General features: G+C 28.2%; 4 protein-coding genes across 6 annotated transcripts; 2 read left to right on the plus strand and 2 right to left on the minus strand.

The window, feature by feature from the left end:
• The first annotated feature begins 23,861 nt into the window (after positions 1-23,861).
• On the plus strand, positions 23,862-28,674 carry LOC119684165 (maternal effect protein oskar). Its single transcript, XM_038098133.1, has 5 exons — positions 23,862-24,428; positions 24,495-24,993; positions 25,910-26,202; positions 26,991-27,369; positions 28,425-28,674. The coding sequence occupies exons 1-5, from the start codon at positions 23,927-23,929 to the stop codon at positions 28,525-28,527; spliced, it is 1,776 nt and encodes a 591-aa protein (XP_037954061.1). The 5' UTR covers positions 23,862-23,926; the 3' UTR covers positions 28,528-28,674.
• A 2,643-nt stretch (positions 28,675-31,317) lies between these two features.
• On the plus strand, positions 31,318-42,268 carry LOC119679966 (succinate--CoA ligase [ADP-forming] subunit beta, mitochondrial). Of its 3 annotated transcripts, none has more exons than XM_038092568.1 (9): positions 31,318-31,490; positions 34,616-34,719; positions 39,148-39,300; positions 39,812-39,974; positions 40,044-40,308; positions 40,537-40,554; positions 40,845-41,269; positions 41,342-41,511; positions 42,141-42,268. In XM_038092568.1, the coding sequence occupies exons 1-9, from the start codon at positions 31,425-31,427 to the stop codon at positions 42,205-42,207; spliced, it is 1,431 nt and encodes a 476-aa protein (XP_037948496.1). In that variant the 5' UTR covers positions 31,318-31,424; the 3' UTR covers positions 42,208-42,268. The 3 variants fall into 3 exon arrangements, with proteins under 3 accessions (XP_037948496.1, XP_037948495.1, XP_037948498.1); XM_038092567.1 differs by lacking the exon at positions 31,318-31,490 and adding an exon at positions 33,663-34,028; XM_038092570.1 differs by lacking the exons at positions 31,318-31,490; positions 40,537-40,554 and adding an exon at positions 33,663-34,028.
• Positions 42,269-44,737: 2,469 nt separating this feature from the next.
• LOC119679965 (beta-catenin-like protein 1) lies at positions 44,738-48,041 on the minus strand. Its single transcript, XM_038092566.1, has 5 exons — positions 47,931-48,041; positions 47,338-47,869; positions 46,415-47,280; positions 44,992-45,187; positions 44,738-44,921 (listed from the first exon to the last, which is right to left on the minus strand). The coding sequence occupies exons 1-5, from the start codon at positions 47,958-47,960 to the stop codon at positions 44,833-44,835; spliced, it is 1,713 nt and encodes a 570-aa protein (XP_037948494.1). The 5' UTR covers positions 47,961-48,041; the 3' UTR covers positions 44,738-44,832.
• Positions 48,042-49,402: 1,361 nt separating this feature from the next.
• LOC119679967 lies at positions 49,403-60,379 on the minus strand. The gene is made up of 3 exons (XM_038092571.1): positions 59,925-60,379; positions 56,183-56,336; positions 49,403-49,959 (listed from the first exon to the last, which is right to left on the minus strand). The coding sequence occupies exons 1-3, from the start codon at positions 60,071-60,073 to the stop codon at positions 49,597-49,599; spliced, it is 666 nt and encodes a 221-aa protein (XP_037948499.1). The 5' UTR covers positions 60,074-60,379; the 3' UTR covers positions 49,403-49,596.
• Positions 60,380-68,745: the final 8,366 nt, after the last annotated feature.

Consider the following 68,745-nt stretch of genomic DNA (forward strand, 5'->3'; position numbering starts at 1 on the left):
ATAATTTGAAATTTTTATATATACTCGAGTGCAATAACATTTATTTATTATTAGATATTATTCAACAAAATTCTCTCAATTGTTTTTAATTGCTTTTAATATTTACTTATCAATGTGTGATTTATTTTTTTTAAGCGTTTTTACATTGATTTTGGTAGTCTAGAACGGTCTAAACTGATACAACCATAGGTGTATTCAGTACCTCCGAAGTGTCAAAAAACAAATTGCTTATGTATGCACCTTATGTATCAGTTGGTTAATCCAGTTACCAATGATTTAATAGTAAATTTATTTATTTGTGAGCTTTTATTAAAATTAATTTTAAAGTTAAATAAGAATAAGGAACTGGACTGCTAGGTCCTTCTTCCTGGATAGTAAATTAAAACAATGAATAATTCCCAGTAAAGTCCCAAAATATTCTTTCAGTAAAATAAAGAGCCAGTAAACTTATCCTAATTTAGATTAAATTTGTAATAACGTATTATTTTTTAACAAGCGAAGTCGGCCAATGAAAATAATTATTAATAAAAACCTTCAATATTTTCATTTTTTTTGGCTTAGTTTTTGAAGCGTTGCTTATGATATCGCATACATATTCCGGCATAAAACTTTCTGAATACCCTACGTATATATACAGTTCTATTAAGAGTACAATAAAATTTAACATATTTTTAATTGCCATTCGTTATATGACCCACGTAATCTTTAAACAAGAACTTAACGAAAACTTTATCATTAAAATTGCTTATTTAAATATTACAAAATTTAATGCTTTTCCATTAAAAAAATGCATTTTTAAATAAATTTTAATTATTTTAAAAAATTAAAAATATTCATAAATTACTATTTATTACAATAAAAATATGAAAATAAATTTTATGGTCGTACAACACGACTCAGATAATTTCTGTAGAAACATGTTTTTCTTAAGATTTCAAAAATGATTTAAAATCTGAATTTATTAGTAAACTATGAATATTTAAGAAAATATTGCACAGTGCATTATTTGTTTTTTTGGGAACTAGAAACAAAAAAGTTTTTGTAATAAAACACATATATTATGTACAAAATTAAGATTAATTTATGTATTATAAATTGCATTAGTTAACGACGACTCACTACGGCTATATGACTATTCATTCGTTTGTTAATTTTAAATACTGAAATTTAAGTTGAGAAATGTGTTTGTTTTGTTTATATAATATTGAGTGAAATATATGTAAGTATAATTATATAATTATGAACGTTTTGTATTATTTTTTAAAAAAATAAAATATTTAGGATTAAATTATTTAAAATTAAAAATCAAATTCATTTAAAAGCTATTAGTTAATTTCTGACAATTTATTGCATTAAAATTAATCACTTAAGATTTTTCCTTTTCCATAAATTATTTTTGAAAGATGCTTCACAGATAAGAGAAAACAAATATTTCAAAATTAAATACTTCATACACAATTCATAATTTTTATGAGAGAAAAAAAAATGTTTAGAAAAGACTAAGTTCTGAGATCTTTGACTTCTAAAATTGATTGTATTTGAGATCATTTTCATGCAGTGGGGCATAAAATGTATGTGTTTCTGATTCCAATTAAATAGAACTAATCAATCATAATTTTAAAATCATCATCAATGCAAACATATGTACACAAAAAAGCCGCAGGCGATTTTTCAAATCCGCATTTGATGAGAAATTAGAGACTCAAGCCATACAGCGAGCTTATTAACTACATAATTACATTCCCAACAAAGACATTTTCAGGGTGTATTCACAAAATAAGAATACTCATCCACATCAGACTAAAACCACATAACGCTGTTAAATAATTCTATATATAGTATACTATTACGTATATATACGTACTTTTCTACGTACTATTTACAAACAACAAGTTAAGATCATTAATTCAAAAAGTACTTGTACGTATCTATGGAAAATTAGATACAATAAATTCGTTTCATGAATTCATATGAGAGAAAAGTTTGTTTAGAAAGAGTAGCAGTAAAAATGTGTAAAACGTAGGATGAATGAAAATTAATACTAATGACTTTTAAAAATAAAAAAAAACCAAAAAAAAAACAAAATAATAAAAAACGTGGAAAGCAGTAAAATTAAATGAAATATGTTTCAGATAAGAACATAAAGTGTAACTGTGTTTGAGATAATTTATCCGTACGCGACAAAGTCTCTAGACTTCAGCCACCTTTCGTTGCATATTCTTCAAGCAACATAAATACTAGTACGTAGTGTTTAAGTAAACAGACGCTGTGGGGTACTGCAATACATGCACTGGTAAGTTGGCTGCACACAAAACTAAGCTTGTGATGATTCATCCTCGTAAAACTGTTTGACACTGAACAAACGAAAAGAGAAAGATCACCAGAAACAGCTAACAGAAAAAAAAATAAAATTTCAGATGCATAAAACCAACTTTAAGTACTCAAACAGCTGCAAGTTTGATTACCATTACGAGTTCAAATGAAGCCAGGATCGTAGTTACCTAAATAAGTGCAACCAGAAAGAGGGATTTTACATTTTATAAAAATGTATAAAACGGTTTTTTTTTGTAAATATTATGGAAAATTATTATATATAGGAATGTTTATACAGAGAATATTCATTTTGTAGTCTCGAAAGTAAACGTTAATAAAAATCACTTGTTATTGAGAATTTGTTCTAGTTTTTAACTTAATATATTGTTTAGACCTCTCCATCAGAAGTAAAATACATAATTTATATGTCCTTCATCTGACATCTTCTATAGGTCACAGCTCAACTATAATATAATATATTGCCAGATATTCAAATATCGCCCATCTGACCTCTTCTATAGCGTCGAGGGGCTCGACCCATTAAAAAAAACATTGGTGATAACAAATTGTAAAATTCTGATACCCAATACACATTATCAAAATTTAAAATTACACGTCTTAGATATTTCACCAAAACAGGACGAGTTGTATGGCTTGTGGCACCGTCTTGTTGCGATGTAATTTTTTCGACACCTATACTTGCAATTTCACGGCAAAAAAATTAATAATCATTTTGTTTCTGATGGGTTTTCAAAACCATCATTTTCAAAAAACTTCCGGTATATTACATCTCAACCCAAGCGATATAAATTTGATAGTATATTTTATTAGAAATTAGTTCACAGCCATTTTTGTTACTCATTGTTATTATTACGTACTAATAATGACAATAATGATCATCCATACATTATACAATAGCTTTTTCAGGGTTTCCAGGTAGAAAATATTGGGCCGTCTTTTATTGGATTCTAAGGATTACAATGATCTGTGATCCATGATTAGTAAATAAGCTCATTGCTGAAAATAATATATGCATAAGATACTTTCTCATGGTAGACAACGATCATAAATAGGAAACCGATGTATTTAGATAATGATAGCTATTGTAAAGTGTTATGATTCCATCAGGAAGTCTAACCTAAATTAGTGCCATGTTGAATCATTTTGTCGAGGTTACAAACTGTAGTAATCTTGATTGAGAAACACTGAGAGCATATGTGTTACCAACTGATAGTATTCTAATGTGCAATTACTCTTTTATTGTGGAGTGGACAACAATATAACAGGCTTGATGATTTTTTTCCCCCCTTATCACCACAAGGTACCTTACGTACTTAAATATCTAAATTAAATACATTCCTATATATTTAAGAATCAAACTCTGTATTGCTATTGTAATAGCTATTTTATAATTAACCGAGAAGTAAGATTTAGAATTTCATCGTATTTTATAGTTAAGTAATCGCACAAACTTCCCTTAGAACCGATTTCACAGTCATAAGTCTTTAGACTGGATTAAGTATGAGATATTGAGACTTTAGTGAAATTGGCTCTAATTCTATATTCTGTCTTTATTTGTTAAAGTGCAGATGACTGTAAAATCGACTCTCAATCTATCTAACATCGCAACATAATAAAAGTACAGGTGAAATTCAAGCTTGTTGAACAATATATTTCCTGATATTAGAAGAAAAACAATATCTGATAGTTTAAAATCTATGCAACATTTCTAAAATTAATCGATCGGTTTACGGTAATGAAGATCTTCATGCAATTATATTATTTTATTTGTAAATTAACATTAAAGTTAACCGAGATTAAGGAACTCGACTGCTAGGTTCTTCGTTCTGTCATACAATTATATTGATTTCAGAATATAGTGGTACAGTTTATTTCATAAAACAATGCACTGAGCAACAATAAATTACACTGCTATATCAAAATATATATTAATCAAATTTATATCAAAATATTATTAATATACTGAAGGTTATTAATATCACTCTCTCACTATAACTAACTGCAATAGAAAACCTTAACATAATCTCCTAAAAGTCCGACCAGAGTTTCATTTAACTAAAGTATCTCTATAGTTAACCTAAGATAATCTTTGAGTTATCAAACAATCAGTTAATTGGGGCTTTAAGAGTATATGTATTCCTCTATATCCTTAACATAGATGCATCGTTGCATCTTCTTTAAATTTTGTTATTAAATTAGCTGTTAAATTTGTAAAAAGGATTAGAGAAAAAAAATTATTTTAACGAATACTAATCGCTTCCCTTTTCATAACAATTATAAAATTAAATCCTAGGAAAGTATCTATAAGACGGTTTAAATCAATGAGTAACACATCCGTTACTTTGACTGACTTCTACGGCTCTGCATTTTCTAAACACTTACAATAACAGCTTCTGTCTTAAACCGATACTTAAGAAAATTAAAAAGAAAAAATTATAAATTTGACGTTGATGGCAAGATTTGTAACGTACAAAGACCAAACAAAAAAATCAATAGGCAAGTCTAGATAAACACAAACCTAGAACTGAAGGCACACATAAAAACGAAATAAGGAATATAAGCAAAAACCGAAAAAGAAAAAGAACAAAATACTATTAAACATAGAAGCGAAAAACCCTCAAGATCACGTTTTGTGTTTTCAGCACGATCAGCCACCAACAAAATACATACTCGTATCTTTGAAATACATTTATACAGTGTTGTACCGACTGACTGCCGGTCGGTCGCACAGTTGTTTCGCCAGCTTTTGTTAACTGCAAGACTATGTCAGCTAGTACATTTGCTTTTCATCCACATTTGTCTGCCTTTCAATTTATACTTATATTCTATATGTACATGTATCTAAGTATATGTGTATCTGTGTATCTGCGTATCTGTAAAAGTGGTTTTGACTTGTTTTGCTTTTGCCAATTTCTGCTTTGAGGGTGATTTTATTTCTCTTCTTCTTTCGGTTTCATTTGTATTTCTATACTTTTTTGAATCTTTTATGGATCGGATCTCAGGTAGGTAAAAGAATAGCTAAATGTGTTTCAGCAAAGACATCATCAACATCATTATTTTCATCTCACGGATACGATATCTCACCAGCAGACTCAGTACAAAATTACAATTATTTACACATCATTTTTGAATGCATGTGTACGTCCGAATATATGTACATATGTTTGCTTTTATTCAAAGTAAAATTATTTATGTATCTACGTATCTCTACGTATTTGTATGTATGTAGCGAATAGATGCCTTAATTTCCTTTTGATTATGGCTATCAGTGTTTTTACTATTGCATACGTTTTCTGGGTTTTCTTTTTATTGCTTTTATGTTTTATTGCAATTGGTTTTTTACTGTAGTTTTCGGAATGGTGGGTATAGTATGGTTTTATTTGTCGTTCTTATCAGGATGATCGTGTTCACTTTTTCCATGCTCATACTTCTGCTCCAATTCGGTGGGTTCGTGTTAATCCATCCCGACTCAGCTGCAAGCTGAAGTCCTACTTTTTGCTTATCGTTGCCACTTTTTTGTGTTTTTATTGTCAGTTTTATGCGCCGCAATTACAGGTTCTGCAAAGGTTTTAATGTTCGGTTTTGTTTTAGTTTTGTGTGGCGCAGACATCGCTTTTGCTTTAAAAACGTAAATAAACATGTAAAGTCTTAAGATACATTTACAGATACTTTAAGTGCGCACAGGTAAATGCATTGTCAATACAACTGCAAGTAACAGATATAAACACAAAGTGAACGAATGTAAATAAAAATCAAATTTATTATTAAAATTAGTGTCTGAAGCTTGGTCGGTTAATTGAAAATTATTTATTTAATACTTTAATACTTAATTTCATTTCTTATAATTCTGCTTATCTAAGTACAAGTATATTACTTAGATATTTACATAAACAATTGCTTCTTTTACATCACTGGCTTAACTACAAAATTATTATTCTTTTCGACATATTGTGTCTATATAGTCTATATAAACTGTACTATTTCAAAGAAGAAATAAAATATATAAGCAATTGGAGTTTGAAGATTCTTTTTAGTTCACTTTGCTATTTTGCATTCATTAAATTAGTTGGTAATACAAAATTAGATACTTTAGTGCTTTGTCAGATTTGCTTGTTTTAGCCTAAGATAAGTAAATTATGATGAATGAATGATTTAGCGACCTCTATTTTAGTACATGTGATACCCAAAAGTTGGGCTGACTATCGCACCCAATTTGTTTCGATGTTAAACTTATCACCAATCTTACATCTACCCAGGCGATGAATTAATTCGCCTAATACTTTTATTTTATGGGCAATCATTTTATTTTGCTTTTTTAATGGTGGTGCCTTATAGAAATTTGTAGATCAAAATTTTATAAATCAATTTTAACACTCTGAAATCCTATCAGATTTAACAATAAATACCTTATAACTTTCTACGAATTTAGGTTTTCTTTATATTTGCAATAAAATAATTAAATAATCTGCTATTTGCTATTTAACTATCTTAATTTGTTATTAAATAAAAACTCTTATCATATGATGAGCTACAGATAGGGTCATCATATGATATTGTTCATCTGGTTTTGCATTTAAATAAAGAATTTAAGAAATGTTAAGCAAATTTAAATAAAGATGATCTAGAATGCGGCTTATTTAAAAAATAAGGGGAATGGCGTTTTAGATGAATTTTTCGTGATAAATCGATACTATTACTAGGCTTTATTAATAAAAGTTTTATATTTTTATATTATTTGTAATTGCAAATTAAGAATTTGTTTATTGTCAGAAATATATCTAAAAATATAATTTCTAATCTTATTAATTTTAAAGTATAAAAAGAACGAGCTGATGAGCTAGCCAGAACTGTATCAAAAATTGCATTTACAGGCCCTCAACCCTTTTGTAGGTTGAACTGGGCCAGTACAAAACAAAAATTCAAAAAATAGAGAGAATCATTTGCGACTGGTGTACTGGGAAGATTACCCAGGACTAAGGCAAAGCAAAGCACTGGTAAAACAGTACCTCTACAAAAACATTCTTCAATTCTCAAAAGGTAATATAAGTTTGCTAACGGGCGCATCATGGGCTATCATGGTCTAAAATATCAGCTATATAAAATTCGATTATCTGCTAATTCGATATGCAGATTTTGCCTCGAAGATGAGGACACAACTATGCATATTCTTTGTGATTGTCCAGCTTTAAGAACGCACAGAAGAAACTTATTTCATATTGAATTTCTGTCACTAGAACTGATTCAGAGTTCTTCTCCAGATTTAGTTCTGGACTTCGTTCACAAAGCTTTAAAAAGTTTTGTGTAATAAAAAGTAAAGTTTGATGTAATATGACTCTTCTTTACACAGTATAGGCTGTTGAACGATTTCACAACAATAGTTTAAACAATAATAATATAGATTTATTTATAGAACAATAATATGAGGCAATCAAAATATATGTACTTTCCCAAAAACTTTAATGAGGCCTATTGTAATATATGAAAGTGGAACAAAAGCGGAAATGCTAACCTGTTAATGAATCAGTTAATACATAGGTATATATGTAAATAACTGAATATGTAAGAAACCAGAGATTAAAATATGCGAATTATATTATTAAAATTCCTAAAGACAGATCAGATTGTAAACTATGTACAAGTAATTTATCAGAAAACGGGACGAAAATAAACAAGATGGATGGATTAAGTGAGGATTCACTTATGGAGAATAGGCCACAACTAAAGAGTCAGGGAATTAACAAGGATAAGAGCCTATCATGTAATAAGTTTCGATTCTTCAGACTTCTACAAAAAAAGAACCACATATTGATTTAAATAACAATTATACATTACATTATTTATTTATCTGAGGGTATAGCTTAAGCACGCTTCCATTTTAATTTTATTTTTTTAATAGTTTATAATTTTAATGACTAAAATGTTTAATAATATTTTTATTTTTTAATCGGGCTTATTGGTCACTTGTTAAATAATACACTTTTTTAAAACAAATGTGGTTTTCTATAGTCATCTCAGTACAGGCTATTACCCTGAAAATGACTATAGAATATAATCGAAATATTGTTTTGAATAAAAAAAAAAAACAAAAGTATTATTTTCTTTTATTTTTTGTTTGGAATTGGGTTTCAAAATATTTTATTCAATAAAAAAATATTGTCTAGTATAGAGTGAATAATATATTATATATAAAATAATTGACGTTTTTTATAATCAATTGTTAATAATAGAATATAAAAACGTAATAACACATACAAATTTATGATGAAATGAATATACATAGTAATAATTAATGTAATTTATTTGTTCCTATTAGTATTTATTTTAATTCAAATTAGATTAGATTATGCTGGCAGACCAAAAAGGCCACGCGTGGACCATTAAGGTCCATTGCGATACCAGATCAGAGTCTTATTTTAGAGATTGTATGCATCACTTAGGATGCGCGTTTCATTAGAAAAATTTATTAGGATTCCAACAGAAAGCTCAGGTATGTGCTCCAGTCCTGTAAAACTGACAGCCCCGAAATATTTTTGTCGAGTTCTCGAGAGAGCCGGGCAATTACACAATAGATGCTCCAGAGTTTTCTTTGCATTCGTCTCGTTGCATTTCCTACAAGCATCGCTGAGTTAGGTTTAGTTTTCGGGCATGTGATGCGAGCAAACAGTGATCTGTCAACACACCAATTAATGTTCTACAGTTCTTTCGGTTATTAATTCAAATATTAGGAAATAAGTTGAACAAAGTTTCTTTCTCTTTATCTAAACATTTAAACACGAAACATTTAAAGACGATAAAGAACCTAAGTAATTGTGACAAATAATGTTATACTCAAATGTTTGTTCAAATATAGGTATATTTAATTAATATAAAAAAGTGTCATATTTAAAAATAATTCAATTTTATATTATTTAATAATTATTTTTTACAAATTCTATACCAACAAAAAGAAAATGATTTCAAAATATATCTGATTTTGGTATAATCATAGGAGGTGAGATTTCAGGATCTCTACGACTAAAAAAGGTTTAAAAACTTTTCAACTTTTAAAGATTAATATAGTAACTAAAACCATAAAGAATAATTTAAAATATGAAAAACATAAAATAAAATAATACTAGATTCTTAAATAAAAACGTTGCGACGGTGATTTACGTATTGGGTGAATGTTATTGGAGAACTCTAGATTTCTAATATTATAAAACCGAAGATATATATATACGTATTATTTTTTTTATATATGTATTATTTACATAAATTTAGTTAATATTACAAATCTAGAGTTCTCCAATAAATTGCACTCAATAAGTATATCATTGCAACAATGTTTTTTTTAAGAATCTGCTATAACATTATATTATGTATAATAGTTTGAATTTTTCTTTGTAATTTTAGTTACTATATTCATAATTAGAAATTGATTTATTATTATTCCCTGATAGCCTGAAATCTTTCATACTTTCAATATGTTAATTTTTACTTGAAATTTATTTGATAAAAAACACTTAATTTCTCTAATTATATATATAACATACATATATATAATCCACATTTATATAATATATATATATTTATATAATATATAAATATATTATTAATATTATATTAAATATAATATGATCTAATATAAATAAATATATACAATATATTTATGACAATATAATATAAAAAAAAAATAAAATGATAATTCTATAATCCCTATAATAATACAATACATAATTGGAAGAATGAGTATATTTTTTATCAAATAAATTTCAAGTAAAAATTAACATTTTGAAAGTCCTTGCTAGTCAATCAATTTATTCAAATTTTTTTCATATATCAATCTTTTTTACTGCTTGAATTTTGAAAGTTAATTCTATAACATTTTTATACAAAGGCTACATCGAATTCTTTTGAATATTTAAATTTAATATATAAACTGAAATATTGCTGGTAAATTTTCCTACCTCACACTCATATACTCGTATTTCACACCAATTAACCTTGTTGGTAAATGTTTATAACTTAATCATATAATTATCTATCAAAGTAACATTATAGATAGATATATATTGAAAAAGATATGTAACAAATTGTTTTTATTTGTGTTTTACATTTGCATAAAATTAATTTAAAAAAGAATGTAAATATACAGCTTTTGTCTCAGAAAAGTGTCAGAGAACTAATAACGACTGCATTACTTATGGACTTGAATAAATTTGCGTAAAAAATCTCATATAAATAATAGAAAAATATATTATAAAACTTATTATTTTTTAAACCGTTTTATTGGTGTGTGTTAAAGTAAATCGAATAACAACAAAGACTAAAACCATTTTTAGCACTTGTAAAACCAGAAACTTGTTAATTTTATTAAAGAAAACACGACCCGAAACGAGTTTCAATATCAGCACCGACCGTATAATAATGACAACAAACTAACAGCAATTTTGAGACTACAAAGTAGAAGAAACTACAAACTAGTAATGCAGAAAGAAATATGACTTACCACACTTGAGTCGATCATTAATTAAATCCTCAATCAATTGGGGGCATTCACTCTCAATTGCATAGCAAAATTGCTTGAATTTCTCGAAACCGCTTTTAGCAATGATCTCAATTAAATTGGAGCACTGCAAACGTAGAATATCGGCATCGTTTATGGAATTCAAATCATCTTTGGTGCAGTAATCGACAACCCCGACACCAACGCTATTCTCATCACAAACACTATTCACACCACCGACTCCATTCACGCTCACCACAGATGGTGTTATGGAGCGATTATCACTTTGCGCATGATCACCGTTCACACTGGCACTACGCGAATTATTAGCACTAGAACCGGCTATACTAGAACTATAATCACCGCAATTATTGCCGCCCGCACTGCTGCCACTGCCACTACTGACTACGGCACTTAATTTTCTCTTCGTAACGGTAACACTTGAAGGCGCGCTAGATGGCGGATTGCTGTCTGACGGATAGGGTTTTAATAATAGATCCTCTTCGGATTGTGTTAACACAGAATTTTTGACAAGTATTGCTACGAGATCAGTACCGCCTAAATCAAGAATAATACGTTCTTGATGGCGATTAAGCAGTGAACGTACTTCTTCCTCTTCTTCACGCGTCATTTTTAGCGGTTATTTTTTTTTTTTTAACAGTGAACTTTGTATTTGTTTATGTTTATATTAGTTTACGGATTTCGTTTATTGGCATTATTATTATCATTTTTTTTCTCGTTGAATAGAAACGTGCTTTTTTAAAAAAAGCAATAATTTTGGTTTTGGATTCACTAATATTTATTTTTTTCAAATTTCTCAGAGATTTAAATGCGTCATTATTATAAATATATTGAAGATTAATATTTTAATATAGTTTAAGATGTTTTATTTTAACAGATAAATTATTTATGTACAATCGTATAAAATATTTATATTTTTTAAATAAAATATATTAAAATTTCATAGAATTATGTTAATTAATTTATTTATAATTAATATTTACACTTATTCCCGTAGACATTAATAATTTTTAAACCAATTTTTTTTAATTTCAAATTATTTATTAAAATTTTTGTTTCCTTATTTTAAAATTTAAATTCCTTTTTTAAATATAAAGCCAAGGCTTGTTTATTGTGGTTTCAAGCAACACTCGCACTTAACAGACTAACAGACCACTTTCGGTTTGTTGCAAACACAGAATGACGACAAAAAGAAATGTTAGCGTATGTTTTGGTTCGAAGCAGGGTTACCAGCTCACATAAAAAGCTGAACTCTCGCACATGTAATCATTTTCGAGTAAATTGTATTTTATGCTAGCAACTACGTTTAATATTAATTTATTGTTTATTTTTTTTAAAGATTATTTCCGAAGTTTATTAAATCTCATATATATCGAATAAATAATTAAAATTTAAATTTTAACAGTTTAATGCTGTTAAAAAATGAATTTATTTTTTATTATTTATATGTTATTGCGCACGAGTACACCTTCGCAATGATATTATTTATATATATACATCGATATGAATGCATATAAGCTTAAGATTGCTCAAATACGCTTTTTTGTTTTAATTTCAGCGATTGAAAAATAAAAATATAACTTCTTTGTATTACGTACTTTTCTTATTCTTCATATAAAACTTGTTGATTTTTAAAAACATATTTTTATTAAGTATTTATTTATATTAATTAATGATTATATGATTAACTTTAAGACACATATAATTTAAATGTTATATCATAATTAACATTCAATTTATATTATTATATGTTTAAATAACTGACATAGCAAATAATGTCAAAAGACTTCGCATGATCGACAATATTAAATTAATAAAAAATTAAATAATATAATTTTATAGACTAGTTATTATACATTTTTAAATTATTTATATAATTCACATTGCTTATATAATATATGAATAACTTCATAAAATTATTTATTTCATTTTGTTTCAGCAGTTTCTTTACTTTTTTTTTAATATTGTAAATTACGAAGTTTATAATTTCATATGCAATTACAAACATATGAAAGTATTAAATCCAAAACGTAAATTAAAAATTTTTAAATTTTTGAAAAAAAACATGTTTCTAAATTATCACATAGTCTTTCTGCAAATCTGATTAAAAATTAACACAATAATATTACTATTTTCAAGTATTTTCAAGTACTAACTTAATCAAGTATTTTGGTTAATATAAAAATTAAACAAAACTTAAATAAAATTTTTCATTCTGTGTATTGCACATAATTTTGTGTAATTGACACAATACTAACTACACTCACTCTCAAAATGCGCATACAAGCAAAGCAGAATTCGTGTGCCGTTGCTTCCCCTTTTTTCAGAGGAAAACCGGCTTTGCAACGTAAACAAAACAGTGAACGAACACAACATCGAAGAGGAACACGAAATAACAAAAACAAAAGTAGTAATGCTAAAACAACATCATTTTTTGTTTTTTGTATGTTTTTAAAAAAATTATTTCTATGTTATTTCTTTGTCACGGGGACATGTGTGTGTTTGAGTGGGAATGTTAAAAACTTCATCAGAGTTAACAGATATATGTTAACAACAGAAAACCTATGTTTTTAAAACATGGATATTTTATATCAGTTTTTTGTATATTATAAATATGTATATAAATTAAATAAATAAATTAAAGTAGTTTAAATAAAATATATATCTTTAAAAAATTATTATATTAAAATTTGCAAAAAAAAAAAATTAGATAAATATGTAAAACAAAGGAAACCTAAATTAGAGAATAAAATAAAATTTTTCGTAAGAAATATATTAAAATAAAATATCTATATTAACATTGGTAAATAGACAAAATCAGGTAATAAACTCAGCTAAACACAATATAGCTTAATTTGGGTTTTTGAGAACCAGTAGTATCAGTCTCGAGCATCAGCTTGAGGAAATAGAACCATAGATATAGATCTATTTTTCTGGTAGAGCTATATTTTCTGGTAGTTAGCAGAGCGTACTAACCAGTGCTGGCGATACGTTTAGTGGGCGTCACTTTTACCGCTTAGGCGGCAGAGTGGCAGTTTTTCCATTGATTTAGATTTCACTCCGTTAAACTAAATAAAAAATAAAAAACGACTTAAAATAAATAAATATAGGTTAGGAAAATAAAATAATTATTTAAATTTTACTGGAATTTTTGCAATTTTAATATATGTATATTATTAAAATTTTACAACAAATCTGAACTGAACATGAAGTGGTAAATATGCTGAATTGATTGGCAAATATCGACAAAAAGATTATAGTGGACTCAATTGTATCTTTTGCCAATCAACTGTCAAGTATTAAGGTAACATTCAAGAATCGAAAATTGACCTACGTTTATTAAAAGGTCACATAATGTCTTTGTCTGTAATAAATAAGTTTAATAATAAGTTTACTTATTATTATAAAGAGGGTGTATTCCATCGTGATCTTAAAATATATTGTGTCATTTACTTGCAATTAGAATAACTTACTATTCTATTTCTATATTTTATCTATTACTACTCTCACTATCTGCTATCTCTATAATAAATAGCAGCATTTGTTCTATTCTCCAAAGTTTTAGTTCGTGATGAGATGTTGAGTATCCAATTACTGCTTTTTTTCGCTTATACATACTATATTATTGCAGTGCAGCTACCCAGTACCAGTTTCGCGGTCTCCTCTTCCTCTTTGTAGAATTTACAAATTTCATCGGAAATGATTTCCAGACATTCCTCGTATCGACTTAGGTTGTAGGTTTCTATAAGCGATTTTAAATATAGTAAACTCTATTAGGTTTTCTTAGTATAATCTCTATTGTGATTTTTTTTTTCTTAAATAGGAAAATTTCCTAAACTATAGAAAGTTTTTAGGCCTATAAGCAAGAATTCCATTACTTTCAAGTACTTTAGCTTTTGCATTAATATTACTCCCAGCATACCCCAGAACTTATACAATCTACACTTGCTTATCGTGACTGTATATTAGAATGGCTTTGGTTTCGGTATTCTTGCTTAAGATTTCAGAAAAATGTAAGCCTTTATTACTTAAGGTTTGAAGAATCTTATCCCAGGCCTAATGAATCCAGCTTTATCGTTGGTTTACCTTAAGCCTTCACTTAATTTTTTTCCTTTATCGTTTGCATTGTTTATACTCCAAGAATACTCCATACTCCCAGAACACGTAGAATCTATACTCGATTGTTTTAGCTTAATATGTTTAGCTCTTTTAAATACTCTATAACCAGTTTTAATATTACTAGATGGGATTTCCCTGATGACTGTCTGTGTGTTTATCAAAATGGTGTTGATTTCGGTATATACATCCGCTTGAAAAATTTTAGTTTTCGAGTATCTTATCCCAGGCCCAATAAATCCAGCTTCCTCGTCAGTTTAACTTTAGCCTTCACATACATTTTTTTTATATTAGAAAGCTGAAAAAGAGGTTCCAAATGAAGAAATTATTATCAAATTTGTATTTTTATTTAATTTTTATCGAATGAGAAAAATTGTAATGCCATATCGTTATTCTGTATTAATTCTTTATGCAATACAAATTAAACGATATACCTAAACATAACGTCAGTATAGACTTGGGTACATAGTTCTTTAAGAATTATTCTAAAAATAGTTATTTGATGCAATTACGCTGTTATTTGCTACGCTTTTTAACTGTTAGAAAACATGCTGTTCCACTTCCCACTCAACTGAGGGCAAGAGCTTCTGCCAGCATGCACTATTTTTCATCGGATGAATTTGTAGCTCCATTATTTCTTTTCCTAGTCTATTTTGTTTTTCAACAGAGAGAAAACACTGCTTTTTAACAATTTGCAACAACTGACGCAACAAATCATTGGCCAAGTCGATGCTCGGCTCGTGGCCAATTTGTTTTGTTCGTTGGCATATTGGCAGATTCCACATCAGCCATAACCGCAATGGGCCGCTGAGTTCACTTCACTTCAAGATGCTGGCTTTTGATGTTTTCATCTGCTTTCTTAAGTAAGTTGCACACTGCTCTCGTCCTACCTCATATTTTACGGACTCTTATTTCTTTAAAGAATTTTTTACTCTTTGTGGCTAATGGCAGTGGTAATTCATCAAAGCAATTGAATCAGCAGTCAAAGTACACATCAAATTTTGAATGCAGAACAATAGGGCGAGTAAATACGTACACTCAATCACTTCTTTGAATAAAATATAAGTTTAGTCTTTGTTAAACTTTGATTTCCTAGATTCGAGGCTATTTACAAATATCACACTTGGTAATGTAACCACATGTAACCACAAATTGTAATACGGATAGTGGAATAAAATAAATAACACACACGAATGAGCAGCACACAATCTCTCTTGTATCGAAATTGTTACGAATGTATCAACAAAAACTACTTCAATCAGAAAGAAGTTTCAGGAAGCACGGAGAACCCTCACAACACACCATTGGAAGTGAGCATATGTGTGAAAATAAATGTACATGGTCGTACATAAATTAAGGATTATTTACCATAAATACGAGAAATGCAACTAAATATGTGCGAAGGACAACAGTCGCACAAGTTGTACAAATGTGAGAGGACGAAGGAAGTAGGCTGTGTCCTAATATTGAAAAGAAAATGATCTGAAATAAAATTACAGACAGCAAACAATGTTGGGCAACTGACTTGGAAGCCCAACATGAGCAGGAGCAGTAATTACTGATAGAGAAAACCTCGAACACGTAGCATCACTGCAATTAGTCGTATCAATGCGTACAATGTAGAAATACCAATGGGACCATATGTCATGACAGCAACTGGTAGAGCTACTGGTTGCCAGGAAGTATTGCCGTAATTACGATGGAACTATTTACTTTAATATTTAATTGCACCAATACATGCATTCACAGTTTGACAAGACAGCGGTAAGATTGACGCATATAAGCAATTTTAAATTTGTTCATAGATGTGAAGAAAATAGGATTTCCAGAATAACCCTAGTTGGATGTTAAAACACGCACATTCGTCGGAAGGTGTTAATACATATAAATTTACCATAATTTATTTATTATTTATTTTATATAAAATAGAATTCTATATTAAATTTGATTTTAAAGTCAGTTACGACGGCAGTGAATATGGTACATAAGAAATTTACTTAAGCAGTAAGAAATACTTCCTAGACCACTGTTGGTTGTTATTTGGCAGTACTTGAAACAGCTGTATGGTTAGTCATAAATTCAATTAATTAAGAATAAATAAAAATTGTTGTTGTTGCTGCAATTTAGTATTGTTCGAAACCTCTCTTTAAAATATAATTTTGTAGTAATATTCAATATTTGAAAATATTTAATATGATATATTTAGGAGCCTTACATTTAGAGGAGCTTATGTGTCGGTGGTATCCCTTAAAAGTGTGCCCGAAGTCAAATTTCATAATAAAAAGAAAGTCTACAAGATAATGGATATCAAATATGGACCAATTGTGAAGATATGAGCAAATGTTATACCAATAATCGTGGGAAACAGTACGCTTTAACTCCTAAACAAAAATTCCAATAAATTAATTGAAAAGATTAATTCCGGAACAAAAATTCCTATAAATTAATTGAATTCTAAATGGTATAATAATAAATGAGTATATTGAGTACCCCCATCAACACGTTTTAGATAAACTAAATCCTCTTTCTTAATTTTCCTATAAGCAAGATTTTATAATAATAAAAAGTATTATTAGTGGAAGAGTTGATGTCCTTTCAAACATATATTTACATCATTATATCCTTTCAAAATTATGTATATCTAAATTGAAACCGGTTTATGCATTACACAAATTAAGTAAGATTATTAAGTTTACCTAACAATCAATGCCTAATTTATTATATATTGTTTTCTCCCACTAGCGGTAGGGAACATATATATTGTTATACTGAACATCATTGTTCATAACACATGCTCTAGATCAACTAAATATTTCTAAAGTAATGAAGAAAATCTAAAATCTATCATTCATTTTATATGATTGACTATAAATGGGCTTCCTATCGTCCATGTCCCATCGGACATGAAATTGAATGTTTGCCAACGAAAAAGAAAAGACTAGGAAATAAAATAAAATCACCTTTAAGATTGTGAAACAACAGAACTATATACATGTAAGTTTCTACTTCATATTATTGTTTATTGAGTATTAAACAAATTTTAGAATTCTAATACTGTTATTCAACGTTCTTGGTCAATATCCTAATATATCTCCTATTCAGTCCAAAGTTGAAATACTGTGCTTGTACTATAGTGGCGATTGAGGCGTTTCTTATTCCAAAACAACTTTATTCCCTTTGATGGATACATAAATTTTAATGCAGGATTGAATCGTGTTAATCGTCATTAAAACCACCGGTTTAATTCCTCTTCTTTGTGATAGTATCTGCCATTCTTCTATTCACCTTGTGCATAGATTCTTAACAATTTATATGATTTCGATACGAAAATTTATTTATGCTAATAATTAGGTACCTGGTACCGGCAAAACACATGCGGCACATTTCATCAATTAAAAAATAAAAATCCAATTACATATTTATTTGTGATATTTGAATTTTTTAATAAAATCAAAAATCTTTGCAATGGGACTATATCGCTTAAATCCGGATGGATGAGATGATTAACTATAAGTCATTCCATTTCTGTTTGGCCATTTTCAATAAATGTTTGAGATCTGTTTTAAATTAGTTCACGTGCTAAATATTATTCGGCTAGCTTTAAAACAGTGAAACAATTGGCTAGTAGGTGTCAAAACAGAAATAAATAAACAATTGTCTATGGCTACATCGATTCACTTCGTCGAAACAATCCAGAAATTGAAGTCGTAATATATAGGTTTTTTTTCTTTTGGAACCAGTTTTATTATTTTCCATACATTTCTATGGAATTTACTTGTTTCGTTTAACGGTATTTCGTTTTACGGCCAACTTTTTTGAAACGAGTTAAGGCCGTTAACCGAGGTATGGGTGTATATATATATATGTTATAGTTCTTAAAAAAAACCCAGATAAATAAATATGTTAAATAGGCATATCTGTATTGATTCAGAAATGATTATATACTATATATGTTTTATATGAGGTCTGATGTTTTATTTACTGCTTTATGAATGTCTTCAAGATAGCTCGAGTAATCTCGATTACGCCGCTGACTTATATCTGCTGGTACACAGATATAATGAAATGCCTCCCAACCTAAATCGTTTGATAACTACGGAAAACAGAGCGGGACTTAAAATCAATGTTATCAAAACAAAAATTATGCGCATTAATGCTTACGTCCAAGATCCTTTTATTATAAACAACTGCTGTCTTGAGGATGTAGAGTCTTTCTGCTATCTTGGAAGCATCATATCAGCAAATGGTGAATCCAGTGCTGACATTGAGAACCGTATCAGGAAGGCAAGACAAGCGTTTGGTCGCTTAAATAAAGTCTGGAGATCATCTCAGCTATAGCGCCGGACCAAAATACGTATATTTAACTCCAACATAAAATTTTGCCTGCTATATGGATGTCAATCCAGGAATACTACAGAAAACGGCATCAATGCACTACAAGTTTTTGTAAATCAGTCATTATGCAAAATTCTTAAAGTATTCTGGTCAAATACAATTTCAAATGAACGTCTATGGTCTTTAACTCAACAATCACCTATAAAACGTGACACCACAAGAATGGCGATTGAGTGGAACCCGATGGGTAGCAGAAGAAGGGACAGACCTGCTCATACCTAGAGAAGGCAAATCGATATGGAAATGTTACACATGCGGAAAAGTTGGGGAGAGGTGAAGCTATTGGCCACCAACCGTACCGAGTGGAAGATATTTGTTGCGGTATATGCTCCTCTTAGGAGTTAAATGATTAAATATAAATATATTACGAATGTCTTGACTAACTTTATAATATATAATATATATATATAAAATATATATATAAAATATATATATAAAATATTACAAACTATTCGAAAAAAAAAAATTAAAAAATAAATTCCAAACATTAATCTAACATATTGGATCCATGTATCCATGTATACAGATTAAATAAAATCTATTATTGATCTTACTAAGATAATATATATATAATGTTAATTCTTAAAAAGAAAATAGATATAAATAAATATGTTAAATGGGCATATCTATATTGATTCAACTCGTTAAAATAATCAAGAAATAGCAATATTCTATATACATATGTATAATATATCTACATATATTTTATAGGGTCGATATTTTCTTTACTTATGAAGGGTATAAAAATATTACAAAAGCTCTAAAAAAAAATTTAAGCAATATATTCCGAAAAAAAGAGTGATGTGTACATAAAAAAAAACTCAGATAAAATTAATAACTTCAGATGTTCACGAAGTATATACGCAGAATAACACATTTTAAAATAATTATCTGTTAATACATATAGGAAAAGATTTTATGAAATTATTTCTTGAGTCCCAAAACTGATTTAAGTGTGAACTAAGTCCACTTCAAAAAAGAAAATTAAGCTATAAGTACAAAACGTTAATCTAAAATATTGGATGCTTCAAAACCAAGTACGCATACTAAATAAATTCCATTACTTTTACTTCGACGATCTATATTTAATTATTGTTAAAGGAATTTAATAATTAATTTATTGGTTTAATACATTTATGTAAAAACATATTCTATTTAATTATATATTACTATATTATATATTTTAAATATTATATTACTTTTTTCTTAATTTAAGAATCTTATTTTGGTGAAATATTAATATATAAAACAAGTAAATAAAAACAAATATTCTGTTTACAGTTATATATAACAATATATACATATTTACATATATACAATATATACTTATATTGTTAATAAATCAAAAGTATCAAAAAATAAATCAAAAGAGATATGTCAAAGAGCTTATTTTTGATATTATCTTATAATAACGGATAGCTTTTTTTTATTAATATTAGAATTTTATTTCTTTTCTTGTTTTTTGAATATTTAAATTTTGTATTTTTAATACTTAACTTATTTTTAAACTTTTTTCTTTCATTTAATTGATTTGTTTTTATGAATTTTTTATGAAACTCATCTGCGGAGAATATTCTTATGAGAAGAAAATAGAGGGTGCATAACTATTTGGTGATTGATTATTGTTTATTTCAATAAAAAAAAACTTTTTTCTTAATACACATAATTGCAAACTTTTATTGGTTTGTCTGAAGGGAATTAGTTCCCAAGGGTAATCTTATAAAGTACTTTCTGACTAATCCCAAATACATCATTTTATGCTACTTCAATATCTCAAATTTTATATTCACACTGTTGTAAAATTACATACACACATCAGATATTTGCATTGAATACTTTCTCTTTTTACTAGAATAATTAATTATTTTAATTAAATGCATTTAAGGAACATAAACTCTGAATTTTTATTGACATAGATAAGATTGTCTCAGGCAGTGCACATCCATGACATACACCTTTTATAAAATTGCAGCTGTTGAAACTGTTTAATACAGTATTCTTTCTTGGAATAAATTATTAAATTAGATTAAAATCTTTAATAATCTTTTTATAAAAGATACTTAATATGAGTAATTAAATTTGTTAAATAATATTTACTTATTAAACTAAGTATACAAAATATTACTTCTGCTTTGATTATAATTTTGATCAGAAAATGAGTTCCTAAAAAACTCCTAACAAATTTACACCTTTAAGGAGTTGTTTGGTATAAAGGACAGTAATTTTAAAAATATATACATAACATATACTTCATCTTTTTCAAATTACATATATGTATTATATGAAGCTATAATTAAAGAAACCAAATTTAATCTCAGAGCTTATCATTTTAAAAATAATTTAAATAAAATATATCACACAGTGAAATTTTGAATAAAATTATCACAATATATTATTTACAGCTTGACATTAGGTGTTAAATACAATATCATTCAAATGAATGATATCCCCCACGGGATATCTTATCCAGTACTGATCGTAAGAATTGTCGTCACATAGCTGACATTTAAGTCGATTAATTCTTTGTCAAAAGTCAATTATCAAATAAATCACATGATCGTGATCTTTGATTTAATAAAAAAAAAATAAATGTTATAATGTGACTGTAGTGTTCAGTGATCACTACTATCAGTAACGCGATATATCTTCAACATTGCGTCTAAAGAAATAGATGTGATTGAAGTTTACAGTACTGATGGTTTTTGTCATACCTTCGTCATTTTCAAAATTGCAGACTTATTATACCTTAAGACCAAATATCACACCATACATTTGGTATGGTGACTTTTTTCGACGCGACGATCTTTCGGCAATTACTTGCGAATTTTTATTATTCCAAGTGGGTCAATTTTGTGAATGCAATGATCTTTCGGCAGTTACTTGTGGATTTTTATTAACCCAAATGGAACAATTTTGTTTCTTGATTATCCACTAAGTGAAAAATAAGTCTCATCACTGAAGAAAACTCGGTTCGAATAGTTTTTGCATCGTTAGTTTTCACGATTTTAACACGTTCAGCGGTTGTTAAACGGTCTATAATGTGTAATCGCAAACTTTAAACTAAACATAACATATGTTATCATGCCTTGGATGATAGTTTTGTGTGATAATATAATAATCCTTTAAGTATAAAAACATTTAAATGTTTCAAATATGTATATTATATATTCGTAATATATATTTAATATAAATAAAACTAAAAAAAAATATAATTCTAAATAATAAAATTAAAAATCGGATTAATAAATACAGAGATATATTACAGGAGTATTCAGACCGAGCAAAACAAATTTGCTCAATTTAGTTCTGCAAAACAAGGCCTTCACTTCAACCTAACTTAAACTAAACTAATAAAGATTTGCCGAATTCTAAGTTATCGAACTCTAATGGAATACCTCAAACTATTATCCAACAAATCAAGTTATATGCAAAAATTTAATTCGTACATTCTAGGTATTCGGTTTGAATGTCCCTAATGTGAAGACACCTATGCGATTTATGTGGTGATTATTGTTATCTAATATAAGAATTAAAAGGTTTATTTTATTTGTAATAGAAGTGAACATATAACAGTTTTATGTGTACCGCATTTTTATATTTTGTTTTAACAATTTCTTATAAATAATCTGGATTTAAAGTCAGTTAAGACGAAAGATACTATTTTCTTAATAGAAACTGTTTTTTATAACAAATCTGGATTTAAAGTCAAGACTAAAGATAGTATTTTCTTGATAGAAACTGTTTTTTTTAACAAATCTGGATTTAAGTTGGATTTAAGTAGTTATGACGAAAAATACTATTTTCTTAATAGAAACTATTTTTTATAACAAAGCTGGATTTAAAGTCAAGGCTAAAGATAGTATTTTCTTAATAGAAACTATTTTTATGTAGAAATTACCTAACATATTTTTATAATATTATCTCAGGGATGTCTATCTTAATGTCTTTCTTATGTTATGACGACAAATACTATTTTCTTAACAGAAACTATTTTTTATAACAAAGCTGGATTTAAAATCAGTTATGACGAGAGATACTATTTTCTTAATAGAAACTATTTTTAAATAGAAATAACCTAACTTATTTTTATAATATTATCTCAGGGATGTCTATAAATTAAGTGACAATAATTTTGTAATTGTAAATAAACCAGCTTTGATATATGTGTTCCATATAAATTTCTTACCATTATAGAATCAGATTTTCTAAAACCAGATTTACCTATCTGACATATTCATATAATGGTAATAAAAATATTTAACTAATTTTGATCAGAACTGGTAACCGAGTTTGAACAGAATTTCTAATTGAATTACATGTTCTATAAAAAATTGAATTATAAACATAAATTCTTGAAATCCATAACTATTCATTATAATATTTTGGTAATTTATTTATGTGTATTTAATTCAAATGAACACCCCTGTATATGCATTTTTTATCAATGATAACTCAGCACGTTTTTTTAAAGAACATATACTGAGAATCCATTAAGAGTAGAAGACGGAGATAAAAAAAGACATTCGTATGGTGTAAGTCATTATCATACTTTCTACAAATCGGTTCTTTCACAAAATGGAATCAATCAAAAGTAATTGGGACAGCGTTTGGAGCACTTGCAATTTAACGGAATTCCGTAAACGTATAAACACGTGTTTTAAATATTTAAGCCTTAAATCGTTCCAGAAACAAAGTGTCGGAGAGGAAAATCAGTTCTTTCACAAAAGCAAAATATTAAATAAAAACATATTCACGTCTAATGAGAGTTTCAGGAGCTATAATTCTAGATTAAGGAATATATTCAAATTCAACAAAAAATTTCAATCTACCGAAAAAAACTTCGAGAATATTCAAAATTTTGAACTTATCTCCAGTGTATCAACTTCCACATTGAAGAACAGCGAAGTATCCGTTTCCACAAATACACTCCATAATTTGGAAAATACAAAATCAACAATGACTATTATGGATAATGAGTTTATGGATATACGCGACGAATTTCCTGATTTGGATAATGAAATTCGCAGCATATTGATCGCACGTGCTTCTCATGGTGCAACGATTGCGCAAATTAGAGGTAAATTATTATTCTTTTATATGTTGTTATTACTTTTATTATATTACATTTTATATAAAATCTTAGACGATTATTTGAAGATAACCGGTATACGATTTCCAGTTTTTGATAACGTAACTGAATTCCTGCTAACTATACCAAGGATCAGTGTCTATGTTAATGAAGTTGGAACGCGAATTTTTAGTGCGTTGCCTTCCAACCAAACAAAACATATACACTCACTTGTCTCTAACCAAAAAAATCTAAATATATATCAGCATTCTATATCTTCCGAGTTGAGGAATCGTTCTAGTCTCAAAGTATGGCGTAAGCTGAATTCTGACGTATCTAATTCAAACTCATCGAACGACGAGCTTAGGAAAGAAGATGAAGAAGAGTACAATTACATTTCATCGGGTGAGGAGCGAATCAGTGATCCCGTCCCTGAATCAGTTCGACAGTCTGAAATTCCGAAAACAAACTCTGATATTATATGGATAAACAAAAACTCTGTCAAAACAACAACTTCAGATGTTCACGAAGTACATACACAGAATGATACGTTTCAAGATAATTTGACCCATCTGTAAGTACGCATAAAAAAAAAATTTATGAAATTGAATTCATTGAATGAACACTCCGGGTCGATTTAACAGTTGTGAGTTATATACTAAAACTGTCTTAAGTATGAATTAAGTGAGCAAAGTTGGTGACCTAAATCAATATTTAAATTTAAATTATCACTGAAATCGATCCTTAATGTATAATATACATATGTTATTGTATTTAAAAGTAGGATTATACATGAAAATCTGGTCTATTATTTTAAGAGTAATCGTTAAGTATTAGGTCGTTATTTGATCATAGTTTTCAATATTTTATTTGATTACTTGTGTAAAAGTTAATTTATTTTTCATTTAATTATTTCATATACGATAAATAATTTTAAAAATGTTTACTTTATAAACAAGTTATTTCTCCATATTGCCGCTTTTTTTGATAGTCCCAAAAATAGGTTGCTAGTCAGTAATTTTTATTTCAGTTCACACTTGCTTATACGACTCGGTGAGATCCGCCGATCTCAAGTTCGTCTGGTTTCGAAACCTTCGAAGTTTATTCGAAGGTTTATATCCGCTAACTTCTTGAGATTATTGAAGAGCGGTTTACTTGAAGTGTATGTTATGTTCGAAGCAGAGCATGCACAGAGAAAGTGAGGAATAGTCTACTTTTCGTCTGACTAGTTGCAGTTCCAACTGTAAATATTGTACTAATTCTTAATTTGCCTAAATGGTTTCCTCTAAAGAGGGTACATTTTAAAGCAACCTGATCTGCTTCTGCTCTTCCAAAAGAAATCAATTTCTTTTTAATATAAGGAAAACCTCAAGAAGAATTAAAAATTGTTTTCCAAAAATGATATAAAGAATCGAGCATCACTTAATTAACTTAATAAATCAACATGAACTTTTTTTAAATATTATATATCTTTATATGTCTCTTTTTAGCTTTAATCGATTCAACATTAATAATTTGAACTCGAAAGGAATTGAAAAACACCAGAAGGATTCCAAAAATCTTGATGAAGCTAATCTGCATCAAATGAATCAACGGCGCCAAAAACATTCTGATTACCAAAATTGGTGTCGACGTTTGCCATCCAACTCGTTTAGTAGTAAAAAAACTGCATCTGATAAAGAAGATTTGGAAAATATTGCTCGTCTTTTGGACTTCCCACTTTTGGGCGATGACTTCTTGTTGTATTTAGCAAATATGGAAACGTTTTGTAAACCGCAAAGAAGTGAGTATAAACATTTCTTGAACCTGTTGTAGTAACATATTTCGTTCTTGACATTATCTCCAAAGAATTCTTAAATTAAATGACCGTGAGTTTTTAAAGAAAGAGAACAACAAGCAAATAATTAGTAGCATTGTTGTTGCTATTGAAACTAAACCTAATACATATACTAGTTTCTGAGTTTACTTCAATATTTATTACCATTATTATTATAATATACTGGGTTGTTGTTGTTGTAACCCGCCGGGACCTGAAAGCAGATAACATGAAAGGATTACAAGACGAATACATGAGATAAGGAATGGAAAAGGTGGGAGTAAGTGTAGGGATGAGGGAAGAGGGAGGGGTGGGAATGATTTGAAACTAACCAGGATCCAGTCGAAGAAACCTAGCTACTTCAAGGGGACAAGTCCAAAGGTCGATTGGACTTAAATTTGTGTGTGCGTTGGGGCAAGAAAACAGATATACTGGGTCATTATTATCTATTATATTCTCAATGCAAAATTACTCTTAAAAATAACTGTATTGGTTTACTATGTATATATAATTACATTTATGAAAACTAAAAGGAACATGGCTAATTGGGTTGTTTATATTTTTAGATGTAGACAGGGATCTTATTTTCCTAACATCCATGACTTCTATTAGTAACTATACTTGTATGATGGTCTTTGTTTTCAATATATATAAAAATAATGTATATAAATAATATATATAATAATATAATATATATATAAAATTTTATCTCTTTGCAATCATTGGTATTATTTAAAAAAAATATATTTTTCTAGTTAATTCTATTCTGCAATCTGGTCATTGTATCTCTGGGCAGACAATAAAAGCAGCCACAAAACGTATACAAAATTTACCATACATTGAGAGTAATTTGATTGTAAATATCGGTTCAGTGGACATACTCAAAGGAAACACATTGATACAAATCGAACATGATTTCCGACAACTCATGAATGCGATGGTGAAAAGAAATATCAGACCAATTCTGACAACATTAGCGCCATTGGCAAACTATTCTCATGATACTGCTATGAAAATTAAACTGGAGCGTTTCAACGAATTCATTAAACGAGAAGGTCGTTATTTAGGCGTAATAGACATATGGTCCTGTATGGTAAATGATCGGAATCATATTGTGTATGAGTGCTTTCAACAGTAAGTATGGATTTTGATATATAATAATAATTCAGATATTTTTAAAAGAAACTTTTAACTATTTATACCAATGTATGTTAGTTGTATTAAAATACTGGTCAAAATAAGTTTTTTGATTAAGAAATATACTTGACGGAACCGGTAGTAATGATCTACCTTCAATAGCAGCATTAGTTCTTTTGTTCTCTGGGGATATCCATATTTGATTTCAAAAGAAACAATAAAATATATTTATCAAACTATGGCTATTGTCTAATCTAAAGATAGTAAACCTAGAAAATCCATTTAATCCTTTCATTTTATCCTTTAATGATGTATATAAGGATTGCAATATGTTAATACAATAGGTGAGTCTTTTTATCAAGGTTTTCAAAATTCTTTAAAGATATGAAAAATCTAATATATAAAAAATATTCTTGTGCTTTTATTAAGTAAATGACACTTCGAAGAAATCAAAAGTTTATGTGCATTAAGGGTATAGAAATTCTAATAGGTGAAAAATAAGTAAGTCCGCTTACTAGGGATTAAAAAATTCTAATAGGTGTAAAATATTTAAGTAAATTTGTTGAAGATATAAAAATAGACTAAATTCTAATAAAAACCTAAACATCAGGACACAATTGTTCACATTCCCCTAAAGAATGCGATTATTCATTACAAAAAAATGTTACAATCTAATATATAATCTATATAATCTAATCTCATATTTTCGTAGTAGTTTTAGTAGACATTTACATATTTCACTAATACATGTACATCGATTCTAATCAGAGTCTACCTGTCAAATCATAAAAAACAGCTGTTAATTTTTGAGTAATCTCGCTACTCTGGCAAAATATCTAGAGTGTTGTATATTTTGCTCGAGATTTACCAGTCGAAAATAAAGTTGCACTAAAAGTGCATTAAAACGCCATCTTGATTGTAAATATTATCCCAGATTTACCAATCGAAAATGCCAAAGAATTAATTCTCAACAGAAGTATTATTAAACAACAAATACCAGTAATATTTAATGATAATACTTATTCAGTTATAATACTTATTTAAATTTTCAGACATCCAAGGAATGTTTCAGGACTATTGAAGCCATTACTTCTGTGGAATAAAATTGGTAGGCAACGTATATTGAAAGCAATTGAAGATAAGTTGGAATATTGAGTACGACCACTAAAATTTTCACTGTAAAAATGTAAATAAGTATTTTAGAAATTTTAAGATAACTCCATATGATGAATATCTTCTACACTTCAAAAAATCTTAATTATCTGACACAACGCTGTTTTTAAAGGCTTTTTTTATCGTTTCTGTTTCTGTTTTCTGTAATATATTATTTAAATTTGTTTATATGTAAAATTTATTAGTAATTTAATTTTAATATTAATTTTATGTTATTTAATTTGTAGTTATTGTGATTATGTCTAAGACTTTGTAATTAAACTGTTAAGTTTTAATGCCGGTTATAGTAAAATTAAGCACACCATTGTAAACAAGCATTAATTAATATTATTAATATTTTTTTAATGTAATTTTATTCAGACTTTTTTAAATTCTGCATAAATTTGAAACTTTCAAAATAAATTTATGGAAAATTTATTAAAATAGAGTGAATATATAAAAAGGCATTGCAATGTCAGAAACTAAATTTATTTATTTTAGTGTATATAAGTGCACTCTATACACTTGTAAATAAATAAATTTAGCGAAATTAATTTCCTTTTAACTAAACTTTTTCGAAAATAATTTCTCCATAGTTTTTTTTATATATATAAAAACTATTTAAAAATTATTTTCAGCAAAGAGCTTAGTTAAATAATTTTTTTAGTGTAGCAAATATTTGTTGTTTATTTAAAATTATTTTGTGATTTTTTTTTAATATTTAATTATGTGAACAAATACGAACGTCATTTAATATTAATTAATAAGGTCTCAATACATTTAAAATATTTATATCAACATTGTTAATTACACTGCAAAAGTTAAATGTTGCTCTGGTACAAAGTAACATTCAATTTTTTCAGTGTAATATATGAACATTATCGTATGTAATTAGTTATATATTATTGTACATAAAATGTTAAAAATAGTTTATTTAAAAGTCTCTTCTTGTTGTATGTTTGTGATTTGTGAATGAAAAATTGTCCACACCATAACAAGCAACAAAAAATTCCAAAAAAAATTAAAATAATAAATTTAATAAAATTAAATTTGAATTGAATTTATTTTGTTTTTTTTTTTGTGTACTTTTTCTTGATTGATTTAGTTTACTTTAATTTAGTTTACTTAATTTGCATTTATTTTTTTTTTTTTGTTTATTGGTTAGATTTATCTATATACGAAGAATTTTGACGAGATTCGACTAACGAGATCAGATGTCGTAACTTGATTCGTTCAGAGATTCTTGACGTTAACCGTTATTTAATATTTAATATAAAAATGTTGAGTATAAAAAATCTAATAGTACATTCACAATGTTTCATTTAGCCACTTAATCATTTATTTTAATGAGGAAACGTTCACATTATAATGAGCTCATTTATGCAGCTGATAGGACTTTTGGAAACTCTAATAATCTTCACTTAATAATATATCACATAAAAAAATTAACTGTATAATTGATATATTAAATCATTTATATAAATTTTATATATCAATTACATATTTTATTAATAAAAACAAAAATTTTATTAAATACCTACTTCCTCCCTGCCTTCAGCTCAGCAGTTGTTTGTTTGTATTTTACATATGAAACATAATATATTATGAATATGAAATAAATATTTCAAATTTTAACTATTTGCTTTGTGGGAAATTTATTTTAAGGATTGCATTCGACAATTTTCGCCGTAAATGACCTAATTTATTGATAATGAACTTATTTATATAAAATTTTTTGTCATCCCCATTAGTGGTTATAATGAGCAAAAGTGCCTAAATGAAACAGTGCGAATGTGCTATAAATAATCATTGTCAAGAAAAACTCATGTTATTTATTTCTAATTTAAAAATCATTCTTGCTTTACGAAAATACTAATTGCAATATAATCTGCAAAAGGCCATATAACCTCCGATCATTTGAATAGAACTAATTAGAACATTATATTAAAGAAGTCTTGGCTATCACAGAAATCCAAACTAGGTTTTATGCTTAGATATTTCTATTTATATAAAATCATAAATAAATAAATTTATATGATTTTATAGAGTTTCGGTTTTGAAATTGAACTTATTCTTCTACTGAGGTCACATTTGTATGGAAGAAATAAGGCTCTATAGAGGATGTTCAAAAAGTTTTACAAACCCACTATAACAAATATCTAATCAAATAGTAAATACAGCAATGTATTAGAAGTATTATATCATCTATTCATTTAAGAAGAAATTGTGGAAACCAAAGTAAATCATAGGAAGAATACTTTTTGATATGTTATCCTAGAAGTTCTAACAACTTCTACAATAAGTAGTTAAATGAATACAGTGGTTCCTACATATCAGTGACCAAAGAGGTCTGCAGTAAGCCTTACAGCATTTATACGGTCCCTTTTAATGAGTTTCCAAGATTTGTTCTAGTTATATGACGACGACGTGAAAGTTATGTATTACTTAAATGTCTTCTGCTCTTTATTACCTGGTTGAAAAATATTAAGATGACTACTTTTCTCAACAATTTTTAGAAGAACATAGATCGATACTTCTTGGATATATGACAAAAAAACATTCATTACAACATTCGCAATAGAGCTACATTAAAACATCGTATAAACGACTTCACAACCTGGTTTGACGACAAACAAGGCAATGTGGAATGTGTTATGTGAAAAGAGATTGGAAGGAAAATGTCTGTAAGTTTATATTTCACTTTGTAAATATTTTGATCAACTGTCATTTTAAAATATTTAAATTAGTAAAACATCATTTAATTTTCAAAAAGTAGTTTTTAAATTTTTATATTAAAATCTACGAACATAAATATATTTTTCAACTTGTACAGTGTTAATCTTACATATATGATAATCAATATATTTTTCATAAAAATTAAACGGATATAAAACGTAGTGATGGGTACTTCTTTGATGCTTGCAGCAAATTTCAGTCGATTCTTCGGTTTCAGAAAGTCTTCACAGGTAAAAGTTATATAAAAATTTTAATTCAAACTACAGTAATTGAGAAGAAAACGGAGTTGAAGTAAAACTATCAATTTTAAAAAGTAATTTTCTAGACTGTGCTCTTCAAGCTGTCACAATTTTTACCTTCAAGTAAGTATTTACAGGGTTAGGCAGTTGAAGTGTTATATATTGAAACAACTATATCTTTTTTGTGTGGAATTATTTTTTATTGATTCAAATTACAAAAACTTGTGGAAATAATCAAAATGTCAGAATTTCAACTCGATGTGATCACCTTTTGCTTTGAATATAGCCTTCAAACGGTTTAATAATGAGTTGCATAGTTCACGAATTTGATCTTCCGGTATTTTGACATATTCCTGAACAATAGCTTTCTTCAGCGCATCCATACTGGCATATTTTTTCTAACCTTACTCTTTAAAATAGTCCATCAGACTTACAGCTGGCGAATTTGAAAACCATTGTGTGGGCGAAATTAAGAGTGGAACATTCTTGGTTCACACGAGCTTTATGAGACCGATACCGATGCCGAGTCTTGAAAGAACGTCCATGGTCTACCACGGAAATATTTGTGTGCTCACGGCTCTAAAGCATCTTCCAAAATATTTTCCCGATTACAAATCGCATTAACTCTGACACCAGGTTCGATGAAAACGGTTGGAAAGCGGCCATCGGCGGTCACAGTTACCCATACTATTACTTGAGATGGAAAGTTAAGTCTGATCTCTTAAAGAGTAAATGAACACCTCAATGGGGATATTTTTCTCATTAGAGAACAAAATGTTTGAAAATTTACCACGTTTATGCAGGTGTAACAACTCCTTTGCTCTTACGAGTCTAACTCATTGTTGATTTGGTGTAAGATCTTGTGCCTTTTGAATCTTGCAAGGCCTTAACTTAAGCTCATTTTGAAATATGCGTCGGATGCTTCGCTAGGATATTTTAAGTTCATAGTTCATTGGTCATTTAATTACAACTATGACGTGGATATCATTAAAGTTGAACCTTAACTTTCCGAACCATTTTAGGTGATGTTGCTCTTTATTTTCGTCCAACACCATAGCGTTTGGCGACGCTGCCTGTACTGTTATAACGATTTATAGCAGGATACAAAAACATTTTACTCACTTTGAGGTGAAGAATAGCTCTATTACGTTTGAATTCAATTTCGAATAACTATTGCTCTCTAAAACTTAGACGCAAATGCTTGTGGTAGCTTGTAAACAATATAAACAGCTTTGTTTCGTATGAATTGCACATATCAGCTTAAGAGATATATCCGTGTGTGGTTGGTAATACTTCAATCGCGTAACCATGTATATGCTATATATAAATATATTCCTTTTTATATTATATATGTTTAATATGTGTTTATGTGTTGTAAAGAACACATTGTATGATAAATTATTTATTTCATTTATATAGTTTTATTTCAATTTTCCTTTTTCTCTTCAATTAATTAGCTCATTTGCGAGTTCGAGTAAATTGATAGTAAATTGAAGGAAATAGTAAATTATGTCGGTATGGCAGCGAATGTTGCTATATACCAGAATTTCGAGTAGGGTAAACTAGATAAAAATTAGGTTAATTAGGTGTTACCATTGTGAAAATTTTATAAGATGTTTAATAAATAAGTAAATATATTGGAAAACTTTTAACCAATAATAATACATAAGTGCAATAAATAAATATTTACATAAGTGCAGTGCAAATATCTATTAGGAAATTTCAGTTTACTTTACCTCAAATTATTTGACCTCGCACACACCTTAATATATATAATTTGGTTTTCTTAATATAAATCGTATGAAACAATGATTGCTTTATTTAATGAAATCAAGGCTGGGGTTGTTCGTAAGTAATATTTATATATTCATAAACCCACATTTCTTAAGAAATTGTATATTATTTCCATCTTAAAAATGTTATCTAATACCGAGATTTCACATTTGGTAATTATTTTCAAATGTTTTATGTCTTTCTATCCCTTTCTAATTTCAAACTTCATTGTAGCTTACTAGTTCTATCGGATATTGACATATAAAAAAATTTCATTGCTTTTTTAACTGTATATTCACATATAAAAAACAATATTTCATTGCTTTTTTAACTTTTTTTTTCAAAAAAGTAAACCATTATATTATTTTCTGTTATTTTATTTAGAATATTTATTTATTATTTTAATCACAAAAATTTTAATCCGTCTCAATTGTTTTAGCCATTAGTGTGTTTTGTTTTACTGCATTATCAACATAAATTCGTCATATGGTTTCACACAGCGAACTGTCAAAATATCAAAAAAAAAAAAAGAACTAAATTAGCAAATATTTTAATATACTCGCTCTCGTTCGAATCATTCTTCAATTTTCATCTGCGGGAAGAGTTGCAAATTATATTTTTTAATAATATATAAGAATATTAATAGTTTATTTTTGTATTTGAATACTTTTGAACTATTATCGACGAGAAATGGCATCGATTTTAATTCGTTCAGCGACTTTAAGTGAAATTATTGGCTCTAAAGTCGGACCAAAGGTAAAAGAAATTTTACATAATTCGCAAAATGTATGGAAGCTAAATGAGAAATTGTCTGTTCCGCCTGCACGGCACCACACCGCTGTGGTGTCCAACACTTCGTGACGTAACGAGTTTTTAATCAAATTTTTTGTTTAATTTGTCTATTTTATTTGCCCTCGACAGCGGCAATGAATTTTATAATTTGGCTTACTTTCACATACTCAGCAACTAAAAAGTTGAAGCAAAAATTGCTTCAATTTTCACGATATCAATCGGAAAAACAGATTCCACCTGCGATTAATCAAAAACAAAAAAAAAGTTACTCATAGAAATTTGATATTTTGGTAATGTTAGTCGTGACGTACGCGGTTATGTGCAGGAACGTCTCGTGACTTTTCAATTTATTGAGAGCAACAATTGGCATACATAATTCTTGCTTTCAAGGTTAACTTTAATTATTTATCACGAAAATTAATAGTTTTTGCAAATTTAGCTTTGTTTGGTGTTAAAGAAATAACAAGCAATGCAGCAGTGGTTAATGTTTTCATATGCTTCTTCTTTATATTTTGTTTATTTTAATCTTTTAACGCATTCGTTTATTGCAGGTCCTGGGACTTTCCAGCGCTCATTGCCAACAAAAACGTAATTTGAATGTCTTGGAGCATGTATCCTACACGCTACTAAATAAAGCTGGTATTCCAACTCCAAAGTAAGTTTACAACTACAAAAACTGAACTCCCAAATATCATGGAAATTTGATTGTGCATTAAAACCATATATACTATGATAAGGTGGTAGAACGTCACCTTAACTAACCTGAAGGATCTAACTTACTAACACATACAGTTGTCTCATTACAAATAACTATTTTTGACGACATTTTATACTAATTTTCATATTAATGTTTCCTCATCTATCTTCGTGGAACACATTCTTGATGTTATTTTTTGCATAGAAACTTTGATATATATATATATATATATGCTCTTAGAGTTATCCTCTTTATTTAACAGCAAATATTCCAAACAAAATGTTCCCTATATAAACATACATATATGTTACACATTGACTTAACTATGTCCAGCTTTAACAACGCACAGAAGAAACTTATTTCATATAGTATTTCTGTCACCAGAATAGATTAAGAGCTCTTATTGTTGTAACCAGCTGGGACCTGCTTGTGAAGTCCCTTTGAGGAGTGTTTTACGGCACTTGGTCGTCGCTGCCGACGAGTGGTTCCAAGACGTAGACCCGACCCTTAAGACCTCTTCTCTAGATTTAGCTCTGGACTTTCGTCACAAAGCTTTAAAGCGCTTTATATAAACAATAGTGAAATTAGTACAATAGGACTCTTCTAGCCGTAGTATCGGCTATTGGGCGATTTCACGTCAATAATTTTAATAATAATAAATGCACATTGCTTACACCTCCTCATTACATTAGTAACGATTTCAATTATTATACAGTTAAACTTCCATAACTCGAACTACTATAATTCGAATTTTCTATAACTCGAATTAAATAGAGTGCAACAGGGTTTAGAGAGCAAATAACATACAATTACAAAAAAAATTCTTTAACTTGAACTTTCCATAAGTCAAACCTTTTTTTTACAAAATGGTACTTCGAGTTATGACAGACTGTTTATATATAATAATCAGAATTTAATGTGTGTTCACAATACTGTAATTCATGAAACTGCATTAAAAAATCTAAAATCATCCCATATCGCCTTGATTTTGATAAAAAAAAAGTTCATTATCAATGAATTGTTTATAGTTTAGTACAATAATCCAAACACTATTTGGCCATACACTGCGTTAGTGCTTGAAAATATACTAAAAAAATATTCAAAATCAAGTCGTCTTGCCTTGATTTTGATAATAAAGTTCATTATCAGTGAATTGTTTATAAATTCATTCCAACGAAAATCTTGCTAGTGTGTCCTACACCCCTTGAATGAGTCTGCCAATTTATCTATCTGTCCTTGTTTTGGTACTGTAAATTGTTTCTTCCGAATTTTCAAAGATAAAAACCAAACACATTTGACCTTTAAGCTATACGCAATACTTTTTTTCCGCTACCAGGCGTCATCGTCTATATGGTCTCTGTAGAATTTATAGACTTTGTATTGCTGATATTAAAACATTTAGTGTTTGTTTTATGTGCAAATAAATGATTCGAAGCTTATCACTTCTTCGTTAGTTAACGCATTGGCAATTGCTCTGATTATTCTATTTTTGCTCAAATGAACTGCACTGACTGATTGACAACTGATGTTTATTTATTTTTATGTTAGAGAATGGAAAATAGTTAAGAATTTTATAATTTATATTGCTTTGGTGATAATAAGTAATATTATTATTGATATATTAAGAGCATTGACGAATACAGAGACTAATTTAAGGAGGAGAAAATTAATAAGAAAGCATAAGCATTTAATTGAAAAAATCTATTATATCTGATGTAAAATTGTCTAAAATATTTTAGGGTGGGCTTAATCCCTAATTATCACTCCCTTTGTATTCATCATTAATTGATCATCTACTTATTAAGTAGATACGAAAATATTTTTACTGTTAACTGTTAAGTGATTAAATCATATTATAACACTGTTAGTTGTTCATCCGTTCATTCCTTCCAACAGAGACTGGAAAAGCAAACCTCCAGCGTGAGTTACAATAACAAAAATAGCACAATAATAGTTTCCAGAGCAGCATTCTTTTTGGAATTTCACAGTTCGTTATGTTTTTCCAAGGATACTGCACTGCTACGCGTGACAAAAAAGAAATAATAGTAATAATGATGGGACACACCGTTTCTGTTGGAAATAACATACATAGTTGTTGTAAACACAAGAGACGCCACACAATCTCCTACCGTCTCTTTGTGTATATGTTGTTAATCCTTTATGAGATTGCTGAGATTGTGTTAATGTTAATCCTTTATGAGATTGCTTTTAAAATTCAATCTTTCTAAGAGTACTGGAATGCTACGGGTTATAACAACGAAATAGTAATAGTGGTGATATTCTGTTTATATTGGAATTACAAATTTTTTGTTAAACCCCAACTGTTCCATTCCTCAGTTGTTTCCCCTCACTGTTCCATTCTTCTGTATTTGTGTACGTTTTGTCAATCCTTTATGTGCTTGCTAATCAGATTGACAGAACCTTAGTTTCGCTTACTATTTCAAGGCTACTAGGTTGCTGTTGGCTACAACAAAAATATATTAATAGTAGTGGTATGTTATAACTCTTTCAAGAAAGTTACAAAGTTGTTGTTTGTAACCCAAGAAGATAACCTGTTTTTCCTCCCACCTCACTCCCTGTCCTTTCTTTTAGTGAAAATATATGTTTTATCAACCATTTACGTCGAACCTCAATGTCAGATTTCTAAGTTGACTTGGTCTAATTTAGACAAGAAAAAGAACTAGTCAGCTACCTCAACTAAGACGGAACCTGCTCAGCACCACGGTATCTGTGCTGACGGGACACTGTGTAATAGGAAGGCATGCTATGCGACTGGGCCTTCCCTTTAATGATTTTTGTCGATGTTGTGGCTCTGAGGGTGAGGAGGAAACCATGCTCTATCTCATGTGTCAGTGTCCTTCCTTAGCTAGAAGAAGATTAAAAATCTTAGGATCCCCTTTTCTTATCGATCTGACTGAGCTGTCATCCTGTCCTGTTAGAGACCTAGCCAAGTTTATAGAACTGTCAGGTTGGTTTTCCTTTACCTAATGGGAGAGTCGTTACCTTCGTTTCGGTGTTAAATATATACTGATCTAAATCAATGTACATACCAACGTCATTCCTGTGGTACCACAATGCGACATCATTTGAGCTCAAATGGACTTTTGGGTTACAAGGCCGCCACTCCAACCTACCAACCATTTACGTATTTTGAATTCAGAACATGCTTTTTTCTGCTTGTTGGGAGAGATGTTATAGCTGCCGCTGCTCAACACTCAACCTCAATTCCTAAATAATTGGAACCTCAATTATATAGTTTTTGATCTGACTTAAGAACTTCATAAAAATTTTTATATATTAAACAAAACAAACCATAACATATGTTTTGTTGAATGTTTTCAATAATCCACATTTGTTTTGCTTTTAGTTTTTGATCTCATAATATAACCATAAAGTCATAATCATCCACTTAAAGATTATTTTTCAGAAGAACAATTAAATACGTCAGTCTACGTAATTTCTTATCGAAACAAAAATAGTAAAAGCAGTAGACTAGTTCCAACCTTTAAATGAATCATCAAAAGCTGCTTAAAAAAAGAATTATGATCATAAATTTTTAGCGAATAAATATTTTTATTCTAGCTAAGAAACAGTTGCAATAGTTAAACCATTTTGTTGTGAATATAGGCTATGTCACTTTAACTGGTATCTTAGTAGCTAAAAAATATTGTTAGTTTATATAAAAGACACAACCCACATAACCCTGACGAAAAGCGTAAGTGAAAACTTAGAGAGGATTGGACAAATGACTTGAATATCTTTTGATATTGTAGCCTCTCGGTAAAAAAAACGCAGACATACTGAGACTTGGCTGTATTTTTTGATATCCTTTTTTCAGTTACGTTTATAGTTATCTCTATTTTTTATTTTATATTTCCATTCAGTTTGCGTATGGGAGTAAAGTATGCCATCAGATAGATTATGATCTGTAGAGCTAAGTATATACCTTTTTCTTTTGGCGTTTCTTCGGTGACTAGTCTTCACCGTGTCCGGATATTGTCATTAGGCAATACACTGTGGGCATGGGTCGATAACAATGTGCATATGTAGTTATGGAGCCAAGACAGCGATCAAGCTCCAGTTAGCAGATTACTGAAGGTTTTAACACACAAATAGGCAAATTTACCCAAACAGACAAATTCAGATTGATTTTGGAATCTACTAGATATACACACTTTTATTTGTAATAAATAAAAAATTTTTCAATAGGAAATAATTTTGATTTTCTCAAAAAATGATCAGTAATTCTTGAAGGCAGATATAGAATAGCAAACATCAAATTTGAGGTTACAATTGTGATCAACAGATTATAATAATCCTTTGTGAATTATATATATATATCCTTTCTAAATCGATTCTTTTTTTTTTTTTGTTTTATTTTTACAGATTCGGTGTTGCAAAATCTGCAAAAGAATGCTCAGATATTGCCAAAAAATTGGAGACAACAAATTTAGTATTGAAAGCACAAGTTTTAGCCGGAGGCCGTGGTGTAGGAACTTTCAAGAATGGTCTTAAAGGCGGTGTACGCGTTGTATTCACGTAAGTCTGATATATCTATTTTATAATATATACTATTAAATAGTATAAAATAAATAAATAAATAAAATTATTTATACGCTCTTGAATAAATAGATAAGGTAAAAAAAAAATTTATTCAAAAAAAATTATAAGATGGTGTTCTAGCATTCTAGAAGTTTTTAGAAAAAAAGTTTAATTAATACACGATAACTAAAAGAGTGAAAAAGTCAGTAAAGTCGTAAATAGTTGTTATTTGAAACTAGTCTGGATCAAGGTAAAGGCATCTTGCCACTTTAATAAATTGGATACATATCGTTTTAGAAATGGCTGGGTTTACAGAACGACTTATTCATCGATGATCTAGCTTCGCCCACTACTAGTCCAACGCGACGACAAAGCGCCGTTCATTATACCTAATAGAAACTATAAGAGCATTTCGAGCTGTAGCTTCAATATTTGCACTATAATATTTGTATTTCTTTTAATTTAAGTTTTAGTAAACGGAAAATACTAAAGACTTTTTTCATTACAGACCGGAAGAAGCTGAAAAGATTGGAGGAAAAATGATCAATCAAATATTAGTCACTAAGCAAACCGGTGCAGGTGGACGTATTTGCAATTCTGTTATGGTCGCCGAACGCAAATTTCCCCGTAGAGAATTTTATTTTGCAGTAATGATGGAGCGTGCATTTAATGTAAAATATGATTTTAACTTAATAAAGTATTTTAATATTATGTATTAAAATTCCTGTCAATTTTTTCAGGGACCTGTCATAATTGCTTCCTCTCAAGGTGGTGTAAATATTGAAGATGTTGCTGCCTCAAATCCAGAAGCTATTGTTTATGAACCAGTTGATATTAAATGTGGTTTATCGGAAGAACAAGCTCAAAAAGTCGTGAAAGCTGTTGGCTTGCAAGATCATGAAGAGAGTACCGTAGAAATGTTATTAAATATGTATAAATTATTTATAGAGAAGGATGCTTTACTAATTGAAATCAATCCTTATGCTGAAGATGCGCTTGAAGGAAGTAAGTATTATTAAATATATATGTATATATATATTATATTGTTATATAGTAGTTTTCACATTGTATTTTAAAAATTTATGTTTTCATTTTTAATTTATCATTCGTTTTTTTTAAATTTCTATTTATTTTCATTTTATTTTATCAAAAAAAAAAACAAAAAAATCATCAATCTCATCACAAATATTCATGTACTTTTGTTTGTTTACAAATTGCCTGCTTGGATTGTAGGTGGAGAATGTGCAAGTTGTGAGTATTCAATTCATTGCATTTTATATTATTAGCTTCTTGATATAACATATATGGCATTATAACAAAATAATAAAAACTTGTATAATATGAAACATTGAACTAACTGTCGGCTATAATGTCTCAGTAACTCGGTATTTTCATAAAAACAAATTTACACACATTTTGACTGGGTTACTGAGCACGCCTGAATGCCTTTAATATAAAATATAATACATTTAATTATCATCTATTTCTAATATTCGCATACTAATCCATATGTTTTATTCGTCTAAAAAATACATTCACAGTTTTCGCACTCGATGCCAAATTCCGTTTCGATGATAATGCTGAATTTCGACAAAAAGAATTATTTGCTCTTCGCGATTGGACACAAGAGGATCCAAAAGAAGTGGAAGCCGCCAAATACCAATTGAATTATATTGCTTTGGATGGCAATATTGGTTGCATGGTTAATGGTGCTGGTTTAGCAATGGCTACCATGGATATTATCAAGCTATACGGTGGCAACCCAGCCAATTTCTTAGATGTCGGTGGTGGTGCTACCGCAGATGCGGTAAAACAGGCTTTCAAAATTATTACCTCTGATCCAAATGTTCATTGTATATTGGTTAACATTTTCGGTGGTATTATGCGTTGCGATATTATTGCCCAGGGTATTATCGCTGCTGCCAGAGATTTGAAAATGAAAATGCCAATCGTTGTCAGATTACAGGTAAATATTTATTTACTATTCTTGAATAAAAAAATTTGCGTAAATTATAAATACTTTATCTAACACACTTAGGGTACAAATGTGAATGAGGCCCGTCAATTGATTAAAGATTCTAAGCTGAGGATTATACCTCGTCACGACTTGGATGAAGCTGCCAATTTATCTGTGCATTTGGCTAAAATTGTGCAATTAGCGCGTGAAATGAATATGGATGTTAGCTTCGAGATTCCTGATAGCGCCAAGTAGATACGATTTTTAACTTTTAACCGCCAACCACTACATCAGTTATAACTACACATACTTCTACACACACACTATATTAAGTAGTTCCACACTACAGATGATGACATTATGTGCGAACCTCATATGTGTAACGCCGCTAATGGCGTTGCATATCGAAAGTTTTTCGAAAATTTTTTGCAAAAATTGTTAAAATATTTTAAGCTTAAATATTGCCTATAAGAAATGTTAACAGTCGTTATAAATAATTCGATATTTGTATTTTTTTGCACATACTTGTATAAATGTTTATATTATGCAGCACTTTGTAAATGTTAAAGACTTAAGTAGTTAATGTTTTAATATAATTGTTAGAATTTAAATAATTTGTATAAAATTCAATTGAAAACCAACAAAAAAAAGAAAAAAATAACAATTTTTGCAAAATATTTAATTATGTTCTATAAGTTAAAATAATCTGGTATTTTTTTCCATTATGTACTTGTTTATTTTTACTTTAATTTCAATTTATATTAATTTAAGTATTTTAGTTCCAAGAACAAAATGAACTATATAAATTAAACTTTATTTATTATTTAAATAATTTTTATTTACTTTTCATTTGTTAATGTCTTTTTCTATCTATACTTAGTGAAAAAGATAAAGGTGGTAAAGGTGGTAAAGATGGTAAAGATTCATGCGCAACTAAAAAGAAATAATGAAAACCAAAGTGCGACTGAAATTCAAGAACTGCAAGAATTCAATAAAAATTTAGAAGAATTTATTTAACTCAAATTTATAACTTTAAATTTATCATTAAATTAAACAATTAAATTTGAAATAATAAATATGTTTTATTTTGCATATATAAGTTATACCAAAATTTATATACAAATCAATGTAATTAGAAAATTATTGCTTATTAAACATTCTAACTTATTTTTTTAAGCATCAATTTTAAGTTTTATTAAATGATTTTATTAATCGATTATATTTAAATCATACTTAAATCTCTTTATATGCAAAAAAAAAACTATTTATAAACAGTAAAAAAATTCTATATTGCATTATAAAGTTCAAAGAGAAGTTCAATCTTCGGTTAAATCTCAAAAACAAATATATTAAAAAACTAGTAAAAAAGGCAGTATGATTCAATAAAATACACATTACTCAATAAAATGGATAAGTGCTTAAGTTGAGAGGATCGTGCTGATGCAACTATTAACATTTCCATTCCGAGCCATAATAATACTAATCGTGTATAACTTTAGGTATAATACATGTTAAGTACATGCCATATGGTCTTCAAAATAAATCTACAGAGATTCCTTAAGTCTACTTTCATTATTATTATCTTTGAGACCATTTAAGAAATGAGCTCTAAGATAAAGTTGTGTAATGTCTGGACAAAGATAAAGAAAATAATAAAAGACATTTATATTATCTTCATAGCGACAACTTCTATAGAAAAAGTAATGACTTGAAATAGTACTAAAGTTGCTTCCACTTTATAGAGCGTTTTTTTTGGAAATAAAAAAATACTTTGGAGAGAAAAGCAGAATATGTAATAGAATATTTTTAGATTCTGAATAGATTAAACCAAAAAACAATAATTCAAGTGATAACTGGTCACAGTCTTTTAAATAAGACTAAAGTACGGTCGAACCTATCAGAAACCAATAATTACATACTATGCATGGAAAGCATGAAATCGTTCTTACATATCCTTGGGGAAGGCTTTGTATTTGAATAATAAAAAAAAGAATTTTTTACAAAGAATTACAGTCACGAATCAGAGTGGTCAAAAATCGATGTAGAAAAGATCAAATCTTTAGCTATAGATCAAATCTTGCACTATAGATCAAATCTTGAACTATAGATCAAATCAGGAACTATAGATCAAATTTTTAGCTGAAGATCAAATATTTAGTTTTATATTAAATCTTCAGCTGAATATCAAATCTGTAGTTGAAAATCAAATCTTTAGCTGAAGATCAAATCTCTAGTTGAAGATCAAATCTCTAACTGAAAATCAAATCTCTAGTTGAAGATCAAATCTTTTCTAGTTATAGCTGAAGTGGGACATTTTTCAATAACTAAACATGGTACTAGTGGAAACAATGTCACAGACAGCTAATATTCAAGTCCTTCTAACTATGATTGTAATAAAAATAATAACAAATGCCAATTTCAGTAGATAAGTGAATTTAAAAATTGACAGCTGCTAAGTGGGATATGCATTTATTATTCATAGCTATGCCTATGATTCATTGCCAGTCATAGTCAAAATAAATATAAAATGTAATTAAATTATTATATACTAAAAATAAAAAAGAACAAACTATAATATTGATTGCTATTACGAACGATAGTCATTTTACTAATATTATGGGGAATACTGGTTATCACAACAGACCTAATACATCGCGATCTACTTTTGTCTCATATAATAGAAGAACTCGTGAACTATTCATTACATATATAATAAATTCAAACAAGTACTCGATTTGAACATATAGGGTATCAGAGAACCAAGTACAACTTGAATATCCACACTATAAAAAATTGAAAGTCATATTTAAAAATTTACAAAAAATTTTATTTTATACGAATGTTCTACAAATGAGTATAGGAAAGCTTTGTAAGTAAATAAAGATTTACTCTATGATTACATATAATCTACACCTATATGATCAAAGAGCTGTTCATTAGTAAGAGCTTTAAATCTACCCATAGTAAATATGTTGCTGTTTCCTTTCTTCTTTGTCATTATTACAGCTTCACGTCAGCTATTGGCACTGTCCCTGTTCGGCGCAGCAAGATATGCTGATCATCTGTGTAGATAAGAACTCCAGTAATTAGGCACATCCACACTTATAACCATTATTTGATTCATTATGTAACATCAACACTAACAGTTTATGGATGTTCTCTTTAACTCGAAAAAGCAAAGAAAATAGATGCCGATGACAATCCGTCCGATGTTACGTTGTAAGAACTTTAAAGAATATTAACTGATTTTTAGACCGAATACCGCATCCCGCATAATATTTTTGATTCGTTTACTAAAATTAATCGGCAGAATTTAAACTGATACACTCATAAACAGATATCTCTCCTGTGTAATACATGTAAAGTATGTATTTATAAATACGGTAGAGTTTATTAAAGCCTTTGTCATATATATATCTCTTCTTTCTAAAAATAGTATTAATAATTTCAGACATTTAAAAAACATTTCAATAATGTAATAATATATTTGTTTATTTTGTTAATTTATTTGATTGTTTACATCGGTTTAGTTAAATTAAAAAAAATTGACGTTTAATATCTTAACAACAGATTTAAAAACGATCTATTAACGATTGTATATATGTCTGTTGACTTGCTTTCCACTCGGCATCACCATCATCACCCATATGCCCAATATATTCTAAAGAAAATTAAAAAAATCAAATTAATTAATTTTGGTATTTTTTTTTTAAATAAATATTGATGCGTACCTCTCATAATGCTACGTATGGTCTTCATAGAAGCGCCACGTAGATTCAAAATTTGTAATACCCGCTGTTTGACAGTTTCTGAAGAGGCGCTTGCCTCTAAAATAATGTAATCAATTCGCTCTAAGGTAAATAAACCACAAGTTAAGCGTTTGACGTATTTAGCATCTTCTATATCACCTTCATCAGCTTCAGGATCCTATAAATATATTTTAGTTTTAAAAAGTATAAGTAATATTTATAAAATTTCTTAGACCCCTTTTTTTGCAAAATTTTGGTTTTGTAAAAATTTATTGTTATTAGAAAAGAATATTGTAAACTGTAACCTTTAAGATTAATTGGTGCATTGCTAGAGAGAGTATACTTAGATAACCTAGAATACTTATATAATTTAGTTAATCTGTAGAAAAAAATTTGAGGTATCTAGGTTAATATCTATTTTTACAGGACACTGGTCCATAGGACGGCATGGAGCTAGACTCGGCCTACCCTGTGGTACCTCTTGTAGTGCGTGTCTACCAGCTCTTGACAAAATGACACCAGAACACCTGATGTGTCTATGTCCAGGTTTGGCCAGAACAGAACTAAGTTTTTAGGGGCCCATTTCTTCAATTCACTTGACGATATCTCCAGCATTAGCATTAGCCAGATTCTTGCCTTTGTTATTGCCTCTGGCTGGTTCTAGTTTGACCTTCTACCTACTATCCACTATTACGAGGTTTTTGTGGATTCAAAACGGCTTTTGGCTAATTGAAAAGGACTCGTCCTCCCTCTACCTTAACTAACTAACTATATAATTTAGACAATAAATTAAGGCTGCCGACAAATCTAATTGTCCGTCAATTGATTCAATAAAATTAAAATGAAGGGTTGTTGGTATTGTTGTTGTTGTATCCCGCTGGGACCTGAACCACACACTTTTGGTAGGTGTCGAACGGCACTTAGTCGACGAGTGGCTTCGCGACGTAGACCCGACCGTTCTTGAAAGCAATGAAGGGTACTAGATTTCTTTCCTGACAATCGCAGGGCATAAGCACATAAAGTGAAATTTCACCAAAATGTATTTCAGTAACCAATTTATCTATCGATATGTCTATTTTTCTATATTTAAGTAATATAGAATAATAGAATAAACTGCATCGGAGGATAAGAACAGTAACTACCATTAATTATAATTCCACTATTACTGGGAACTGTAACTGTACTAAGAAATTACTCTTGGTGGCAATATATTGTAAATATAGAAATTAATCTCTATATGTTTAAGTTTTTTTTATGTACTCGTTTTCACTAACTGCACAATGAACCGGGTTATACTGTTACTATTAATACTTTGTTTTCATAAAAAACGCATTTTCGCAATGCTTTTTTCTAGAGAATTAATTTTGCTCTTACTATACTAAAAAAGAATATAGTGGCCACTTACAGTATGCTGATCAATTTCTCTATCAGCTGACTCCATCTTTTCCAAATACTTCAAATGCAATTCCAACAAACGATCAACCTTTTCATGATCATTCTCTGTGAATTTAGAAAGAAGACGTTGACGTTGTGCACCCTTACAGTTCCTTAGCATTGAGGCGATAATTGAGCAAACATATTCTTCATGTTCATCAGACGATAATAAACGTTTTTTGTTGCGCTTTGGTGTTTTCATGAAAAGCGGAAAAATTGTGCGCAAACCCAAAATATCAACAAATTTATTACAATTTTCACGTCCATCTGGTCCCATCATAGCAAAATCTAGTACTCTTAATGAACCATTACGCGACATTTTCTTTTCACGCAACATTAAATTCATCAATTGCAATCCTTCACCTTTCAAAAAACGTTCACGATTTTCCTTAGCCAAAAGTGCTGAACACAAACAATTAAATAAATTTTCCATATATTCTTGTTCTTCGTTACTTGATGGATCATGACGCTTGTAGCTAGCCAATTGCTGCAACAAGACGTCAATACCTTCAAGTGATCCTAGCAAGAGGCGATTTTCTTCATAATTTTGTATGAGTATGGAAATCACTTCACTACAAAACAATTTATTTGGATTGAATGGAGCTTTTTGTTTAATTCTCTTAAGTAACCAGGCTAGTAAACCTTGTTGAGCAGCTTCTTTGACAATTTCAGGTCTCATTTCTGCTAAATTTTCAATTATTGATAAAGAATTGTGCACACCATCGGATTCCTCCTTTATTTCCTCATTAAGTCTATCTAAATTTTGTACGAGCAATGCGCAGAGTTGTTGTCTACGCAGAGCCTCAATAAGTGCTTCTGCACCTTCCTCACTCTCACCTAAAAAAAAATCTCCTTTAATTGAATTTCTAAATAACATTTATATATTTTTATTACCTAGTATATCCATATCAGTAACTTCTTGTAAAAGATCAACTATGGCCACTGCTATATCAGTATTTGGATGTGCAAGCAATTCCAAAAGACTAGAAACACCATGTAATTCCACAAGTAACGGATAAAGATCCGGCACAATAGCAATTCCTCTTAGTTCTTGAATAACCATATGCAAATCTACTTCCGATTCCATAAACTTCTCTGGATTGTCTGGATACTTAATACGCATTTCTTGATTCTTTAAATTACGCTTTTCGAATAGTAGAATTAATTTCTTTAAACCAACTTCATCCAAAACTTCACCATCTACTTCTTCGCTTTCAACGTATTTTAATATATTCATACGATCTTCTTCAGTAAGTTCAGGATTCAACAGCGATAAATCACCCGGTACACGATCCACTGCTTGTGGTTTAACGAAGTCAGCTGCCTCCTTAGCTTGAGCAATGCGTTTCATACGCTTTTCACGTTTTGTCGGCACTTCTGGTGGGTCATCGTCCTCTTCGTTGGGACGTTTTGGTGTAGATTCAGGCTTTTCGTAAAAAGCGATGCGTATTATTAATTATAAAAAATAAAATTAAAAAGTAACTTACTTTAAAAGATAAAAGTTCACCAATATCCATTTTTTTAATTTACGGGATAAGAGCAAACAAAATCTGCGTATTTGTTGACAACTTCACAGAAAACAAAGTCTAAAATGTCATTTAAATTTTTGACAGCTGTTTTTAAGTTAGTGTTGCAGAATATGTTCCCACTGGAACATAAAGTAATCGGTATTTGTGATTTGTGATTTGTGATAGTGAAATAAGTACTCTATTGACAAAATTGAAGACATATATTAATGCATATATATATTATATGATATAACATATATATAATATATCAATATATTAATATTCTGTTAGTTAAAATATACAGAAGAGATCAAAAGAAGAAAAACTTTGAGAAGACATGATATACTCTCAATTGTTGGCAAATCAGTAAAATTTATTAAAAAAAGATAGGGTGAAAAAAAATATTTACATATTTACATAAAAGATAAAACTCGTTTGCTTTGCAATTGCTGAAAATATCCCTATGACCGGGACCCAAGGTTAGGAAAATATTGAACTGCATCGACATCTTATTTAGAGATGTGTAGCAGTCAAAGACTGTCCTAGATGTACACTGGACTGAACTCAAGAACTTTAAAGCAGCTTGACTGTCCCATAGTATGTATATAGTCCTATCAAGTATATCATCTACTTCTAGACAAGCTATAGCTTCCCTAATTACGATCAAGTCTGCCTGAAAACCACTACAATGATCGAAAAGCCTATAATAAGAGGATATATTCAGCCTTGAGGAGAAAACATCACTTTCTACGCCATTCCTAGTTTTTGAACGGTCGGTATAAATGGTAAAACACTTTCCCACGGAAGGGATCCCTGACCTCCTTAAAGTGATGTAAACAACTATTTCATTAAGAAAATATGAAATAATAATGGAATAATGAACCCATTAAAGGTTATGTATCTGAACATTATCTGCATCAATGGCTCAGATAATATGTTCAGATAAATTCGTATATCGGATGTCTTTTAATTTACATATCTTTTTTGATAAAGTGTTTTTTCACAAAACAATTAATTTTTAACATACCAAATAATAGGATATTACTTATGGGATAGCACTTTAATGACTATTCACTATTTTTTTACTGGTATGGTCTATTTTTCTGTAAGGAAATTGTGCATTTTTTTGTGTATTTTCTTGTTCTTCTGTTTTTATTTTATTTCCTAAATTCTATTATACTTACCAAACTATATAGATATCTCTGCGCTTATAATCGTTTTACACAACTTTTAAACCAACGCAATTAACTCGATAAATATGCAGCAATTAATGTCACTTTTAATATAAAATCCATACAAAAATATGCTAATGAGGTTTCATAATTGTATGTTTACACACATAAATATTAAACAATTAAAAAGCATCAATTATTATTTACATAAATTTTTTTTATTATTTAAATCATAAATTAATACAAAAAATAATTAAACTAAATTATGAGTGTGGACAGTTTAGAGATTTGTTCACAATCGAACGAAGAGTACAAATGTTCGTAAATTTTGAGAGTTAAAAGTGAAGTTTCGAAAATTTTTTATTAAAAAAAAATTAAATATGAAATTTTTGGTTTTGTCTTAAATAACTTTTTGAGTTAATGAACATTTATATTTGTTTATGTGTGAGTTCTTATATTGGTATTAGACCAATCTAAATGCGTAAGTTGGGATTTGTATAGCGGACATACTTCAAGAGGGCATCATTTTCTTCGCAGACGAATGATTTCTTATGATGGCAGGCAACATCATGCCAGTTGACGCCATCATTGTAGAATTGATTCAGTAATGCTAAACAGTTCTCGGGTGCACCATTTTGCTTGTATTCACGGTTATCAGGTTGTGGTAGACCGATACCACCGGTAGGTGACCAATCACCTTGTGAACGTTCAGTTGTGGGTGCAAGCTTTTGGAGTGTAGCTGTCCAGAACCAACCATTGATGTTTGTGGGTTGCAAGTCGGGACGTTCACAGCCCTTGAAATCGCAGAGACGACCACTTGTCCAAATGTATTTCACCTGCAATTGAATAAAATGAGCAATTGTTAATTTAACTAAAGAAAATTTTCCTAAGTATAATTCCATGTAATACCTTAAAGGTTAATGTACAGTTTGAAAATATATTTTGTTTGAAAATATATTCAAATATTTATGATTAATGACATTTTAATTATCTGATGATATATGTAGTTGATATCCGTGGTTTGTTGACTTTTTTATAGTTTTTCATTTAACTTAAGTTTAAGTTTTCTTTAGTGCCAACGGATGTCACTCCAAACCTAACCTAACACTTAATTTTAATTACTTTCTTTTTTATAGTACCAAGTTTATGAACCCAACATTCGAGTATACCTATTACTCATAATGTGATGAAAGTTCAATTTTTTATGGTTTTTCGAAATATCCGTTGAACCCGCACAATTGAAAATGAGTTTTTAAAAAGTGTAGATAAGTGTATTTGAATTCCAAACAGTTTTCGCCTCATAACCATGTCCATGAACTGAATAAGTCATTAACCAAACAATAAAGGTACGAGAAAAAATGCGTTGACACCAATATTTTCCCGGCAGCATTGTCGGCATAGAGTTTCGGATATCCAAAACTTCATACAAAGAGAAAAATCAAGTAGAAATTTTTATTTATTTTACATGCATAAAAATTGTTGAACACCTCAAACGACACCAATTTTCTACGTACTCAGTAACAATGCATAAAAGACAAATAAAATCGACAATAGCCGTAAAAACGACAATACGTGGTTAATACGTGGCTTTGTTTAGACATTAAATAGTAATAAATAAACAAAGTTTAGCGATGGGCTCAGCGTTGTTTAGCAAAAAAATTATTCGAAATTAAAGACATAAGTTTGTAAATAAGTTGTGTACATACATAAGAGACTCATGTACATTACAGCGGAATTAGTTCCTCAAAAAAACTGTGATTACCGCTGCCTTAACCAATGTCATGACATATTATCACCTACAGCAACACACCTCAATTGCAGTGGTTTGACGACGTTTGTTGAAGCCTATTACGCATGTTTTGACTTTCTCTTCATGGCCATAAACAATCAATGTTTTTATGGAATATCGTATTTGGATAATTTAAAATTTCTTAATTTATGTTTTGGATCGCTAAATATCTTTCCAATCTTTTGCAGTTGGTATCTAAATTTCTATCTTAATATATATAAGAGAGTACATAATTTTGTTTTCTAATTATATTAATCATCGCTTCTCTAAGCCAGGGACTTACAGTCCAAACCAATTGTATATGGACTATAAACTTCTTTTTAAAAATATTCAAATATTTTCTAAGACCATTGATGGTGAGTACTTGGTAATACTCGAAATAGCATTGTATGGTCAAGCGAATTTCAATAAATTAACTAATTCTTTGTTGTTGTCTGTTCATTTCTATTTGAACCCTTCTAACTTTTAAATACTTTCTTTTCGTCATAAGATGCGTCACTCTTCCTTAAAAAGTTAACATGATATTTTTATAAGTTGATAATCTTTAATTTAAAATAGTTGTCTTCACTGTACTGTTCAAATCTTCAGACCTAATATTTTGAAAGGGTTGGGAGCTATGTGACCGCTTTACTGCATCCTTTGACGTTACGGAAAAAAAAAGAGAGGAAAATGTCAATGGATTCTCATAAAAACGCTGAGAAGAATGATGATAACTTTGCCAAACACACACTGCAGTTAAGTCCTCTCTAATAAGCAGAGGACACATATAATCAAGTACTGTTTAATAAATGCTGAGATGAAATAACTTTATTTAAGATGGAACAAAGTTAAAACTCTAGCCAAAATTGTGTAAGTTGGCGGAGAGGAGTCGGTATGTTCCAATAAGGATTTATAGTGCGACCAATCAGCGTTTGAAAAAAAATCATAGGTATTCGGTTGCTGGAAGTGTTTTTTTTTCGGATAAGTTTTCGGATCAAAACAACGAACAGCTGATGAAAATATGCTCAGCAGTTAACAGAAAATCAAAATAAATTATTTGCAAAATTTTCTACGCAAAAGCAACGGTTGTTGGCTTGATAGCAATAAATGTTATGTTTTTTTAATACTTATTTAAACAAATTTCACTTACATTTTCAATAAAAGTTCTTCCCCTAACTTTTACAACTCCGAAAGCACAATTACTAGCAAGTTGGCAACATTGTTAATTGTTGGCTTCGTTTAGCGGGCTAGACTGAGTTGCTTTAATGAACACTTTCTTTAAATAGTATTTACGTAATTAAAACGAGTGATTTAATAATTTGTTTTGATGTAATACGCTTGGAAGAATAATGAAATCGACTCAACATGACTAACAGAAGATCGTGTTTGAATTGGGATCTAATTTGGATCAGAAGTGATTAGCAGAACACATCTGTATAATTCTACAGAAATAGGTATAAATTTTGCTAGCTGTTTACATTAAAACTAATCCTATCACTTTCAATTGAAACTTACTTAAATAAAATCTAAATATTTTTATGACACGTCGCCGATTATTCGAGCAAACCTAGTTTATAATGCATTTTAGTAAATAAAGCCATTTTGAATAACTTCCATTACGCCATATATCCATATAGCCTAGTATTTGATATATCGAAGTTTGAAGTTGGAAATATTTACATAAAAATCTCTCTCTCTCTCTCTCATTAACACTAAGTAGACGCGAATTTACACTGACTTTTAGGTTTTTTTAAATAATAATCCGCTACTGTTGCAGATGCATCTTCGATTAATATCTCGAACAGATCCGCTATGTTCAATTAAATTTTATGCTTTCCTTTGCGGCTGTTTTCGAAAATCTTCTTTGCAAAATCTCTTTACGATTTACAAAATATTGCATAATCTTCCACTGCACACAGATCATTTAATACGTAATTCCGCAACTGCAGTTGGAAACTTGCTATACAAATTTTACGGTTTTCATCTTAAATTTTCGTCTTCATTTAATTTTTATTTCAATTTTTTCAATTTTTTCGATTTTTTCGATTTTTTGGTGTCTGCCAATGCAACAATGCAAAATTTTATTTTGTACGGAAAATAATATATAATAAAGCGGTAATAAGCGCTCTGTGTTTGCTTACTGGAAACTTGTCAGGCGAGGAGGCAAACAACATGCAATTCATGATGCAATTCTGGTGGAACCCAACATGCAACCGATTCGATACACCAAAAAAACAAAAAAGAAAATATGCATTGAGCAGATGAAATTCACATTGAACTTAATCAAGGAGTTTTGTTGAGGTTGCACTTCTGCGGCTGATGCATGCTTAATGACGGAAATCTCGACTCTTCAAATCACCCAACTGAGTGATTTTCTTTTTTTTTTAATTTTTTTTATAATCTTTTATAATTTTTTTAATTTTTTTCTTGACTTTGTTAAGTTTTAAATTACAACACGATATGCTCTTACACGTTTTTAGATAATTCGATACTGTTTCAGTTGAAGTCATTTGGTATAGGGTTTTAAAGGTGAGGAGCCAAGCACGGTGTCACTTTCACTCTTGTTTCAATTGGCTTAAAGTAGTAAATTACAGACGTGGGAATTTGGAAATTGATAGGAAGTGAGAAATGGACAACAGGTAGCCACTGAGGTGCTATAGCATCTACATATACGTGTTATTCAAAGATATTAAAATAATCCTCACATAAGAAGCATTTAAATGAAATATTACAAATATGCTAACTACATTAATTTGATGATTATAAGAAATAAAAATTAATACTACGAGTACAGTTGAATGAAGTTAATGCTATTCATTAATTTGCAAATTAACATACTAAATAATAGATTTATTACTTTTGATAAACCAGCATAAAGGTTTGTTATCTGGTGACCTATTAAATTTTTATAGCAGTTTATAGCTGTTTCAGGTGTATAAAAATTAATTTTAACTTAAATTTAAAAAAATTTATTTGCACTTTGACATTTATTAACATATAAATTTTATGTAATTTAAATGCTAATTAAATGAAAACAAATTAATTGCAATAAAGATGCAAAATTAAAAAAAAAAATTTTAATGAAGTATAATTTTTGCAAATAAATTGAAAAGTAATTTTATTAATATATTTACTTAAATTAACATATTTATTTAATGTACGTACTGTGCTTAAAAACAATAAATTTCAATACAAATTCAACCCAATAAAAAGTCCGTCAATATAAATTTTTAGCTTAAATCTCTAAACTTTTTTTTCAACTTTTTACACTGTAAGTCCACAATTCGAAATAATATATACAAATTTTGACATAGTAACACAAATGTGCAGGCAATTAATTAAAATTGAATACCGAGAAGCTGAAATATGTATTTCAAAAATCATACACTAATTATGCAGCTGATTGAGTATTTGATAAATTGTTCGCAAACAAAAAATTATTCAATAGAAAGTGACATAATCCCCATTCAGATACTCAACAACAACTGCCGATTTAATGACCAAAAAAGAGAAAAAAATTAACGGAAGAAATCTCTATAAATAAAAGTAGATGGAAAAAGAAAAAAAAGCTAATGTTTTCGATTTTAGAAAAATTAATGAATGAAATCTTTTGTGCTTGTGATCATTTTTGTTTGAGTTTCTGTGTAAAATGATACCAAATATGACGATTTCTTACTCTAATGAATAATATAAATACAAATTAAATACTTTACAAAAAAATTTGTAAAGTGTTAATTTTTAACGGTTTTCACTTTCATATATTTGGTGTTGTTAAGCATTTATGGCATTATTAATTGGTAGAAGTGTGAAGAATTTTTATGCTAACGAAAAAATTTATGTATATCATTTTTGGCAAGTTTGTTGCTTAAGTCTTCTGTTCGAATATTTACTTGCGAGAGAAATGTATATTAATTTATTTCCTTTATATTATTAATCATTTTTTTAAACAGTTTGTTATATTATTGAGGTAAGGCCATTTTATTAGGAAACAATAATTGATTTTCAATTAATTTTAATTAATTTTAAAATAAAATTAATTGAATTCTTGTGCCTTGATTAAAAGAGAACAGCGTTAATATAAAATAGTAATATATTTTATAAATGTATAGTTTATTTATAATATCTACATATATAAGTATATAATAAGTTACAAGATAATAAGGTATATATATAAGTTACATGAAATAAATAAAAAGATATATTCGAATCAAATATATTAATAATTTAGGCTCCTGCAATGGACTAGCAAACCCAATCCTAATTGAGCACATATAATCGCTTGTTATGACAGAATCTTAATTAATTATGCACCTGATGATGTGGAGAACAACAACAAACAAAATGTCAATGTCAACAAAATTTTATGTTATTCTTTCTTATGTATAGAACCTAATCTAAGAACGAAACACGAAGAGTCATGCTATTGTCACTTCACGATACGCACAAGCAAGACCATATATTTTTAATATAAGTTGTAATTTAACGTCAGTTAAGATGGAAGTGACTATTATATTTAATAGAAACTAGCATATTTGGTTAATTTCACAGCAAATTAACAAAACTTCAGAAAAATGTGCGCACATAGAAGTCCAGTACGGGTTTGGGTTAATTGGTTAATGAACGCTGACTCTGAGCTTTAAATATGACAGGGTACGAGTTCAATTCCTGGTACTTACAGTCTCAAAAATTTTTTTTAAGAATAATTAAATATAAGAGTATTTGGCAATACTCGAAACAGCTGTACGGTCAGCCGAAAATTCAATTAATTGAAATAATATAAAAATAATTTTATTGTTGTAGTTCACTACTTTTCAAAAGCTCTCCATAAAACTATCTATTCGATTGAGATGTAGCTAAGTTCTGATTTTTATATTGTAAAATACTGAGACTTAACTGCTTGACTGATTATGATTATAATTACTATTAAAATGCATATATGTTAACAATGAACAATGAGATCTTTAATGTTAACATATTATTATGCTAAAAAATCTTCAATTCTAACGCAGGTAGAGACTTAGGATATTTATATGCTTTTACTATATATACGTAGATACATTGATATTTTAAGCATTGGTTAAAAGTGTATGTTGTGCATTAATTAAAATGATTTTTGGATAAGTCTAAACTTAAATTCTTCAACTTCATGTCTTTAATGCATGCATATTAAATAAATTCTTTTATTAGTCTAAATGTTAGTATATGTTATGTAGTTTACCATGTTATAATCTTTTTTGGCTATAATTATTCTCTTAAAATGTTTAATTTTATTTGTAAATTTTTGAACTTACATTTTCAGTGACCACACGTTGTTTAATCCATTCATTTTCTAGACTAGTTTCCAATGAAACTGAGTCCATACAACGTCTGCGGCAGTAGTTTCTTGCACTCAACCAATCTTCTTCAACTCCCTTAAGGTTAGGGTCACGCCATGAGAAGAAGTAACTAAAATATGTTATAAAATAAATTAAATTTAATATAAAATTGAAATAAAAATAAATGAAAAGAAGTAGAGAACTTTTAATTTATCTTGACTATAATGATCGTTGTGATTCATTCAGCACTGCTCTTATCTATATATTTTATTTACCTCAAATATATAAACGTTTTAAAGAGTTATTAGTTTTCCTGAGCAATTAGCGATAATAAAAAATTAGTTTTAGTTTGAAAAATTCATTAATTGAAATTTGGAAATAAAATTTAGCTTTCCATATTTTAAGATGATATTTTTATTAAAAATGTTAGTTATTTTAATAATTATTGTTCTGAAGACAAATAAAAACAAAACGCAAAAAAATAATAAAAAGTATATATTTTTTAATTTCTCAGTATAACTTCTTTGGTTTAAGACTAAACATCTAAATAATAAATTATATTTATTAAGATATTAATAAATAATTTGGATAAGTAATTTTTTTAATATTAAATAAATCTGTATTATATTTGTGCAATTATAATTAATAATCTCAATTATTAAAAATGGCTAAAAGTTAAAAAAATTTGCAATTGATTTATTAGGTGTATATTATTTTTTTAAGTTTTTTTTATATTATTTTTCAATTAAATTTATTGTATGCATAATCTTATGAATAAATAATAATATTTTTAAAATAAATATACATACAAAGTTAAAATGTTAATAACATATACATACAAAATGTTAATATATAATTTCTAAGGACAGATATATGCGAATCATACAGTTATAGTCAACTTTCATAGTAAATATAAAAAATGTAGAGGTTTTATATTTAAAAGAAAAAATATAGATATATTGAAAAATATACAATATATTAAAATATTAAATATTGAAAATCTCTGCATTATATTCGTAAAGTATTTTTTATATTTCCTAAAGCATAAAGATTTTTTTTAAGAAAAATAAAAATACTTATTACTTAGATATTTTTATGATATCTCAACTATAGCTAAAAAGAATGTTTACGTTTATTTATATTTCTATTTGTAAATATAATATAATTAATTTAATATTTTATCTACAAAAAAAATAAAAAAAAATTGTATAGGTTTTATATCTAAAGAATGGAACTTTATCTAAATAGTATCCATTTAGATAATTATTCTATGGTTTATCTATGGTTTAAGAAATTTTCTTATTTGATTATATTTAAAAAAAGGTGCTAAAGTAAAATTTGTTCCAAAAATTTGCAATCAAAAAGCCAAAAAATTATGGAAAAAACTTTATTATTGAAACCTGACTCCCACACGAATGTAAAAGTTATAGATTCTTATTTGGAAAATATGATTCAAATGCCATTTTTAAAAATTTTCAAAGTTTTTTATATTTTATCAATACATCAAGTTCATAACACGTAAAGAATAATTTATAATCAAGCCTTATTTGTATCACGTATCCATATTTTACTTTGAATCACTACCGTGAGCACCCACACTCAAAGAAATTATAATATATAAATTTAAAAACCTTCTAAAGAAATGTTTAAAGTAGCTCTTTTAATAGACCCATAGTAGCAAACTATTTCTGATATTTACTAAGCCCCTTCTTAGAATCATTAAATAAATTGCTTCCAGGTTGATGACAAATACTAATCATAACATAAATTATTTTTAAAATATTTATATTTTTTAAGATAATTTCACTTAGAAAGTATCACACTTATATTATGACATATTACATATATCGCAGATCAGAAGTCGTTATAAAACTCGAGGTAATAGAGTCTTATTCTTTCTAAAATACTTTAATATATCACAGAAGGTCTTTTATATAGCTTTCTTTGATATAAATAAACTTTTTCTAGGCTAATAGTAAATGCTATTAAATTAAATAAATATTTTAAATAAAATTAAACTTGATTACGGAATAAGTTTAAATATAGAATAAACTTAAAAAATATGCATAATAAAGTGTAATATTATTTTAATGCATTTACATTTATTATTTTATATACATATACTATTTTCCTTATAGTTTATATACTTTCGATATTATATTAAAAATTTGGAAATTATTTTTAATAATTTATAAAAATATATAAATAAAATTTGTAAATTAATAAAAAATACGTAAATGTTAAAAATGTAAATAAATTAAATTTTTTTAAGTAAATTTAGTTATTTAGTATTCATATTTTATTCAAATGAAAATGTCGTAAATAATTCTTTAGTTACTAGTTATTATTCATATTAATTATAAATAAATCTAATAAAAATAATTTATTTTCATTTTTAAAATTTTGTATCTTTTTTATTCAGCTTTTATATACTTTTTAGATCACTTTTTTCTTAACTTTTATTATATTAAAAAAAATATTACGAAAACTGGTAAAAAAAATACATTTAAACAACTAATATATATATGGGTTGATAGCAATGTATATAAAAATATTAATTTTATTTGTAATTAAAAAGCAGAAAATAATAAATTAGTACATATGTATATATATAATAATAGAAAATATTAGAATAGAATAGAATATTATGGAATATTTTTTTATTATACATTTTATATTTTTATTATTTTATAAGAAAATAAATTTTAAATATTATAATAAAAAAAAATTTAAATATTATATTTAAATATATTTAAATATAAAACTTTATATTAATATAATAATAATAATATAATAATAATAATATAATAATAATATAATATAATAATTGATAATGTTTTTAAATAATAAAATGTAAATAAACAATTGTTATGAAAATAAGAATATTCAATATAAAAATTATTTTTATATTACAATATGTTGAAGACTATAATGTTTAGATAAAACTGAAAACTTGAAATAACATTGCAAAAAAAAAACTTTTTGTATATTGCATTTTTTTATAAATATATTTCAAAATAACAAACAGAAACTTTAATATTTATATATGGTATATTTGTATATATTACATTAAATATTAAATAAATAAAATATAAATAATAATATAAAAACTATTTTTATATTACAATATGTAGAAAAATATATTGTTTAAATAAAATTGAAAAAGTAAAATAATATTAAATAAAAAATTTTTTGTATTCTGCATTTTTTTTATAAAAAACAGAAACTTAAATATTTATTTACATTCGTTTGTATTATGTTAAATATAATTAATATTGTCAATAATATATGTAATAGTAGAAAAAAATATTTTACAATTATACCTCTCATTTAAAATATTAAATACCAAATAATTTCTTTAAATATAAATCTACACTTATTTTTTTTTCAAACTAATAAATTATTTTAACTTCAAGAAAAATAGACTCTTGAGAAAATTATTAAGCTTTGCAGAATACAATATACAATTATTTATAATACAACAATATATATATAATATTATTTAATAAATATAATATATATATATATATATATAATATATTAATTTTTAATTCATATGAAACTAATAAAATTGCAGTTTTTCTCAAAACCTTTAGTAATCTTATAAGAACCCTTAGAGAAAGTATTTTTTATAGAATTTTGGAATAGACTTTGTAAACTCTTTAAAACGATTTATTTGTTAAATATATTAAATAAACAGACAGTTCACATTACTCACCCTTTGCCATCGGGTGTCTTCTCGTGTATAATCCTTTGTGCACACAGTTGTGGATTTGGTGGATCCAATACACGCCCATTTGAGAACTGTGCCAAGCCAGCGCTTAGAACACTGAATAAACAAACACTTGCCAACACAAAGGCTTTCATTTTGCTTAGTAATAGTTTTATTTGCACTTTTCGGTAGAAATTATTTAGTTTGAATTTTGAATTAATGTGTTAAACACTTTCGTTTTCGTTTAGTTTAAAAGTAATTCACACAGCACACTTTTCGTCACCGCCTTGCCAACGTCTCAACGCAACGACCGAAATTATTGAAATGACATGGAATTTTTTATGCCACCCCGCTTTATATATGCAGCGACTCAAAGTCAAGTTGAGCGCGTTTAAGAAATTTCAATTTGTTTGGCTTATGCGATTGAGTCAAAGTTTGAGTTAATTTTACTTTTTTTTTTGTTTAAATTTATTTATTTATTTTTTTTTTGTTGTCAGATACAATGCAGTTTTTTACGCTTTTTAAAATAATATTTTTTATTTTTATTATTTTTTTTTTTAATTTACAAAAATAAAATATGTACAACGCACTTTGGTGCTGCGTCTACGTGCTTTAGTATTTCGCATTTGGTTTGCTGGTTTAATGATTTTTTTATTATTTTTTTTAGTTAATCAATATTAATATTAAATTCATAAATTCACAAAACAAATACATGAGAAGAAGCCATCTTATTGAAATGTACTTACTTACCGTATAAGCCCAGAAAGGAAAACCCCATTAATCCCATTAATTTTGGCATACTTGCGTTTTTTTTCCTGCTGCACAGCTTTTAAACTGCTTTTTTTTTTAATTTTTTCATATAATACTACACATTACATACCATTTTAAAACTGTTTAATTAAGTCAGGAATACTTTAAACCATTTTATTTTATTTTATTTATTTTTTTTTTGATATCCAAAAGAGTTAAGTAATTATGATGAAAAATATTGTTTAAGCCGGAAGATTTTCCTGAAGTGATTTTTGTTTGGCAAATACTCGCATCTTCAGATTTGCCGTATTCGGATTTAGTTTTTAAATTTTCAATGTGGTTTACTTTGCTTTTGTTTTATTATTAATTTTTTTTTTTTGCATATATTATATTGTTACTATAGATACTCTTTTCTTTTTTTACTACCTTTTAAGTATATTGTCACTTCGCAGCTGCATTCCGCGGCAGTTATCTTGCATTTAGTGATGTAATTTTTAATATTTACTAAAGCCTTTAGTGTTTACTTTTCATTTATATTTTCAAGCAATTTCGAAATCATTTATGCAATTTTATTATTTATTAATTAAATATTAAAATAATAAAATATTATTGTTGCGATTTACTATAGTTTAAATTAAGAACTTAATTTCTTCCGTCAAAACGGACATTGGAAAACAATTGAACACAATAAATATTAATATTAATATTTATTAATATTAATAATAATAATATTAATATTTATTAATATTAATAATAATAATATTAATATTTATTAATATTAATAATAATAATATTAATATTTATTAATATTAATATTAATATTTATTGTGTTCAATTGATTTTTAATGTCCGTTTTGACGGAAGAAATTAAGTTCTTAATTTAAACTATTGTAAATCGCAACGATAAAATTTTATTATTTTAATAAATATTAATATTAATATTTATATTAATATTTATTGAATTACAAATATTTTATACAATTTAATATAAATTAATTATGTATGAGTTAAAAACATATGGAGTTTAAAATATCTACAAAATTGTTAACAAATTTGTGTTTATTGGCATCGGCGAACTTCCTGCAATTTTTTTAAGGATCGCCAAAAGCCTAACTAGATAAGCGAATATGAAAATTTATTAGCTAGAAGGGCACGAGATATAATAAAAATTTTTAAATAATTTATAGAAATAACAACCAAATTTTATAGATAATTCCTACGATTATCAGTGATCTTGGGAAATATTATTTGTTGGACTACAAGTGCCAGGCTTAGAAATCATGCATGTCAAATTAGAAACGATGACTAATCGTGTTTTTCCCCAAGTAGCTAAGGCTGAACAAACTTTTGATGTTAATTTATTGTTTAAAATAGTTCATAATATTTATATTTTTATACAAAATTCTCTTTCCTATTCCATAATGCAGATTATTTTCATATGCTTAAACTATCATTGGGTAATAACAAAGTGGTTTTATTCCAGGCAAATCAATAATTAGTTATATTTTGGTAAGCAATTGAAAGGGTTGACTATAAGAAGCCAAGTAACAATTTTGGGACTGTTATTTAAATGAATTAACATCTTTTATGAACCCTGGTATTGTCAGGCCTATCTTTTCTTCAGTCTAGCGTTAGGATAAGTAATAAAACCAGTTAGATGTCAGCATAAACCGACATCTTCGTAAGATCCAAATCAGGTATAAAAAATCGTTTGTCATATGAAGCAGGTGGCATAAAAAATAGGCCCCCATATCAACGATGAAGAGATGAAGCATGTGGTGATATCGCCTTAAAATAAAAACATATAAAGCTGGTCAAGGAATCAGTATAGTGGGGTATAGAATTAGAGTGGTGCAATCTTTCATGTTTAAAAACTCACGCGAGTGACCACTTAAATCCAACAAAGATTTTTACAGTCAGTCTAGAATCTAAATCTGTGAATTCAGTAACCTTACCATAATATCTAAGCAAATGCTGTTAAAATGGTACAACTAGTATCAACGCATGAATCCGAATCCTTGCTATGCAGCATATAGCCTTAAGCTTAGTTTTATACTAAGGTCATAAGTACTATGAGCTAAGCTTAGTTTTATGCTATGATCATAAGCACTATAACCTTTCGCGTTCGTGAGAACAATTCTATGGAAGAAAGTTAGCACCAAAAGTAAGAAATGGAGATTTAAACGTAATCTTACAACGAATACTCATAAAAGGTTTAGAGTGAAAACTTGAAAGTTCTTAGAAAGATAAGATTTCACAGATATTCAAACAAAAATGCACCGATTTGCTTAGTAATTTGCTTAATAGCGTTTTTTATTATAAGGCAAGTCAAAGTTAAATGCTATTGAAACTAAATCTAGTAAGATTTACTAAACTTGTAATGGATCTGTTTTTTAAAAATGTTCTTTGATTGAGACTCTTGAAAAAAACAAGAAATCCGTTATGGAATATAAAAGCACTCTTCATGGAATAAAAAGAGAAACATATATTCGTATATATGAAATGAGTATTCTAAAAAATCTATTGCTAAAATAACAATTAATTTATAATTAAGTATTTTATGTACTACGGCAAGAATTCTATTTCGAATATAATGGGGACCCTCTTACCTTCTATTCGAAATAAATTTCAGGAGCGATAGGGTGAGATAAGAATACAGAAAAAATTTTCAAATCAAAAAAAAATTTTTTTTTCATGTGAATTCCTGGGCTCACCAAGAATTTAGATTAATTGTTCATATATAATTCTTGAACTACAAACGATTTACACTGTGAACAAATATGCATTATTTTCATTCTAAATATTGTCAAATTTTTTTTTTTGCTTATTCTTAAGCTACAATTGCTTTCACTGTGCTATTTTTAGAATTAACGTATAAACCATAGCTATAGAAATTTAATTAACTATTTTAATTTATGTTTTCAATTTATATAATAATCCTTGTGGAACATATTTGCTTTAGATCGGTGGTAATTCAAAGTTATAGCTGATCATCATTTAAAGTAAAATAGAATGTAAAGGCAAATTAAAAGAATGCCTACTGTTCAGCTTCAACACTGAAATAATCACTGAAATCAAATTTGTTTCTAAGTTAGAAGGGTTCGAATAGAAATGAAAAGACAACAACAAAAATTTTAGTTAATTTATTGACTATTATTTTTTTATGCGACCCTATGATCCACCTAGGAGTTAAAGGATTTAATATATATTGAAATATTGAAATATTGCTAAGGCCATCATCAGTGGTCTTAGTATACTCATTTCTATTCGAACCATTCTAACTTTTAAATAGTTGCTTATTGTCATAAGAAGCGTCACTTTCGGCAAGAAAAAATTAACATCAATAAATTTTTATTTCTTTTAGAAAGGAAATTTTTATAATGTGGTGACGTGATAATGTGATGACTTCAATAATGATTTTTATGATTAAAGTCATTATAAATTTGTACTTATGTATTATACAATATTCCATGCTAAGGGTTTTACATACAAATAAAAATAATACTATTAGATAGTATATACAATATGTTGCAATAGACAAATTTTCGTAGATACCATATAGTTATGTAAACTATTCAAATGCAATACGTCGGCATAACTGAAGTTACTTTACATCGCATCGCATCTAAAAAAGCAATTCAAGCGTTTTTAAGAAACAATTCTTCTGGTTTTTCTTTTTACTCATGATTAAAAAGATGGACCATCATTTGCGCTAACTCATAAGTAGTTCAATTGAAGATTTTCCTTCCGTGAAGACGTAAGACTTTAGTATTTAAGTGTGTAGAAATACTCACAATTACTCGTGATTCATCGGAGAGTAAAATTTTAATTATTTTTCACACAAAGCTATCTTTAATTATTTTGTATAATAATTTTCCCATGATCTGAATTGTTTAATTAAAACACAGTTTCCCAGAAACCTATTTTCTCTTATTTGGCATCCGAAATTGTTACATAAAAACAGGAACAATGTAGAAAAATTAAATTTTTTCATTTACGAACCAAGGTCAACAACAAATTTACTTGAATTTTTGCTTATTACATTAAAATTTCACCATAAAACAATAAAATAAATAAAAGATAAAAATTTCAGATATCAAAATTCATCAACGTCAATATTTTGTTCAAACATATCGCAACTATGTAAATGGCCGACGTGATAAAACTCAACTAAAAAGTTTTAACAACAACAACAACAACAACAACAACAGCACAGAAGTATCCGTATTGCATATCTTGTATCTTTCACCTGTGCATTGAGATGACAATGATATTGATATTTGCACAAAGCCAGCTAAGGAAAGGCCCTCCTATACATTTTTGCAAAGTAACTCGAAACCGGCATGAAATACGATTTTCGATGGGTAATATTTTTCACATGTTTTACAGCGCATAATAGTCACGTCACGTGCAGGCAAGCGAGAAATACATCAATGTTTCGGTAAATTTTGAATATAAAAGTTGAGTCAAAACAGGTCCATCGAACATACGAGTAGTGAAAATTTATAAATAATAGTATATAATAAAAGTACTGCAATCTAGACATTTGAAAATACTTAGATGGTTTTGTTTAATTGGTTTTCAATATATAGTATACCATAGTTTCAAAATACAATCGTATAGCAGAAATATATCCAAAAATAATATACTAAACAAGCAATACGTCAACGTTTTCTGACATATTCAATCATTTATATATCTATCTTTGTCATAGGAATCATCCAACATCTGCAATGTTAGTTATTTGATTGGTTCGAGTCACCATATAGACTCAATCCTGAGTTTGATAACCCACCGTCAATATCCTCATTGCTAACTAGTTGCTTAGTTCTTAAGTCGTTTGAATCCACTCCGATTCGTTTAGGAACATCTGAAATATGTTAATTGTTATTTGTGCTAGTTCCCAAAGATTATTGTAGATTTGTTTATCTTAAATAACTACCCTCCGCTTCTTAAGAGCAGGGTACGTATACAGAAAACAAAAAATAGTTTTATTTTCCCAAGCTATATGCCTACTCTTACACAGGTTAGAGTCAAGTAATTACTACCGACAATCTAAGGAGGTCTTTTATTATGTACATCTAACATACTGCTTAGTTGAGATTATATCTAAATGAGTGTTTGTGTGCATGTGCTAGACTTTTACATATAGAAAATGCTATATGAGGATATACATATTAATAACTCTTTACTTCCTTTAGTATTATGAATATCGGTTCTGTAAGAGCTTCTTGCATGAAAGATTACTTCCTTGTATATTCATGCGTTTATCTTTTGGGTTTATCTTTATATTCAGACGTTCACATCGGAGAAATATTGTCAGAATATTATACAAGAACAATGGAAGAGATGTTTCTTTCACATTCATAGCCTTTTGTGTTTATCTCTATTTTCCAATGTTCTGCGCTCCAGCACGGAGAAATATTGTGAGAATATTATACTAGAACTAACTACAAGGCTTACTATATTCTAAGTCGCTTGTGTGGACTTACAACTTAAGTTGATATAAGGAAAGTTTAAACTTAATAAAAAACAATTTAATCAGTTCCAATATAATATTGAAGGTTGAACTTCCACCTATTAAAAATTATCTCCGATGGAATTTTGAGAATCTGTAAATTGGGAGTTACCCTACAATAATGTGTAATTAACATTTGATGATGGATTAAATCTTAGAAGAATTGGAATAATATTGCTAATTATTTCAGTAAGAGCACAAAACACAATAGTTTGTAAAGTCTGAATGCAAATAATATAATTATTAATTATTATATTATTATAATTCAAAAAAATTAAATAAACATATTGGAAAGAAACCATTATTATATATATATAATATAAATATATATTTGTATTAAATATTTATAATATCAATATGTAATTATACTAAATATATATAACATAAATATATACTTATTAAATATATACAGCATACATATATATTTATTAAATATATGTATATAATATAAATAATATTTATTTAAATAATATTTATGACAAATATATATTTATTAAATACATACATCATATGTATATATTTATTAAATATATATGCCATAAGTATATATATATATTAAACATTTATGGCATAAAAATATATTTATTAAATATATATAATATAATAATACATTTACATTAAATATTTATAGCATAAATATATTTTTACATTAAATATTTATAGCATAAATATATATATTTATACTAAATATTTATAACATAAATACATATTTATTAAATATATATAACATAAATATATACCTATATTAAACATATAATTTGATAGTATATTTTTATGATATATTAGAAGAAACTGTAAGATCTCTCACGGTGTTGGATTGTAGGTCTTCATGAAACTTTTTGAACTTGTGATATGCAATGTAAAGCTGACACATTACCGATGCATATCACGACTACGACGTATGTTAATCCAAAATATTTCTGAATACCCTTCAAAATGAAAGTGAATTTATCTTTAATGCTAATCTGTCAAGTACCTGCACATAAGCGCATACCGAAACCAACTCAGCTGTTTAAGTTATGCACGAGTATCTTAACACATTACATACCAGCGCTTCTGCCCAAATACGCGGTACTAAGTACCGATCGCAGCCGTGCCCATATTTGCGCATCTTTTGTGATGAAATTGTGAAATTTTTCTTTCCGCATTTCTCATACTTCCAAATGCCTGCCCAATGCCTGCAGTAGCGCGACCAGCACTTGCTACCTAAATCCGAAATTAGTAAAGTAGAAACCCGCATTTTTTGTATTTTGACACTTTTTACTTTTGTTAATGGGATTAACTTATTCCATATATTATATATATATTTTTATATAAAATTTTTTAACAAAATCTGCTAATAGCCGTAAATGAGCAGCGTGCGGGCGGGCATAACGAAACTTACCGCCAAATGTCAGTTGTGTGTATTGTGCGCACCTTTGCGTGATTTATTAGCAATAATAAATTTTTTTATATCAGTCAGATCTGCACAAATATATATAATATATTTTGTATATAATATAGCCAATTTTAAAGTTGTCAGACGTGTCAGTTTTGCGGATCTTATATATGAAGACACTGAACATTTTCTTTTTTTTATATATCGACTTGCATAATTTTTTATTTAGTGGGGAATTTTGCCTTTAGGCGCAAATTAATACCCGAACTGCGTCTGCATTTGCACTTGTAACTTGCCACCTTTTTAAAACTTTTTTAAATTATATACAATTATTAGTAATTTATTATATATGATTGATTTATGTTTATAAACATCGAAACTAGATCATAAAAGTGTTTACACTCTTACTTATTTATACAAGGTGTCATTAAAAAGTAATAGAAATTTTTAGTTTTTTCAAATAATTATCATTAAATCCTCATTTTGATAATATTTTGTCATTTTGTTGAAAGATCTGTCCCCTTAGAGATTACTATATTTATTTATGCCATAGTTTCCATAGTTTCCAGTTTAAAACGTGCTATTAAAATACCATTTTAGATGTGTTTGTGAGCTTGCTCGATGATTTCGACTTTATCTCATCAAAGATGGATAACACTAGTTTAAAAAGGAAATTTAATTCCATTATATTTTTTCTACAATTTCGGTAAAAAATTTAATTCATATTAATTCATAATTATTGTATTTGACTGATTTAGCACCGCCTGGGTTCTGGTTATTCTCTACCCTCTACCCTAGGATGTCCTCATCTTCGATGAAAGGACGAGGTGACAAATGATATGAAGGCATTCGATACTACCAACTATTGACTGTAAGCCACAATTCGGACTGGCTATAGGAGGCCACGTCTATAGCGGTGTAGGAAGCCGTGTGCAATGGCTAATCTCCTCGGGGATTGTCACCTTGATGTAGTGAGGGGCCTCAATAGTTGTGATATTTTCACCAGGGGTAGCGTGGCTACTGGTATGATCACCCTTGCGATAAAGTTTTGAAGGAGCAATAGAAGTAAATGCAATCAATAACTTTTTCAGCGTCTGTTTCACCAAGCTAGGTGCGGCTGGAGCGGGCGTCTGTACTTGAATCAAGAGGCTTGCAATACAATTTTTTTTTTTTTTTTTTTT

This window comes from Teleopsis dalmanni, chromosome 2 (genome assembly GCF_002237135.1).
Source record: "Teleopsis dalmanni isolate 2A chromosome 2, ASM223713v2, whole genome shotgun sequence".
NCBI classification, from domain to species: domain Eukaryota; kingdom Metazoa; phylum Arthropoda; class Insecta; order Diptera; family Diopsidae; genus Teleopsis; species Teleopsis dalmanni.

Coding starts and splice junctions, on each gene's coding strand:
- LOC119679966 (XM_038092568.1), top strand. CDS start 31,425: ATGGGTACTTCTTTGATGCTTGCAGCAAATTTCAGTCGATTCTTCGGT. Junction 39,301..39,811: donor GGTGTACGCGTTGTATTCAC/GTAAGTCTGATA, acceptor TTTTCATTACAG/ACCGGAAGAAGCTGAAAAGA. Junction 39,975..40,043: donor TGATGGAGCGTGCATTTAAT/GTAAAATATGAT, acceptor CAATTTTTTCAG/GGACCTGTCATAATTGCTTC.
- LOC119684165 (XM_038098133.1), top strand. CDS start 23,927: ATGGAATCAATCAAAAGTAATTGGGACAGCGTTTGGAGCACTTGCAAT. Junction 24,994..25,909: donor CAAGATAATTTGACCCATCT/GTAAGTACGCAT, acceptor GTCTCTTTTTAG/CTTTAATCGATTCAACATTA. Junction 26,203..26,990: donor GTTTTGTAAACCGCAAAGAA/GTGAGTATAAAC, acceptor ATATTTTTCTAG/TTAATTCTATTCTGCAATCT.
- LOC119679967 (XM_038092571.1), bottom strand. CDS start 60,073: ATGAAAGCCTTTGTGTTGGCAAGTGTTTGTTTATTCAGTGTTCTAAGC. Junction 56,337..59,924: donor AAGACACCCGATGGCAAAGG/GTGAGTAATGTG, acceptor AACATATTTTAG/TTACTTCTTCTCATGGCGTG. Junction 49,960..56,182: donor AACGTGTGGTCACTGAAAAT/GTAAGTTCAAAA, acceptor ATTCAATTGCAG/GTGAAATACATTTGGACAAG.
- LOC119679965 (XM_038092566.1), bottom strand. CDS start 47,960: ATGGATATTGGTGAACTTTTATCTTTTAAA. Junction 47,870..47,930: donor GTGAACTTTTATCTTTTAAA/GTAAGTTACTTT, acceptor TTTTACGAAAAG/CCTGAATCTACACCAAAACG. Junction 47,281..47,337: donor TACTGATATGGATATACTAG/GTAATAAAAATA, acceptor ATTTTTTTTTAG/GTGAGAGTGAGGAAGGTGCA.